The sequence below is a fragment of the Apodemus sylvaticus genome, chromosome 10, assembly GCF_947179515.1.
Source record: "Apodemus sylvaticus chromosome 10, mApoSyl1.1, whole genome shotgun sequence".
Taxonomy (NCBI): Eukaryota; Metazoa; Chordata; class Mammalia; order Rodentia; family Muridae; genus Apodemus; species Apodemus sylvaticus.
Window position 1 is genome coordinate 49,415,545 of NC_067481.1, and position 72,089 is coordinate 49,487,633.

Genomic DNA, 72,089 nt, shown 5'->3' on the forward strand with positions numbered 1-72,089 from the left:
GACTTTCTAAAAAATTGTAATTAAATTATAATTACATTGTTTCAACCCTTCCTTTTCCTCCTCCTAGTGCTCTTCCTGCCTCTTCCCTCTCAAATTCATAGCTTCTTATTCTTTGTTATTATTACATATACATAAATGCATAAATACATGAATACAACCTGCTGTGTCCATTAGGTATTGCTTGTATGTATATGAAAGATTTCAGGGCTTACCACTTTGTATTGGATAACCAGTTGGGGGTTCATTCTTGTGCAAGACTTATTCTCCCTCTGCCAGCATTTCTTAGTTTCTTTATCTAGAGTGTGGGGCCCCACGAGATTTCCTCTTCCATGATAGCATGTCTCTTGTTACTATCATTTTGTTTCTTTTATTTATTATTTATTTTTATTATATATTTTCTTTATTTACATTTCAAATGTTATCCCTTTTTCTGGCTTCCTCTCCAAAAACATACTATCCCATCCCCCCTCTCCCTACTCACCAACCCACCCTCTCCCTCTATCCTGTCCCGGCATTCCCCTATACTGGGGCATCCAGTCTTCTCAGGTCCTGGTATCATTGCTCAGGTCTTACCTAGGCAGTCATATCGCTGAAGTATCAGAGATGTAACTTTCCTATTATTTCTAGGAGACACAATCTCACAGTAGATTTCCTGATCCTCTGGCTCTTACAATCTTTTCACCCACCTATTTTGTGATGACCCCTGAGGCTCTGGAGTTGTGTTGTAGAAGTGTCCATCAGGGTTGGGAACCCAAAAATAAATGGTTCTGTATTTTGACGAATTGTATTTTTCTGTAACAGTCTCAGTCTGCCGCAAGAAGATTCTTCAATGAGGGGTGGTTCCTTTTGTTCAGAGTTCCATCATAATTGTGTAGCTGTGACTGGGGAAGTAGGTTCAGAGTAAGAGTGAGGCTGAGACATATCTACACCCCCAAAAGTTCATCCTCAGACCAGTGGGAGTAGGACTGCTTCCTCCCTTATCTATGCTTGCATGTCTCTGCTCACATAAGCATTACCCTCCCCCCACCTCTGTTGAGTCTGATGTGGTCACATAGCCTGGTAGCTAGGATTTAGGTTAAACTTCCTCTCTCCTTACTAGGGTGTATCTAGCAAGCACCTGGAATCCTTTTCCATGCAAATGAAGCATTCCCAGCACCCCAGGCACAGCCAATAATGCACAGCTACCCAGAAAATCCCTCTCTGCCAGGGCCCTCCCACCTGGAGCAGGTTGAAATGAGACAGTCAACTCAGGTAAGACTAATGGTCTCAGGATGTTCCAGCTCTCTAGTTATACTGAATATTGATGACAACTTTTAAAAAGTCCTATAGACTTTCTTGCTAATTCTGAGGGTCAAAAGCTGCCAGTTTAGATGATTAACACCTGTAGTCTAACAGCAGAGGATTACGTAGCCTTGTTCTGTCTCTGCAGGAATAGCAGGGCTCTCACTTTCAGCCTGCTAGTTGAAGTCACAGGAAGTCAAAGGGACACTTTGAAAAGTGATTTTAGATTTTATTTCTAAGTTGTAAAATGTTTACTATGAAAGCTCTCTAAGAAAAAGGGGAAAGATGTTCCTAAGAAAAAGGGGATAAGAGGGACAAGGAGTGCTAAGAAGGGTGTGTGTGAGGAGAATTGCTAAGAAAAGCGGGACAAATAAGTGGATATTAATTAGCCCAGAAGCTCTGAATACTCAAGACACAATTAAGGAGAGGGCCCTGGTCCTGGAAAGGCTTGATCTAGCATTGTAGGGGAGGACCAGGACAGAGAAATGGGAGGGGGGTGATTGGAGAATGGGTGGAGAGAAGAGGGCTTATGGGACATATGAGGATGGGGGAATCAGAAAAGGGGAAAGCACTTGGAATGTAAATAAAGAATATAGAAAATAATTAAAAAAAGAACACACATGGAATGCAGTCACTGAGAAGTGGATATTAGCCCAGAAGCTCTGAATACCCAAGACACAATTCACTTATCAAATGATTCACAAGAAGAAGGAGAGGGCCCTGGTCCTGGAAAGGCTTGATCCAGCATTATAGGGGAGGACCAGGACAGAGAAATGGGAGGGGGGTGATTGGGGAATGGGTGGAGAGAAGAGGGCTTAGGGGACATACGGGGAGGGGGGAACTGGGAAAGGGGAAAGCATTTGGAATGTAAACAAAGAATATAGAAAATTAAAAAGAAAAAAAAAAAGCGGGACAAGGAGAATGCTCTCCTTTCTTTCCCTCAGCACTTATACCTGTTTCAGAATACATTATCACATGGAAAAAGTTTGTCACAAGTTCACACATAAATTCAAATAAAAAACTCAAGTAAGAGATTTACAACAGAGAATGTTTACATGCATATCCATTAGGAGTAACTCTCTGGCTAAACATTCATCTCCTGTCACAGCTCCACAGGTTTATGGAGAGTTAAAAAACCATAACTAAGTTAATAGCGAAGTTTTGAATAGATAAACCTAGTCAATATTTTATCTTCTGTCCTAGCACCTATAATAAATTGTTAGTTCCCTTTTATGACCTTTGGTTAATGGTTTTACAACCTTTTGGAATGTGCTCTGAGTAGTAGAATGCCTGCTTACTACCTCTGAAGCAATTAACTCGGTACACCAAAGACTGGCAGAGTCCTCTTTTCAGAACTGATTATCAGATAGGACCTAATAGCAGTTCCACTATAAAAGAGCTTAATAAATACTGATATAATTTTAGGAATTTTTATAGGAGCATCATTAAGAATTAAGAAGGCATCCATTTGTCTAAATAACATCACTGCAAGATAGTACATCTTCATTGCTTTGCAGAGATCAGCTCAAAAAGTTAGACTAATTCCTAGTGATTGTTGTACATGTTTAATAATAACAGAAATAAGTATATTAATAGCAGGAATCTTTCCTAAAATGAATTTCTCCTGGGCCTTGCCTATCAGAGCAAATCTGTTGTAGATTTTTTTTTTAATCCACAGAAGATGGATCATCTCAGGAAGATCACCTGTAATTATTAGCTTGTTCTATGTCAGCTCCTAACACCTACCCCCTCCAAGGTTTATATAACCCTTGTACCCCCCAACCACCCAGTAAGGAGAGATGTTTCACTAAAAACAGTCTCTAGAGAAGGCTGTTTCTCCCACATCCACCCTACCAAAATCATGCCTAACCCACCCTCCCCAGCTAAGTTTCATTCCTTCAGGTACAATCTGGTACACAGTGATGCTTGAGTTTCCTGTGGACAGAAGCAGACCCAGGGCAGAAATAATAGAAAAGGCATGGAAACTGGGATAGCTCCATCTAAGGCTGTGGGATCTGATGCATGGTTGTGATATCACTTTTGACAGCTAGTAGAAAGCTTAGGCTGGAAGTAGGATCAGTCTGCAACTCTCCAAGGGCCCCATGCGTCCCACTCCAAAGATTCCAAGGCTCCCAAAATAGCTCCATCAGGTAGGGACCAAGTGCTCAAGCATATAATTCTGTAGGGAGTCTTTCACATTAAAGGATAATGAAATCCAATGACCAGTACAGGATGCACCACAGTTGAAAATCTAGCTTAGCACTGGCTTTTCATTGTATTATGACATTCCTATAACAATGTTGCAGTAGTCCCTACCCCATTTTACTCAAGGTTTATTTGGGAAAATGTATTTAGTTTCACAATTAATTTTATTGATGCTTTAGTTTCTACTGTCATTGACAATTTTCACAATAGTGTTTTTGGTTTTATATTTAGGAAAAAAATTGCTGAACAACAAAAAGCCTTTGTATTCATATAAGAAATCCTAAGGAAGAGTTTTGTAGACTGTTGTGGTTTGAATGAGAAATAGCTTTCATAGGCTCATATGTTTGAATGCTCAGTCCATAGTTGGTAGAACTGTTTGGGAAAGATTAGATGGTGTAACTTTGCTGAAGGTGTTATGTCATTAGGGGCAGGCTTTAAAGTTTCAAAAGCCCAACCTATTCCTGGTTAACTCCCTGCCTCCTGCTTGTGGATCAGATGTGAGGTCTCAGCTACTGCTTTAGCACCATGAAGGCCTACATGCTGCCATGCCCCCGGCCTTGATGGTCATGGACTCTAACCCTTTGTAACTGTAAGGCCTCAATTACATACTTTTAAAAATAACTTGCCTTGGTCTCATTATTTTTCCATGGTGATAGAAAAGTAACAAAGACAGGACTAAGAGTCAATATGGAGAAATCAACTTCTCTAGAAGAAACTTATACTTCTTTGTGGTGAGAGTCGGTGGCAGATATAATAGAATGGTGAGAGTGTTATTTCAAAAGTAGGAGCTGAAAGTATGATTTAGCATTAAGAATCAGGCTGTTAGCATGGATCACAGGTTGCTATTACTGGGATTAGGATGTCTTTGGTTCATCTCTAGAACATTCTTCATCCTACATAGGCATCAATAGACATCAAAAATAACTACAAATAGTTATCTAACTACTAATAGTATCCAAAGGTGCTGTTCAAGTTGTAAAGAGTGATAGGCTGTCAATAGTCCCACGGAGTATAAAGCCTATGAAACCCAAACCCAACAATGATCAGTATGGCAAGATATGCCCAAGCGTGCAATAGTGACACTTGTATCTTGGAGATGACCAACAACTGTATAATTGTACTTAAGACCCAAATAGTAAGAGGAGATTTATACCTAGTACTCTGAACCTAGCTAAATACTTATGACTGGTGAAATCATGTTTGCTAGAAGAGAGAGCCTACTATTGCCTGATTCCTAAACCAGTAGAATTCCTAACAGCATTCTAAATTCTTATCCTTATAACCACAAAGAAGTTTATCTTTCACCCCTCACCAAAGAAGCTTCTCTTAGCAATAGATAGAGACCATCACAGAAATGCATATATGGTCAAAATGCAGAGAACAACAGACTTTATGGTGTCAACCACCAACTGATACTTCTACAATACAACTTTTACATCTCAGGTTTGGGGAACATCAAGGAAGAGAATCTGAAAGACTGTGAGAACTGGACCAGGCTGTTTGCTATGAGGCAGTGTCTTCTACAGATAACAGGGAATTACATCAATGAAATATTAACAATGTGGTTGCCTAAATAAGACCTATGCAATGAAAACACTAGGACACATGCCAACATAGCTAAAGGAAATTTCACCAGGCCCTAAACCAGACAAAGAGCTACTGGAATTTAATAGCTACTAAGAGAGGGAGAAAAATCAGTTTTTCCCAGGGATGAGCCCCTAATTGGTTATCTAATCTCAAGTGGGTAGCTGTAAACATCCACATATATAAGTAAAACTGAATGGACTCAGTAGGTTGTATTTGTATATACATATAATAATAAAGAAGAGGTCAAGGATTTGAGAAGGAATGGGAAAGCACAAGGTGGGTTTAAGGAGGAAGAAGTTGCAATGGGAATGATGTAAATATAGTATTAATGAATTAAATTATCAAAAATGTTAAATAAGGTAAACAAAAAAGCCAGTACTGTACACAAAAATAGATCTAAAAGTATACACTGTGGGGTCAATGAGTCTTATAGGAGGATATGAAGAGAGAGAGCCTATAGCAGAGATGTTTTGACTATGTTCTTTAGAATGGTACAAATGCATATTTGAACTCCAGTCCTCAGATTCCTGTGTGGCTATAAGAAAATTGTTGAATCACATTGCAATTCAATTTATTAATCTGTAAAATGGGAGAAATATAGGTGCATTATAGAATCATTGGGAGGGCTGATTAAAGACTCAGTGAAACAGTATTTGGTAAAACCAGAACGGGGAACTGGGAAGGGGTGGGAGGGAGGACTGGGGAAGAGAAGGGGGCTTACGGGACTTTCGGGGAGTGGGGGGGCTAGAAAAGGGGAAATCATTTGAAATGTAAATAAATTATATCGAATAAAAAAATAACAATAAAAAAAAGAAAAAGAATTCAGTCATCCTGATGATTCTTGAATATAGCAAAATGTGATAAATGTTATTTATTGTTACTAAGTTACTAAAAGTATTGGCCATCCCCTACAAGGAACTCTGTGAGTCTGGTTGAATTTAATTCTTGTAAAAATATCTAAGAAAGGAAATCATGTGCATTTCACAAATAAGAAAGTGGAGGCCCAAAAAAGGATTTCTTAGCAAAGAAATGGAGGATGTGTCTCTCCACCCCACAGAGCAAACACTACCTCTGGAGTTTGGGCAGAAAATCAGTTGTCTGACAGAGTAAAGAGTAGGAAGTTTGTATTGCATGGCTGCTCCAGTTCCTTCTTTCATCTCCTCTATTGCTAAGGCTTCTGGCCTCAAAGGATCTGCAATGAAACCCACAATAGGGATCATCTTTGCCCCCTCAATTTCCTGTTTTTCCCAGCAAAGTGCCTCCATGGCTCTCCTAGGATCATTACAGGAATCTCAAGACACAGTCCCTCTGGCCCTCACTAACAATGCTCTAAGTGGGAACACATTTTATCCTTGAGGATTTGCTATGATTGCAATGAGCCTCTTCTGATTAGTCTCCTTTCTTGGGTTTCCTCTTTATCCTCAGACCCAAAAAAGCTTCTTTCCACATCCAAAAGCTTAGAAACCAGCCTGGCTCAGCCCCAAAATTCTATTTATAGCAGGCATGTAAAGGAGCTATATTCTCAGCTGCAAGACCCGTTCAGTTCTGGCTCCACCTATAATTCCCCAAGTATCTTGGGGACAGCAGGCAACCCTTCATGTTCCTGTCTGTTAAACTGAGCTTGTATTCTATCTTTGCTATGTGCCTGTAGATATTATGAGGGTGTGAACAAAGACATAGGAAAAATTCTGAATCCCCACTATGATGTGAAGCTCCTCTGCCTCATGAAGGTGGTGTTTATTAGGGCTTGTGTTTTGAACCTTGTCTGTTCCCGACCCTCTCATTTCTTGGGACTAATTTTGAGGTCCCAAGAGGCTGACATTATTATGGAAAATCCCCAGGACAGAGATATCTCAGAGTCTGTTTTGTTTCTCTCTCTCTTATACAATATATAATATATATAAAGGGAGAGCCCCTTTTTGCTTTCATTGAAGCTGAATGAATTTGTGTGTTTGTGTGTTTCACACCATTTCACACGAAACCACACTGGTCCCTGTGCTATCACACAGGTAAGTTTCCATGGTTTTTCCTCTGCCCTTAAGTGACCAGAAAAGAGACTTAGGCTGTTTCTCAGAGAGTTGACCTTGCTGACTTGACAGTTTTGTTGATCATTGTTTCAATAGCAAAAACAAAAACAAAAACAAAACAAAAAACCCAAAAAACAAACAGATAAAAAACTGACACCTGGGGATGGCAAGTGAGTGTAAGAGCAGGATCAGGGTCAGTAATGGTCTTCATCACTGATGGTCCTCTCAAGATCCCAATAACCACAGACATCCTACATTGGGCTGCTAGGTGACTATCCATGCTTAGTCTCTTGTTGATTAAGATAAAGGCAGCAGTTACCGTTTCTGTGCCATGATATGACTTGCTTGGTTTTATTTGATTTTGTCTGACTGTAAAAATGATTGGAAATATATTAGTGAGCATGTGACTTGCTAGAGGGTTAATAGTGGGTTCATGCACTACCTAGGGTCATTTCAACTACACAGAAACCTGTGCTTCTCACTCAGCTAGTACCATCCTTCATTCAAAGCCCTTCAAAAGTCTAGCTCTTCCTAATTCATAGTGGCCCTATAAAATTATCTTTTCATAATTCTTGTTAGTTAGCAATGCTTTTTTTGTTAACAAAAATGTAGTCCTTTATTTGTAAAGTGGTGCACAGACACAGACCTATCCATAAGTGTAGGTCCCAAAGAGAAATCAGATGTGGATTTTGCTCTTGAATTATACTGGAGTGATTATGTCAATAGCTAAATGATTTCTATAAGGTAAGTGCCATGTAAAATATAATCAAAATGCATAAGAAATATTGAAAACATTAGTGTCACTTTGGAATGGGCAGGAATCAGTCAGGGTAGTGCTCTGGAAGTAGCATAATTTGTACCAGGTTGTGAAGATGTGGCCAGGAGACACTACAAGGACAGTCTATGCAGATAAACTAATAGAAGCAAACATGAGGATACAGGAAATTAAGATGAAAGGATGCTGTGGCAGTAACTCACTAGGGAACTCATACTTGCCAGCAAGACAAGATATTGGAGTCCACAGAAGCACAGCCACAGGGTTATGGGTGGACATTGGGTCGTAGAGTAAGCAGTTCAGAGAGCTTCAGGGAGAAGTTAAGAAAGGCAAGGCCTGGAGCCCCTGAGATCCTGGGGTTAATTGTGGTGTTAGTGGTGAAGAGCAGGGGCTCTGGAGGGTGAAGCCTGCCTGTGCCTCTTGCTTCATTCATGTTCATGTTTTTCTTGATGTGAAGCAAGGATTAAAATAGTAATTCCATGCTGATTCTAAAGGAATTATTATGTACTGCATGTGACATCTTTAGAGTAGCGTAGTGCCTACATGTGAAGTCCTTAGAGTAGCAGCTAGCCAGGAGCAAGTTTCCCAGTTTGAGTGTTATCAGAGAATGCCCCAAGAAAGCTGTCCACATTGAAGACATTGACTGCTTTGGAGAAAGAGAACACTGTTTCTCCTTTGCAAAGTTAGTTCATTGTGCTGTGGAACTCAGTAGGTTTACATGTCCAGCATCAGATGCTGGCCCTAAATAGCATTTAAAAATTGTGTCAACTGTAGACAGTGTGGAAAACGGAAACAAGCAAGGGAGTAAATGCTACCTTTGTTAAAGCCACTGAAAAGATTGAAATCTCTGTCTCTCTGTCTCTATCTCTCTCTGTCTCTCTGTCTCTCTCTGTCTCTCTCTGTCTCTGTCTCTCTCTCTCATCATTCTCATAATATTATACCATGAGACTTTCACTTCTTTAGGAAAATACAACAGTGAAGGTATTTTTCATTGTTTCCTGTTTATGTACACAGGTGACATATAAGTAAACAAGGACTTCTTAAATCTTAACTCTTATTATCTCGACAGCACTTTTTCTTCCAGATACACCATTTTTCCAACATAGAACCATTTTTTTTATTTCTCAAGATTAATGCTGTTAATGCTACCAAAGTTTTTAGAAAATTAAATATAAGAGTGACATCTTATTCTGTTCTCATCCTCCAAGGATAATCAGATATTGTCCTCTAGAAAATCTTACTAAGACATAGTAGCCAAACACTGGGTGTTTTTTCTTTAGTGGGAAGAGTTTGGATTGGCCTGTGAATTGTGTGTGCATTAGCTAATTGATCTGATACACTTTACAAACATTGACACTCAAGCATCCATAGTTTCTTTAAGGGTATATTTCAACAACAACAACAACAACAACAACAACAACAACAACACATGTTATAATTTTTAAATTATTTCTCTTATTTTTTGAAATTATTGTATAACTACATCATTTGGAGGGAGAAAAGGGAATAAATGGAGTGATCTAAGTTTCCCTTTTAAGTATTCTAACTGTACACTTTATAGTAGCTATTGATTTAAATTTCCCCATCTCACTGAGAGTTCTGATTGTTTTCCTCCTTGTATGCTTCTTTAAAGAAATTCATGCAGCCAAAGCCTAGAGCCAATGGAACCTCTGTTACTGAATTCATTCTGCTGGGTTTGGTGGAGACATCAGAACTATGGCCAGTTGTCTTCATACTCTTCCTCTTGGCTTATATGACTACAGTTGGGGGTAACCTCAGCATCCTGGCAGCTGTCTTGGTGGAACCCAAACTGCACACCCCCATGTACTTCTTCCTGGGGAATCTGTCAGTGATGGATGTGGGCTGCATCAGTGTCACTATTCCCTCCATGTTGGTTCGTCTCTTAGTCCATAAACGTACAATGCCATATGGAGCCTGCCTCACACAGCTCTTCTTCTTCCATCTCTTGGTTGGGGTTGACTGCTTCCTGTTGACAGCCATGGCTTATGACCGCTTCCTGGCCATCTGCCGGCCCCTCACCTATAGCACCCGAATGAACCACACAGTCCAGAGGATCTTGGTGGCCTCATCCTGGGCTTGTGCCTTCAGCAATGCACTAACCCACACTGTGGCCATATCCACACTTCACTTCTGTGGCCCCAATGTGATCAATCACTTCTACTGTGACCTGCCTCAGCTCTTCCAGCTGTCCTGCTCCAGTACCCAGCTCAATGAGCTGCTGCTCTTTGGAGTGGGTTTCATAATGGCAGGAACCCCCATGGCACTCATTTTCACCTCTTACATCCATGTGGCGACTGCTGTTCTGCGAATCCGCTCTGCTGAAGGCAGGAAGAAAGCCTTCTCCACCTGCAGCTCTCACCTCACTGTGGTTGCCATGTTCTATGGCACAGGCATGGTTAACTACATGAGACTTGGTTCCACCAAACTTTCAGATAAGGACAAGGCTATTGGGATTTTCAACACTGTCATCAACCCTATGCTGAACCCACTCATCTACAGTCTCAGGAACCCTGATGTGCAGGCTGCCCTCTGGAGGGTCCTCACAGGCAGGCGACCAGCAGCCTGAAAGGTCTCAAGGCTCCTCTTCACCCATCTCCTTTAAAATTAAACTGAGCATAGGATGTCCTTTAGTATCAAGCAGTAGAGCAGTTTGTTCAGAACTCTTTCCATTTCAGGGCTTAATTTAAGGGATGATAATTATTGTTGCCCATAGAGGTTATACCTTGGTATAGATGGTGGTGTGTACATAGGCTATCCTGGGTTTGCTTTTTGACGACTTCTACCTTTAGTTACTGTATCTTCCTTTTAGTTGGAGCTCCCTGATTGTTTCAGAAAGCATACCTCTTGGGAGTCTTCTTTAGTCCTCAAGTTCAGCTAGAGTTGGTCTGTGTATGCGACTTAACCCTTAAGGGGAAATAGCTCATTCCTCTTATAAAACTCTTATGAGATTTGGAGGATATGGGAAGGAAGCTTGCTCTGAGGTTTTGAATTCTCTAGTAATTCTAGAGAACATGTGTCTGTGTGTAGCCCTGACTGTACATGTCAAAACTCCATTTACATGTAAGAAATGTTAGGATAGAAAACAGCTTCCCTCAATTATCCTTCTCACATTTCTAAATTTTAAAAGATATTTGTGATATAAACATCTAAACATTTCAACCACCCTCACTACTCAATATTGTTTCCTCTGTAAATTCTCTCTCTTCACCTCCAAACAAAGAAGATACAAATCTATGCATGAATGCCCATCCCTCTGTGAGAGCTCATCTCGTCGCGGAGACTGTGGCCCTCCTCCAGAATGTACTCAATTCTCTTTTCTGTTTCCCGGCCATCTGTCAAGTCATCACTTAGGTGCATTTCCTCCTCACACATTTTTAGAACTAATTATCCTTCTTTCATGTATTTGTAGATCTAATTGCTGCTTTTGACAGTGCTACTGTCTCATTGATATGTCTTCAATCCATCTAACACTTTCATCTGATCTGAATCTATGAATTAACTTCTCCATGATATATGATGAGTGTGGATATACTGGAGGTGTGGGCTAAGATAGAGATGGAAAGAGGATATAAAAGAAGGTAGCAGGTAGAGGATTTGTTGGAAATGCAGATAAACCATGTGGACATAAGGAGAGATTGGAATTGAGGAACAAGGGGATAAGAAGAAATAAAAGATGCAATAGAGAGGCTGACATGAGCTATAGGGATAGAATAGCAGATGAGAAAGAATGAAAAAAATAGGTAACATTCCAAGAGGCCATTAAAAGATTTCAGAGGGATAAAATTTATATGCCAGAGTTGGATGATTTGGGTTTTCTATTCTGTGTGTCCCAGCAATATCTGGTTTCTGGAAGCTCTGAAGCCATTATTGTAGTCCATCCTCTACCCTAAGAAAACAGTATCTCAAGTTTTTCTGATTGTACTAGGGTGCATGAAGATTCTTCTATCATTTCTCTAGCCAGAGAGGCACCTATAAAGTCAGGGAGGAGATCTGCCTGATGAGTAAATACAGCAGGGTTAGGGAATGTCCTGGGTATGTATCCAACAAAGCTTATCACTAACACCTGGGTCACATTCCTGCCTTTTGATTCCTGCCTACTAAGGCTGTCCAAAGACAGAGGAAAGATGGACTTTTCTTAATTCCTTTTTAACCCATGAGTCAAACTTCAGGATATAAATAATGAACTTCCTACAAGGGTCTGGAAAAGCTTCAAGCGTTCTCATGTCATATCCTCTGCTGTTCACAATGTTCTTGACTTGAAGAAAACCTTTTTTACCCTTTCTTGACTTCTGCTTGGCAGGAGCAATAAGGTAATTGTCAAGGCTTCTCACTACTAACGTCTAGGTCTGTCAGTTTAAATATCTAGAAAGATTCTCGTTCTATTAGTACAGAGAATGGCCACTTCTTCCACCATCTTTTCTCACCACCAGCATTTAACACTGCAACAAAGCACAGCTTGTTTAGCTCCGAAAGCTTTGAGCCACAGGCCTTTCCTCCGTCTGGCAATTCATGCCATGTTTCCTTGGGTGACTTGCCCAGTGACTTGTCATGACACTGTCACTAGGGTGAACCAGAGCAACTGGCATCACTATCACAAAGAATCTCTTTGGACATTGAGCCCACCTCTCTGTTTACCCCCAAAGATCATGGGGTTTCTTTAACAAATTGGAAGCCTCCTTTGTCTTTGAAATCTATGTCCTGTTTATTTTTATTCCAAACTAGAAATCTCTTCACAATTTAAAATTGTCATTAGCCATGAAATACATTGTGTTGTAAAAGCTCAAGTGGTGCAGAAGATCACCACTGCCTTTCTATACTAAATCCACAACAATGTGCTACACACACCCACTCACACACACATTCAAAACATCATGTAGGTTTGCAAGAATTGTCTTCTTTTACATTATACAGTTCTCAAACCAACATACAAGTCCATCTTATCTATTTTCAAATCTATCTATAAAATTCTCCACTTTATATATCAACTGTGATCTACTTTACCAACACGTTTGTATTTTTCCTTTGTAATTGTTAGCAATTCTGAGATTAATATTTATATGTGTATCTGTGCATATGTAATTACCCTCTCTAGTTAAATTCCTACAAGTAATGTATAAGTGGGTATATTTGCTCGTGTGCTAAAGGATATAGAAACACCAATATAAACTTTGGTAAGTATTCGTTGTTTTTGCCAAAAGAGAACAAAAAGCCAAAAAATCATGTGCATTCTATATCTTGATAAGCAGTATGAGAGGATTTTTGTTACTGCACATCTTTGATGTTACTGGGTATTATAAATGTATCTTTTATTTTTAACAATTAAACATATTACATTGTTTTCAAATTTGAAACCTTTATAAATGTGGTTCGTTATCTATAAATGGATGGATGGATGGATAGATAGACAGGTAGGTAGGTAGACAGATATATATATATATATATATATATATATATATATGTATACGTATACGTATATGCATATGTATATGAATATGCATATGCATATGTATATGTATATGTATATGTATATCTATGCAGTTATTTTCTTTTCTTTTTCCTTTCAGCAAATTGTCTATGCTGGTATAAGTTAGGACACAGTAAAGAAACCACCAAACGGAATGCTCCATGTTTAGGGGAAGGTTTTTATTGTAGGTGAGAGAGAGAGAGATAACATCCAGAGGCATCTGGAGGGAGTCTAGAGAAGAGAGAAAAGGAAGCAGATGGAACATGACCAGGCCTAGAGAAGTGATTCATGGAAAATAACAGGGGTTATAAGGAGAACAAGAAGCTGAAGGGAGGGAAGCCTGTGAACTGGAACAGCCTAGGAAGTCTGAGGACTGGTACAACTTTGGAGTATTAGGTAGAGGAGGAGGTGAGAAGGGACAGACTTTTAGAGAATAGCATATCTAGAGACTTACATGGGCTTTGATGTGTAAGAGAAGTGGCCCTGTCTGGCAGGCAGAAACCCATTTTACAGACACCTGTGGTATGCTTTTTTCTTTCTATTGTTTAATTGGAGCTGAACCAAGACTGTCATTTTGGGGTTATCCAGTGCTTTTTTTTGGGGGGGGGGAATGGGATTCTCTTTGGACCTGACATCAGATTTTCTTTGGATGTGGTGGTTGCCCCTTTGGTTAGTTTGTTCACCTTCTTAATTTTACTTCCTTCATTATTAATTAAATAAAATTTGTCGGGAAAGTAAATATTTTACATATTCATTGGCTAGCAGGCTTTACTATCTATATATACTGCACAAACGTTGCAATGATTGGGAGATCCTGCTCATGTTTCAAGACAGTGCATTTGCCCTGTACCTCCCCCATGACATAATCCTCAATTTCCCATTTGTATTTAGCTTTTATAGCCCTAGATTTCACTGCCCAAGTCAAGTTTTCCATTTCCATGACATTTATAGTCTATGTTTTGTGACAATCTCTTAATAAAAGGACTTTTCCATTTAAACATTGTATAAACATTATATCCATCAGTGGTATCTTTTAGTAGTTCCTGGTTTCCATTCAAGCCAAGTTTCTAATGTATTTAGTTCATATTGTTCTCGTGTATTCTAACTTTTATCTCAATTGACTACAACTGTCTCATCACAATAAAATATAAGCTTGGTCACCCATAAAAGACGGCAAACTGTGTAAGATGAAAGCTGTCATCGCAGAGAGACTTTGCCTCAGAGACATTTGCCTGCTGACCAACTTGGAAACCAACTAGGAAAACAAACAAATCCTCTAGGAAATCCACAACTCAGTGATGCCAGGTGGAAATTTTGTTCCTCTTACAATTCTAACAGGAAGCCAAAAGATGAGGTTCAGGTAGGCCAAAGAGGCCAACAGATATTTTACAAAGAAGGATATAAACTACAGGATAGATATGCAACACCATCAGAGGAAAGCGAACTAGTACTACAAGACCACTAATGCTGAACTTCTGGAAGATTCTGTTCCCTTCAGCTTTTAGCCCATTTCCTCATTACAGAAATGTCCTTTGGAGCTTCCCAGGAAACTTAAGCAATGATCCCTCTAATCCCATGTAATATGTCTGCCCCCTGAGCCTTCTAGCTTCTTCCTGAGTGCTCCTCCAGTGGGTTGACTAGCACCCAGCCTAAGCTTCCACACCAAACGCAGTGGTTAATTAAAACCAACTTCAAGAATCTTTGCAAGGAGATCCAGTTCTTAAGTTGGGAAAGTTTTTCTGCATCAAGTAAATCTCTCTATCATCATATCTAGCTTTAAGCCTTGGCTAGAGCTTGTTGTCCCATTCCTCCAGGAACTAGCAGAATCAAGTCCAGGCATGATGCCTAGATACTGAGTCAATTTTCTACTGCTACTGAAACACATCTCTATACACTGAATGCCTTAAAACCACAGAGATCTATTATTTCATCTTTCTAGATTCCAAAGGACTGAAATAAGCCCAATAAATTAGTGCAAGTGTGTGGGACCATAATGGCCCAGGGTTACTGAGGGAGCTTCATCACTAGATACCTCAAACATGGAAAAAGCAGGAGTTGGTTACCTACCCCCTTCCAACCTGGTATCATAAAGCTGCCTCTCCCTGGACCAACCCCAGAAAGAAGTTATTATCCTAACTTTCAGCCTTTAATCCTTGTTTGACATAGGTTTCCCTTCCTACCCTACAGCTCTTGAGTATGTAGATGAAGAATCTTCCAACACCCTTGCCCTGACCAGCAGTACACAGCTATACAAACCTTGCCCCAGATATCATGGCCTCCACCTCCCCAAGGGCATAAATACTTCCCCCACCCCAATAAAGCAAACCAGTTCTCTGAAGCTGTTACTGGATGCATTCATTGGCTGAGTACTCGTCAAACAAGATCCTGCAGTACACTTACCCACGCCAAGCTAAGCTTCCCTCCTCCAGTCTAGCTAGGTGCACAAGCGGCCTGGCTACCCCAGGAGGAGGCTGACTTGGGATGGCATAAAGGCCTTAGCAGGTATGTTCTTCCTGGAGGTTCTATGGGAGAAATTATTCCGGGTCTGGAGTTCTGTTGCCTCCTGGCATCCCTTGACTTGCTGCCACATCCTTCCAACCCTCACAATGACTTCCATCAGCACATCTCCTTGTCTTCTACAAGAATGGCTTTGAGGTTGTCATAACTGGTTTCTGCTGGACCACACATAATAGGAAACACAAATCTTCTATCTTTGCTGTATTGATTTTATCTTTCCCTAAATCATCAGCACACTGCCTTCCAGTGACCACAACCCACACCTTCCAGAACAATTTTTCAGATTCCAAGCCACATCCCAGTGGTCTGTTCTGATGATGCTCCTGAGAGTAACTACTACATTCCTATGGACTCATTAGGGAGCTGAGACTGAAGAAGCCTTCGCTTTCCTCCTCCTCCTTCCTCCCAGGGCTTCTTCTTGTTCTCAGGTTCAAGTTAAGTCTGAAAGTGGGCTCCTTTCTGCTCAAAGGGCCTGACATCTGGGAAAGAAAACATCTCCTTGGGAGCTCCATTCTAGTCCCCTACTGTATCTCTTGCTTCCAAGGAGAGCAATAAAGACATTGTCACATGCTCTGGGCCGCAGTGACCCTGTTGTTCAGGGGACTTGCATCATCTGCCCTCACTCCTTCTGCATTAGGCTGGGGCATGAGACAACCTCAACATCAGAGAATATGAGAGATTGCAACTGTGTTAAGGGCTGAGATGTTTCCTTTTACAGGTTTCTCCTAATCTTTCTGTGTTTTTACAGGAGGCTCAACTTGTGAGTCTCCATGGAATGACACTATTGTGACAAAGGAGACACCCTCCGGGTCTTCCTCACACCAGTCAGCAGCCCCTTTCTTGCTCTCTGGTTGGAGAGCAGCGTCAGTGCAGCTCCTCATCCTCTTTTGGGAAGCCCCACTGCTTTAATGTCCTCTCCACATGAGTATGCTTGTTGGTCCTTACTTTCTTATAAAACAGAGAAATGACTTTTGCTACCATCACCTCAAACACAGTATCATACATGGTGTAACAATGCTCCGGGAAAGGCGAATTCACCTAATAGAAGAGCCAGGACAGTGACTTAGGGGCCCTGGCTCTTTTTCTGGGCCTCTTTCCTCTGACATCTTCTTTCTTATGATGCCTGTTCTCTGTGGTGCTTAAGAGTATGAGTGGATTGGCTAAGCATAGTTCACTGCCCAGTCTGCCTCCTCTGCATCAGACACTCTAGAAGCTTCCCTCACTGAACTTTCCACCACTGAGAGTAGGAAGGGACTTTCACCCTTGGGAGTTCCAAGGGGGAGCTGACACTGCTTAGAGGAGCTTCTCAGGAGGGCTCCTGATTCATGTGACTCTGTGAGATGCTGAAGGCATCTCGGATGAGTCAAAAGTCATTTCAGAATCCCCCTGGCATCGTGCAACCTGAATGTTCAGCAGTGCCTCAGGAGCCATCTTGTTGCTTTTCTGCACTCATCCGTAATGAGCATTTTTCCAGATATAGAATTTGTCTTGGGGCAGTCTTCAGAGTATATTGTGATGTATATGTCAACAGATCAAATGGTCTTAGGAACATAAAGAAGCCTCTGCGACAACCCTGTATCTGGAACTCACCCTCTACTTCCCTTAAGTCTTGCCAATCCACAGGAGTCTAGCTCAAGTTTCAGTCTATTCAGAATGTCTTCTAAGTGCTGTCCTGCTCACACTATGTCCTCTCTTTCCTTTGGGGTCATCAAAAACTGTATGGACAAGACGGTGGGAAATCTGGGGTCTTGACACAATGCTAAACTGATTCTGAGAGGACAAAAGAAAGTGAAACAAGAAAAAAAAAACTAACTCAGTGGAAACATGAGCAGTTAGCTATTCTCCAGTGAAACATCTGTCAAGCGCTCTTGCTGGTCATCAGTTGTCCATGTGAAAATCGCTCAACTATCTTCACCAATGTTAAGGGGCCCCAAAGAGGTTTGATTCTGCCTCCTCCTAAATCCCGTGTCATTAGAGTTTTAAGGCTGATGAGGAAATCATTGCATCCAAATTCCTGCCCAGATGCTGTCTCTACTGCAAGCACACACAGTAGAGCCTTCATAGGAGGGCTGGTTGCTAAGATAGCCTTTCACAGGCTATGGAGTGCTGGTCGCTAAAGCAGCCTTTCACAGGAGATGGCCTTTTATATAAAGGGTCCAGTGAGATGCAAACTACTTTTTTGAAACTTCAGGACAGGTATTCCGTTGGCTTCACTGTGAGCCAAGGTAGAAAGACCTCTATAAAAGCTCTAGATGTCTTGGAAAGGGTGGTGGTCTTCATATTTTGCAAAGAGGAAAATGAGAAGAAGCCTGGCCACAATCACACACAGCTCCCAGATTACAAATATACCAGAGCTCCTCAATCCTGGCTGGACATTTGAACCACTTCACAAACACCTTTGCACCATCAAACCCTTCAGACTTCTTGGTGAATGCCAAGAATGGAAATGGTACTTGTTCTTCGGGTGGACTTTGTATTTTCTGTTCCCCTTTCAACCTTTCATTATTTTGTATAGAAGTTAGATTATTCTTATTTTTATTATTTTTCCTTCAATAAATGAAGATTAAATAGTGGAATTAATACAGGCTAGAATGAATGAATAAATTTAGGGAATAAGCATTGTTGTGTGATAAACCATTTCCTGGAGAGATGCAGCACACACATCCACTTACCCTATATCTACTGATCCAAGAGAGAAAGCCCATACCAGATCAAAGTACAGATACCCCTAAAGTTCAACTTGGTGAACCAATGAGTAGCTGGGGTTGCTTACAGGAATATGGGTAAGGGATTACTTACAGGAGCAGAAATGACTCACAGAGAGTTGTTAATCACCCCAGCATGGTGACCACTCAAAACTTGAGAACCTGGAGTACACTGTATAGTCTGGAAGTAGATCAACAGGTTGGAGACTGTTCTTTCCAGGTGACTCAGTTGGTCTAAACATCTTCCTGGCTTGGCTGGTTTCTGCTTTATCTAGGTAGCTGGTCTGGCCTCAGAGTCTTTGCAGCTTAGATTCCTTTGTTGGAGTGTCTTCTTTGCAGATTTTATTGCTTATTATGGCAGGGAAGGGCCTAGTGAATCTGGTTAGTTTCAGGAACTTCCTGAAGCTATTTTATGTTGTTTACCTTTCGTAAGGAGTTTCCTTGCAGGATGTAATGTTTCTATCTTGGAAGAAACTTACACAGCAAGCATCAAAACTAAATACCAAGGTGAGAGCCCATCAGATGAGTCTTGCTAAAGAAGCAGAATAAAACTGCTATGAACATAGTTGACCAAGGGTCCTTGTGGTATGGCAGAACATCTTTTGGGTATATGTTCAGGAATACTATAGCTGGGTCTTGAGATAGAACTAGTCACAATTTTCTGAGAAACTGCTAAATTAATTTCCAAAGTGTTGTACTCCCACCCGAAATGCTAAAGTGTTCCCCTTGCTTTACATCCTTGCCAGCATGTGCTGTTGCTTGAATTTCTGATCTTGGATATTTTGATGGGTGCACCAGAATCATTTTAATTTACATTTCTCTGATGACTAAGGATGTTGACCATTTATGAGCTTCTTGGTCATTATAGATTCCTCTGCTGAGAGTTCTGTTTAGATCTCTATCCCATTTTTTATATTGGGTTATTTGGTTTGTTGATGTCCAGTTTCTTGAGTTCTTTATATATTTTGGATATTAGCCTTCTATCAGATATAGGGTTTGTGTTGGCTGCTGTTTTGTCCTTTTGATGGTATTTTTTGCTTTTTAGTTTCATGAGGCCCCATTTATTAAGTGTTGATCTTAGTGCCTGAGCTGTTGGTGTTCTGTTCAGGAAGTTGTCTCCTGTGCCAATGTATTCAAGGTTATTCCACACTTTATTTTCTGTTAGATTTAGTGTATCCAGTTTTATAGTGAGGTCTTTGATCCACTTGGACTTGAGTTTCGTGCAGGGTGATAGATATAGATATATTTGCATTCTTCTATATGCAGACATCCAGTTAGTTCAGCATAATTTGTTGAAGATGCTTTCTTTTTTCCATTGTATAGTTTTGGCTTCTTTGTTAAAAACCCATAGGTTTGTGGGTTTACTTCTGGGTCTTCAATTTGATTCTATTGATCCACCTATCTGTTCTTATGCCAATAACATGTAGTTTTTATTACTACTGCTTTGTAGTATAGCTTGAAATCAGAGATGGTGATGCCTGTAGAAGTTCTTTCGTTGTACAGGCTTGTTTTAACTATTCTTTTTTTCGTTTTTCCCATATATTAAGTATTATTCTTTCAAGATCTGAAAAGAATTATGATGGAATTTTGATAGGACTTGTGTTGAAGCTGTAGATTACTCTTGGTAAGATGGCCAGTTTTACTATGCTAATCCTACCGAATCATGATCATGGGCAGTCTTTCCGTTTTCTGATACCTTCTTCAATTTCTTTCTTCAAAGACTTGAAGTTCTTGTCATAGAAGTCTTTCATTTGCATGGTTAGAGTTACACCAATATATTTTATAGTATTTGTGGCTATTGTGAAGGGTGTTATTTTCCCTTAATTTCTTTCCTAGCCCACTTATCATTTGTATATAGGAGGGTTCCTGAATTTTTTCCTGATTAATTTTGTATCCAGCCACTTTGTTGAAGGTGTTTCTCAGCTGTAGGAGTTCCTTGGTAGATTTTTGGGGACACTTATGTATTCTATTATATCATCTGCAAATAGCAATGCTTTGACTTCCTCCTTTCCAATTTGTATTCTCTTGGCCACTTTTAGTTGTCTTTTTGCTCTAGTTAAAACTTCAAGTAAGATATTTAATAGATATGTTTTTGACATATCCTGATTTTAGTAGAATTGCTTTAAGTTTCTCTCCATTTAATTTGATGTTGGTTATTGGTTTACTGTATATTCCATTTATTATGTTTAGGTATGTCCTTTTTATCTGTGATCTCTCAAAGACTTTAATATGAAGGGAAGTTAAATCTTGTCAAAGGCCTTTGTGGCATCTAATTAGAGGATCATATTTTTTCTATTTCAGTTTGTTTATATGGTAGAGTACATCAATACATTTTTGTATGTTGAACCATTCTTGCATCTTTGGTATGAAGCCTACTTGATCATGGTTGATGATCTTTTTGATGTGTTATGCTTGCAGACAGATATCTAGCATGGCCATCCTCTGAGAGGCTCCACAGAGCAGCTGACTCAGACTGGTACAGACACCCAAGCTCTTAGGGATTCTTATAGAAGAGTAGGAAGGATTGTGGGCCCTGAAAGGGATAGGAACTCCACAGGAAAGCTAAAAGAGTCAACTAATCTGAATTCTTAGAGACTGAACTACCAACCAAAGAGCTCCACACACATATGTAGCAGAAGTGCTGCTTGGTGGTCATGAGGGTTCTATGATGGAGATGCTCAGGGTTGGAGCTTGAGCTGGGATAAGGACTCCTTAGCAGCCAAAGGACTCTCTCTTGCTCTAGTGTCCTTCAGGAGTGGGTGGTCCATGGCTTCTTACTTCTTGGAGGCCATATAGGCCATGAAGTCCACCACTTTGTTGCTGTAGTCATATTCATTGTCATGCCAGGAAATGAGCTTTACAAACTGGTCATTGAGAGCAATGATAGCCCAGCATCAAAGGTGAGTGAGTGGAAGTCACTGTTAAAATCATAGGAGGCAACCTGGTCCTCAATGTAGTCCAGGTTGCCATTTAGTGGGTCCTCAGATGCTTGTTTCAGGTAGCATTTCAGATGCATGACTGATAAATTGTGGGAAGGAACACATAAGGTCATGCCAGTGAGCTTCCTGATCAGCTCTGTGATGGCCTTGCCCACAACCTTGACAAATACCAATGGCTTCAGGGATGATGTTCTGGGAATCCCCATGGCCATCACACCACAGGTTTTTAGAGTGGTCATTCACAGTCTTCTGAATGGCAATGATGGCATGGACTGTGGTCATGAGTCCTTCCACGATGCCATACTTGTCATGGGTGATCTTGGCCAAGGGTACTTAGCAGTTGATGGTGCAGGAAGCTTTGCTGACAAACTTCAGTGAGTTGTCATACTTCTCATGGTTTATAACCATCACAAACATGGGGCTATTGGCAGAAGGGACAGAAATGATGACCCTTTTGGCCCCACTCTTTAGGTGGGTCTTCTCCATGGTGGTGAAGACACCAGTAGACTCTACAACATACTCAGCACCAGCATCATTCATTTGATGTTGGCAGGCTCTCACTCCTGGAAGATGGTGATAGCCTTCCAGTTGATGACATTCCCATTCTCAGCCTTGATTGGGCCATTGAACTTGTCATAGATATCATACTGGAACATGTAGACTATGTAGTTGAGATTAATGAATGGTCATTGATGGCAACAATATCTCCTTTGCCAGATAAGTAGGCAGCTCTAGTAACCAGGTGCCCAATATGGCCAAATCTATTCATTCTGATCTTTATCATCATGTCTGAGGGATGAGCCTGGCACTGCACTAGAAGATGAACTGTTTCTGGAAGAGAAGGAGCAGAGAGCTGCTTTGAATAACTTAAAATGTTTACACTAGGCATTGCATTTTATACATTAAAATTCATCACATTCTACATAAAACGTTTACCAGACTATACTATTTTCATCAAAATGTTTCAAATGTGGTATAGAAACTCCTTTTAGTAAATCTATTAAAGTAGACATTTTTAGCCATTCAAATCCACAGACATTTACCTGAATACCTCTTAGTGTTTCCATGAATAAAAATAATTGTTAATTACTTCAGTCATTATAAAACAAAAACCTAAAAATTACCAAGCACTTGGCCCTTGAATGCATAAAGATCCAAGTCATTCTAGTGGCATGCTGCAGTGCGGGCCTCAGTGAGCAAATCTCGAGGGAGTAGTAGGGAATGGGAGTGATGATCTTGAGTTACACCCTTGGAACAACCTACAATAGTGGGCATATTTTCCTATTTAATTGTACTTGTATCTACAGTTCATAACTTGACAAAATCTTCAAGGGGACTCTGAATTACGGAATTTATTTTCATCTCTCTTTGGGAAGGAGAAAGACTGGATACATTTTAACACCAGAAACAAATTCAAGCCCCATGTTTTAGGGTAGAAGTTGGCTAAAAAAGGAGCTACAATTGGATCTGAGTGACAGAGGCAAGAATTGTATTGAACATCAACCTGTTGCACCGCCCTGGGCTCTCTTGACTACCATCTTTCTGAAGGTACTGCCTGGATCACGACACCACCACTGACCTCTTCACTCCTGTCAGGAGCCCAGAGTGCTGCTCAGCTCAAGGAAACAAAACTATGCAATCCATCAATATCTGTGCCAACCTCTGGTGATGATTGTAGTCCCTAGGGAAGACTCAGAGGTGTGTGTTCCCATAGCAAATATACACCATGACATGTTCAGTCAGCCAAGGTTTGACAAAATGAAGACCCAGCTAAGACCATTAGTGGTACCAGTATGTAAGTGTGCAGAGGGTCAATGTACAACCTTTAAGGGACCACATCCCTTGAGAAAATTTACTCTCTCTCCTTCAGTATTTATCAACTGCCTATAGCTCAACAGTAAATAAAAGTATATGGATAATATAAAAAAGAGAATATGGAATAAAGTTAGAAAATAGTATACTTCCCATAATAATTAGCTAAAATTATCTTCTCATTATAAAATATTCATAAATATTTTTACTTAAAAATGTATCAATAATTTCTGTACTGTTGAAAGTTTTAACATTTACAAATATGTTTATAGCTTTTATGCAATAAATAGCTATAATTTTCTCTTTTCAGAGGGAAAATAAATATACTTATCCATTCAAGTTGAAAAGCTTTTGCCATCTGATATTGACTTTACTTGTCAATATTTTCATCTTTAACCCATTTTCCATGACATCATTAATCAAGCTTTTAAACATTTTTTAAACTTTTATTATTTTTATTCTTAAGTTTTAAGGATTTTAAATTAATTAATTTGAACTAATGAATCTATACCATATAATTTATATATTTTATTATTACAATAAATATATTAGTAAATAATAATAAATTAAATTATATAAAAATTTAATTCTCCTCTGTTCTAAAGTGCTACACAGACTTTTAGAATTATGAATCCTGAAAGATACAGTTCTCCATGAGAAAAGATACCAAAAGGACAGTTACACATATCTCAAAATTGAGGACAGATTCTGAAAACTATCATCAGACAGTACCATCATTGCGAGAACTTCATAGAGTGTACAGACATAAACATAAATGGTTCAGGTCATCCACTTCATATCCTTTGGATGTAGTCAGGAGCTTTGTAAATACAAGATATGAATCTGCTTTTAGCAGACAGAACAAAGAACATTGTTTAACACAACTTTTTTTGCAAGTGGAAGGAGTTTCCTCTAAAATAATGACAAATGGTATAGTGAATACATAGATATTTACCACCTAGTCTTTTATCACCACTACCAGTGCTTTGTGTTGTGCATAACTACATGTGCTATACTTTCACACACAGGCTCTTCAGTGGGTTTGTTTATACCAGTATCACTACAAACAAGGGAAAATGTGTTTGTAATGACAATAAAACACAAGGTCACAGGTGGGTAAGAATCCATGTGGAAGAGAGGATAGAAAGAGTGTAAGGGCCAGAGAACCTGGAGGAATGCTGCAAAACAATGTCTTCCTAGACATCACAGGGGTCTTACATTCATGAACCTTCAACATCTATGGTTGCCTGCAAAAGATTGTATCAGGTCCCACCTCCAGTTTAGGAGCTACATGCAATCAGCTGCTGCTAATGAAGGAGAATCAATTTTCTTTATGGAAAGCAACTGTGGTAGGTTGTGGTAGGTTTCTTTATGGAAAGCAACTGTGGTAGGTTGCCAACATCCCAGTATTCAATCAAAACCCCTTGTGTATGTGGGGAATGTTAGAAGCAGTAGAAGATATATACATGTATAAATGTGTATACAATAGATGAAGAAGACATGACTTTGAGAGTGGAGAGAGTGGATTAGGGAGGGTGGACATGAGCAAAATGCATTGTGGATGATATTCTTAAAAATATTCATTTTCTTTTGGACAAAAAACAACAGCAAAAACCAACAACCAAAAAAATGAGTCTTCAGCTCCAGAATAATTGTCCCCATAGAAACAATTGTCTTGTATGCCATCTGTCATTGACTAAACCATCGGTCTGGGGCACATGATTATAAAATAAATGCACAAAGAAGCCATTCATAACAAATCAAAGCCTAAAGAGACATTTTCATTTCTCTCAAATCTAAGAAATTTGAGGTAAGGAGTCAGGGAATGGGCTGTGACAAAGCACATGTGGGATTCAGAAGGAGATACTCGAGGTAGACATTTCGGAAAGATCCTCAGCAGAACAGACTGAGGACGTCTTCACTTTCTCTGCAGAAGTCCCTGGGCCCAGGAAAAGGAGACTTTGCCCTTGAGAATTCTGACCAGTGCTCCCTTCATGTCTTTGTTCCGCAAGCTATAAATGAAGGGGTTCAGCAGGGGAGTCACCACTGTGTACATGACAGCAGCTGCTGTGTCCTCTACCACTGAGTTAGAGGAAGGAGATGAGGGACATAGGTAAGCCCTTATCACTGTCCCAAAGAATAGGGTCACCACAGAAAGGTGGGACCCACAGGTAGAAAAGGCCTTGCGCCTCCCCTGGGCAGAAGGGACCCTGAGGATAGCTGACACGATGCGGATGTAAGATACAAGGATGAGCAAAAAGGGGATTAAGATGACTGCACCGCCCAGGAAGAGAAGCACAAGCTCATTGATACGGGTTTCAGAGCATGCGATCTTCATCAGGGGTCCCAGGTCACAGAAGAAGTCTGGAATGAGCTTCTTAGAGCAGAAGGAGAGCCGGAATATGAGGAAGGTGTGTGTCATGGCGACAAGGTTTGTAAGGGTCCAACAGGCTGTCACCAATAGTGAGCAGCGTTGGAAGCTCATGATCATCCTATAGTGGAGAGGGTGGCAAATAGCCACAAAGCGGTCATAGGCCATTGTGGCCAGGAGGAAGATGTCCATGTCTCCAAAAGTCAAGAAAAAATAGAGCTGGACCAGGCATCCTGCATAGGAGATGGTCCTGCTTTGGGTGTGGATGTTTACCAGGGCCTTGGGTACTGTGGTGGAGGTGAAGAGGATGTCAACACAGGACAGGCTGGCAAGGAAGAAGTACATGGGGGTGTGGAGTCGTACATCAGTGCTAATGGCCAGGACAATGAGCAGATTCCCAGCTACAGTGACCAGGTACATCCACAGGAAGATCAGGAAGAGGATGTGTTGCTGCTGTGGCTTCTCTGACAGTCCCCAGAGGAGGAACTCAAAGGTGTTGGTCTGGTTCCCTCTTGCCATGAGCACAGAAGTCAATCAGAAAAGTCTTGAGTTAGCTTTCTGAGACGTTTCACTCTAGAAGAGGACTCAGCAAACCTTTGTCTGATCTCTAGAGACAATGACAGTGTCTGTATAGTAACTGTTTAGTATATGCATAAGACACTTAATACACCTGCTGAAGATACTCTTTCAGAAAGGTCTGCAAGATGTAAATGATGACCATTGAAATAGCTGTCTTGCACACTTTTCTACACTTTATCTGGCCAGTGTGTCTCTAGTTGTGCTATAGTTTTACTTAGCTATGCTCTGAAGATCAAGGAAGATTAGTTCAGTCACTTTCATGTGTCTTATACCTACTGAATGCCAACTCTTTCCTTGGTTCAGTGCCAAATAACTAACACAGTAATAATGCTTAACCCCAGACAACTTTTCAGTCTCAAGAGATGGACATAACACCTACATTGAAATCTTTGATCATTTGGATTCAGTCTGCCATAAGAATGCAAACCATTCTTGGATCCATGGGCAGCACCTGTTCTGATCCATCAGTGTCACAAACATAATAATATGGAGACAACAGTTCATATTTTCCAGTCTTCAGGAAACCATGTTTCTAGTAGGTAAGAAAACCACTTAGTGAAGAACTGTGATATCTAGACTACTCTTCAAAGCTTCAGTGAAATGGGAAAAAAGAAGATCAAAACCTCTGTTGTCTAGAACTGCAAAGCTGGTGTTGATTCTAGCTCACAGAGTTAGAGTAGAAAGATGAGCAGTTAATGGCTACCCTCCACTACATAGTGAATTTGAGTCCATCCTGGGCTCCATGAGAGCTCATTTGAAAAATGAAAAGAAAGAAAACACTAAACAGAATAATAAAACATGTAGATAAATATATACATTATCATCATATTTCAAATATACCAATGAACACACTTCACTTCCAATTTCCTACTTAACTTACCAAATGTATACTGCATAAGACTAGAGATAGGTCCACTCTATACTCCATTTCCCTGCCCACAGCTCCATTGGAGGCCTGCTGTGGCCAGGCCCAACCAAGTGACTTCCCCAAGTCCCAAACTCCTGTCTGCTGGGTCCCCAGCAAACCCAGCATCTGCCTTGACACCTTTGTGCTCCATCTTCTGTTTTCACACCTCTAACCATAATCCCTGACACCTGCAGCCATCACTGACCACCAGGTGAGACCCCCTACTTCAATCCCTTGCTTGCCATTGCCTCTGGACAAACCCAACAGTGGAGAGTTCCTCCTTACCCCCTTTGCACTACGTTTCTAGGGCTGCAACTCCACCAACATCTCTGGAGTCCTGCTGTGGCCTAAGAAAAACAGAGTCCTGCAACTATCAGGGACCACCAGCTCTACAGGTGTCCCCGGAGGCCTGTCCTAACCCAGGACAACTACCAGCCTGAAGTCATCAGGGCATACCAGATCTGCCTGTATCCATGGAAGCCTGGTACCACCAAGGATAAATACCTCATATTCTAGTTAAAAAAAATCATAAAAATTCTAACCTCCCTCAAATCAAAATATGATTAAAATACAATTTCAATTAAATCAGTAGTCTTAATTCTTAAGTCTAACTTCAAATAGTAAGCCAATTTCTCACTTGATCATTCATGATACTCTCTATAGGCTAAGATTATTTTGTTTTCTTTCTTCTAATGCCTTTCTAAAAATTATTTTATCTTTTGAGATTATAATATAATTGCATCATTTTCCCTTTCCTCCAAACTCTCCTACATACCTCTCATTTTTCTTTTTCAGTTCTATTGCATCTTTTTTCATTAATTCTCTCTCTCTCTCTCTCTCTCTCTCTCTCTCTCTCTCTCTCACACACACACACACACACACACTTTTACATGTCTATTGTCCTTGTTCAGTTTATGGTCTTGTTGCCTTCTATTTTCTTGATAAAGTCCTATTTCTTGTTCACAACTGTGTCTTTGTCCAGCCTGAAAACACAATATATTCTTGTAACATGCTGTGTTTGAGAGACACACAGCAGGCCCCTGGAACATAGGATGCTAATGCTGCTTGAATATTACAACTCATCTGTGTACAAGGGAATGTGCAGTTACTGTCCGCAGTAACAGACCAGGGCAGAAACAGCCAAGAGGGACAACCAAGGGTCTGGACAGCTAAGGAGAGACAGACACCAGGGTGCTGGGGATCTGGGAGAACAGCTTCTCCTTTGGATTATACTACACTGAAAGCCTGGCTCTGCCAGATCTGAGATTTCAGGATTAAAAGAAAAAACACCCTATCCAGAGGAAGGAGACACTTTTTGTAAAACTGAGCTGTTGACATGACTTTCCTTCATATTATATGAAGGTGTGTCTCTGTATTGCTGGGTGTCAGGGAGCTAAGTGCTGGCAAGACTCTTCATCTGCCCAAAAGATGATTCTATGAGATTATCATTTTAAAAAGCGAGGTGCCCTGGTGAAGATCAAAGTTCTCAATACCAAACGCCAACTCTTAAGAGATGGATCAGCTGTTGTCCTGCTGCTGATTGGTTCATACTAGAACATGGCTTTTTAATCTAATAAAGAACTGACAGCTGGAGCTGGGGCAGGAAGTGTGGGGGTGGGACTTCCGGGCAGGCAGAGACTCAGGCAAAGAAACAGAGACACAGGAGAAGCAGGCAGACAGACAAAGAGGCTTGGGGGCGGTGGAATGGATTGAGCTGGAAGTAGGCAATGGTACATAAGTCAGGGTAAGTTAGCTGAGAGAGTGCGCTAGCAAAATGCTAACAGCTTTAAACTATATAGATGCTCCCATGTCTTAATTAAACTTCAAGCAGGATCTGCAACAGCATGGCAATATTGAGTTATGTGTTCCTGCCCGCACCTCCAGTTGAAGTTTGAGTAGAATAGGAAGAATAACAGACCTGAATCCAGTGGTTCCTTTATGGACCCTGTTGCCCAAACTCCTAAATCTTAAATCTCCTCAGAGTGACTAGTTGACCTTTCTGTAATCCTGTGCTGAGCGAGGAAGGTAAGGTCTGTGAATTGTCTCAAAGTCACACACCAGAAAACAGCGCAACCTGGGTACGATCTTTACTCTTTTTGATTTTAAATGGCATACTGTAATGTGGTATACTTTAGACAGAAAAATAGCCTCTCAGAGGCCATATTTGGACCCAGATCATTTCCTCCTGATACCTATTGTGCAGTGACAGGATCCTTTTCTTACTGGTGGTCTAACAGACCCTGCACTGTACCTCTTCAGTTTGTCTTTCAAAGATAGCTCAGTCCAGGTGATCTAGGGACCTGCCCTTTATCTTTTCCACAGTAGTCCCATCTTTTCTGTATCTGCTCTGTTAGTCAAATGTGATAGTTTCAATTCCTTAGCTAGGAAGACTTTCTGCTAACCCTTACCTAGACTTCATGTCTGGATATTGATACTCTTTGTTGTATATGGGATGCCTTTTCAGCATCTATCCCATTTTTTCATTAAATTCCTATTAGTTCCCAAAGACTCTAGGGCTTTTCCAGTACTGGATAGCTAGCCTGAAATTAAATTTCACTGTCTGTATTTTAACACAATGATAATTTGCCACAATGATTTAGATTTCACAATGATTGATAAACCCAACTTCCTCACCACATGAAAGGCCAAGCCTTTCTCCAGGACCAGTGTACTTCTGCAGTGTCTGAGCTAACGTCAGGAATGAAGTGAGGTACAGCATGCGATTCCTGAGCCAGGAAGGCATGAAGACTGGACACACATAGCTCAGCTCCTCCATTCTGCCCTCAGAGACTGGGCCACATGAAAATGAAAGAAACAAAATCCAGTCACCCTGACTATGTGGAAAGTACTGACCAAAGAACCAATAAATTAAAACTTTTCTGTCTGCATCTATCCCACAGGAAGAAACTTATCAGGCAAAGCATATACCCTTTCCCCTCCAGAATACTGTCCTTTCTGACTATGTGCTTTAGGATGAGAGTATGGCACTAATGGTCACCTTAAAGGATGCACACAGGATTTCCTCCATATGAAAGATAAGGTTTCTTTCACTTGCCTGTCCTCCTGCCCAAAGGGATGGCTCTGTCTTACTCCATGCTCCTGTTCTCAAAGCCTTCACTGGACACATCAGCCCTCAAGGCTTCTTCTCCATCAGCTCTCCCTGCAGCCTGCTTTCTGCACCCCCTCACCAAAAATGTTTGTAGACTGCACTGACTTCCTTGGAACACTGCCTTTTTTTCTGGAAAGACTTTGAGATGTCCATTGTCTTTCCTTCCAAGCACTACAGTTGCCAGGACTTGGTTGCCCGTTCACTGTCTAGTGATCATATCTGCTCTCCTCTCCTTGCTCTTTGGAGCTGGAAAGCAAACCTTATTTCCTTTAAGGATGGTGTTCCATCCCAGTTTTAAGCTCACCACATTGCCTGTGTCTGTCCCAGCCTCCATCACAATGACCTGGTGCCTCTTCTTTAGTCCTCTATGTTGATTGATATAGCCTGAAAATTTCTCTGAGACTCTGAGGCAATTTCTCTTTCAAGTGGAGTCTAATAAGTTCACAGTCAGATGCCTCTTTTGGTAGCTATGGATGTCCTATACATCTCATGTAGCAGGACTGAAGAGTGAACTGTTTCTCAGCATCAGAACCCCAGTAATACTCTAGTGTTCCAGGATTGGGCTACCAGAGGACTTACCCATCTATTTCCCAGAAGAACCAATGTAAGATCTTGTCTCTTATGGGACATTGGAACTTAGCAATTGTCCTAGGTCCCACATATTCCCTCAGGAGCAATTTATTGAAAAGGAGATGGATGTGGTCCACTAGCATTGGACTTCTTCCAAGAAAATTCATTAGCTGTCTGTTTCTTGGACTGAATTAGAGAAAGCTACTCTATCCAACCAAATAAAATCTCCTTTGGCCTATGACATTATACATAACTCCGTTTAATGTAAATAATAAACTTCTGTTAAAAGTGTTTCATTGTAGGTTTCTTAAGATTATATAATATATATACATATATAATATGTTTAATTGTTTATATAAGCATAAATACATTTTATATTATATATGAATATATATAAATAATCATTAACATTTTATTTTTTTGTGTGGATTTTTCCTCAGTCTTTGAAGAAGTTCATTCCAATAATAGTTTAGTGATGTTAGAGGTAAGAGGGTAAGGCTCCAAGATAGGTGGGAACAGACCAAGAGACAAGCCACATTGTAGAGTTCTTACTGGCTGAATCTTGAATGATAGAACAATAAAAGAGTGATACTAATGGATCATAACTAAGTGAATAAAATAAAAATAAGTGTATCACACTGGTGTATGTGGATGAGTGAGTAGATAGGTAGATGAATGAATGAATGAGGAGAGGGTAAGGTAAGGGAAGAAAAAGATAAAACAAGAAAGAATGCTCATTCTTTTTTTTCTATTTCTTTTATTAGATATATTCTTTTTTTTAATTTTTTTTATTCGATATAATTTATTTACACTTCAAATGATTTCCCCTTTTCTAGCCCCCCCACTCCCCGAAAGTCCCGTAAGCCCCCTTCTCTTCCCCTGTCCTCCCACCCACCCCTTCCCACTTCCCCGTTCTGGTTTTGCTGAATACTGTTTCACTGAGACTTTCCAGAACCAGGGGCCACTCCTCCTTTCTTCTTGTACCTCATTTGATGTGTGGATTATGTTTTGGGTATTCCAGTTTTCTAGGTTAATATCCACTTATTAGTGAGTGCATACCATGATTCACCTTTTGAGTCTGGGTTACCTCACTTAGTATGATATTCTCTAGCTCCATCCATTTGCCTAAGAATTTCATGAATTCGTTGTTTCTAATGGCTGAATAGTACTCCATTGGGTAGATATACCACATTTTTTGCATCCACTCTTCTGTTGAGGGATACCTGGGTTCTTTCCAACATCTGGCAATTATAAATAGGGCTGCTATGAACATAGTAGAACATGTATCCTTATTACATGGTGGGGAGTCTTCTGGGTATATGCCCAGGAGTGGTACAGCAGGATCTTCTGGAAGTGAGGTGCTCAGTTTTCGGAGGAACCGCCAGACTGCTTTCCAGAGTGGTTGTACCAATTTGCAACCCCACCAGCAGTGGAGGAGTGTTCCTCTTTCTCCACACCCTCTCCAACACCTGCTGTCTCCTGAATTTTTAATCTTAGCCATTCTGACTGGTGTAAGATGAAATCTTAGGGTTGTTTTGATTTGCATTTCCCTAATGACTAATGAAGTTGAGCATTTTTTAAGATGCTTCTCCGCCATCCGAAGTTCTTCAGGTGAGAATTCTTTGTTTAACTCTGTACCCCATTTTTTAATAGGGTTGTTTGGTTTTCTGGAGTCTAACTTCTTGAGTTCTTTATATATATTGGATATTAGCCCTCTATCTGATGTAGGATTGGTGAAGATCTTTTCCCAATTTCTTGGTTGCCGATTTGTCCTCTTGATGGTGTCCTTTGCCTTACAGAAACTTTGTAATTTTATGAGGTCCCATTTGTCAATTCTTGCTCTTAGAGCATACGCTATTGGTGTTTTGTTCAGAAACTTTCTCCCTGTACCGATGTCCTCAAGGGTCTTCCCCAGTTTCTTTTCTATTAGCTTCAGAGTGTCTGGCTTTATGTGGAGGTCCTTGATCCATTTGGATTTGAGCTTAGTACAAGGAGACAAGGATGGATCAATTCGCATTCTTCTGCATGCTGACCTCCAGTTGAACCAGCACCATTTGTTGAAAAGGCTATCTTTTTTCCATTGGATGTTTTCAGCCTCTTTGTCAAGGATCAAGTGGCCATAGGTGTGTGGGTTCATTTCTGGATCTTCAATCCTGTTCCATTGATCCTCCTGTCTGTCACTGTACCAATACCATGCAGTTTTTAACACTATTGCTCTGTAGTATTGCTTGAGGTCAGGGATACTGATTCCCCCAGATTTTCTTTTGTTGCTGAGAATAGTTTTAGCTATCCTGGGTTTTTTGTTGTTCCAGATGAATTTGATAATTGCTCTTTCTAACTCTGTGAAGAATTGAGTTGGGATTTTGATGGGTATTGCATTGAATCTGTATAGTGCTTTAGGCAAAATGGCCATTTTAACTATATTGATTCTACCGATCCATGAGCATGGGAGGTTTTCCCATTTTTTGAGGTCTTCTTCCATTTCCTTCTTCAGAGTCTTGAAGTTCTTCTCATACAGATCTTTCACATGTTTGGTAAGAGTCACCCCAAGATACTTTATACTGTTTGAGGCTATTGTGAAGGGGGTCATTTCCCTAATTTCTTTCTCAGCCTGCTTATCCTTTGAGTATAGGAAGGCCACTGATTTGCTTGAGTTGATTTTATAACCTGCCACTTTGCTGAAGTTGTTTATCAGCTGTAGGAACTCTCTAGTGGAGTTCTTTGGGTCACTTAGGTAGACGATCATGTCGTCTGCAAATAATGATAGTTTGACTTCTTCCTTTCCAATTTGTATCCCTTTGACCTCCTTATGTTGTCGAATTGCCCGAGCTAGTACCTCAAGTACAATATTGAAAAGATAAGGAGAAAGGGGGCAGCCTTGTCTGGTCCCTGATTTCAGTGGGATTGCTTCAAGTTTCTCTCCATTTAGTTTGATGCTGGCTACCGGTTTGCTGTATATTGCTTTTACTATGTTTAGGTATGGGCCTTGAATTCCTGTTCTCTCCAAGACTTTAAGCATGAAGGGATGCTGAATTTTGTCAAATGCTTTTTCAGCATCCAATGAAATGACCATGTGGTTTTGTTCTTTGAGTTTGTTTATGTAGTGGATTGTATTGATGGATTTCCGTATATTGAACCAACCCTGCATTCCCGGGATAAAGCCTACTTGATCATGGTGGATGATCGTTTTGATGTGTTCTTGGATTCGGTTGGCAAGAATTTTATTGAGTATTTTTGCATCGATGTTCATAAGGGAAATTGGTCTGAAGTTCTCTTTCTTTGTTGGATCTTTGTGTGGCTTTGGTATCAGCGTAATTGTGGCTTCATAGAAGGAATTGGGTAGTGTTCCTTCTGTTTCTATTTTGTGGAATAGTTTGAAGAGTATTGGTGTTAACTCTTCTTTGAAGGTCTGGTAGAATTCTGCACTGAAGCCATCTGGTCCTGTGCTTTTTTTGGTTGGAAGACTTTCTATGACTCCTTCTATTTCTTTAGGCATTATGGGACTGTTTAGATGGTCTAGTTGGTCCTGATTTAATTTTGGTATCTGGTATCTGTCAAGGAAATTGTCCATTTCCTCCAGATTCTCCAGTTGTGTTGAGTACAGGCTCTTGTAGTAGGATCTGATGATTTTTTGGATTTCCTCAGTTTCCGTTGTTATATCTCCCTTTTCATTTCTAAGTTTGTTAATTTGGATACTTTCTCTGTGCCCTTTGGTCAGTCTGGCTAAGGGTTTATCTATCTTGTTGATTTTCTCAAAGAACCAGCTCCTGGTTTTGTTGATTTTTTTGTATGGTTCTCTTTGTTTCTACTTGATTGATTTCGGCCCTGAGTTTGATGATTTCCTGCCTTCTACTCATCCTGGGCGAAGTAGCTTCTTTTTGTTCTAGGGCTTTCAGGTGTGTCATTAAGCTGGTAATGTATGCTCTCTCCATTTTCTTTTTGGAGGCACTCAGGGCTATGAGTTTTCCTCTTAGCACTGCTTTCATTGTGTCCCATAGATTTGGGTATGTTGTGTTTTCATTTTCATTGTGTTCTAAAAAGTCTTTAATTTCTTTCTTTATTTCTTCCTTGACCAAGGTATCATTGAGTAGAGTATTGTTAAGTTTCCACGTGTATGTGGGTTTTCTGTTGTTTCTGTTGCTATTGAAGACCACTTTTACTCCATAGTGATCAGATAGGAGGCATGGGATTAGTTCTATCTTCTTATATTTGTTGAGGTCTGTCTTGTGACCAATTATATGGTCGATTTTGGAGAAGGTACCATGAGGTGCTGAGAAAAAGGTATATTCTTTTGTTTTAGGATAGAATGTTCTATATATATCTGTTAAATCTAATTGGTCCAAAGCTTCAATTAGTTTCATTGTGTCCCTGTTTAGTTTCTGTTTTCCTGATCGGTCCATTGAGGAAAGTGCAGTGTTGAAGTCACCCACAATTATTGTGTTAGGTGCAATGTGTGCTTTTAGTTTTAATAAAGTTTCTTTTACGAAAGAGGGTGCCCTTGCATTTGGGGCATAGATGTTCAGGATTGACAGTTCTTCTTTTTGTATTTTTCCTTTGACCAGCAAGAAGTGTCCCTCAGGGTCTCTTTTGATGACTTTGGGTTGAAAGTCAATTTTATCTGATATTAAAATGGCTACTCCAGCTTGTTTCCTGAGACCATTTGCTTGTAAAATTGTCTTCCAGCCTTTTACTCTAAGGTAGTGTTTGTCTTTGACCCTGAGGTGTGTTTCCTGTAAGCAGCAAAATGTAGGGTCCTGTTTACGTATCCATTCAGTTAGTCTGTGTCTTTTTATTGGGGCATTAAGTCCATTGATGTTAAGAGATATTAAGGAATAGTGATTGTTACTTCCTGTCATTTTTGACGTTATTTTTTAAATTTGAATGCTTAACTTCTTTTGGGTTTGATGAAAGGTTACTATCTTGCTTTTTCCAGGGTGAAGTTTCCCTCCTGGTATTGGTGTTGTCCTCCTATTATCCTTTTTAGGGCCGGGTTTGTGGATAGATATTGGGTAAACTTGGTTTTGTCATGAAATATCTTAGTTTCTTCATCTATGGTGATTGAGAGTTTTTCTGGATATAGTAGTTTTGGTTGGCATTTGTGTTCTTTTAGAGTCTGCATGAGATCTGCCCAGGACCTTCTAGCCTTCATAGTCTCAGGTGAAAAGTCTGCTGTGATTCTGATAGGTCTTCCTTTATATGTTACTTGGCCTTTTTCTCTTACTGCCTTTAGTATTCTTTCTTTGTTTAGAACATTTGGTGTTTTGATTATTATGTGACGGGAAGTATTTCTGTTCTGGTCCAGTCTGTTTGGAGTTCTGTAGGCTTCTTGTATATTCATGGGCATCTCTCTCTTTAGGTTAGGGAAGTTTTCTTCCATAATTTTATTGAAGATATTTGCTGGCCCTTTAAGTTGTAAATCTTCACTCTCATCTATGCCTATAATCCTTAGGTTTGGTCTTCTCATTGTGTCCTGGATTTCCTGGATATTTTGGGTTACAAGCTTTTTGCATTTTGCATTTTCTTTAACTGTTGAGTCCATGGTTTCTATGGAATCTTCAGCATCTGAGATTCTTTCTTCTATCTCTTGTATTCTGTTGTTGATATTTGTATCTCTGTCCCCTGATTTCTTCCCAAGGCTTTCTATCTCCAAAGTTGTCTCCCTTTGAGTTTTCTTAGTTGTTTCTACTTCTGATTTTAGATCCTGGATGGTTTTGCTTAGCTCCTTCACTTGCATGTTTGTGTTTTCCTGTAATTCTTTAAGAGATTTTTGTGTTTCCTCTTTCATGAGCTCAGCCTGTTGACCAAAGTTCTCCTGTATTTCTTTAAGAGATTTTTGTGTTTCGTCTTTCAGGACCTCAGCCTGTTGATCAAAGCTCTCCTGTATTTCTTTAAGTGTTTTTTGCATTTCCTCCTTGTTGGCTTTTGTATTCTCCTGGATTTCTTTCATTGATTTTTGTGTTTCCCTTGCAAGGGCTTCTAACTTTTGATCCATTTTCTCCTGAATTTCTTTAAGTGTGTCCTTCATGTGTTCCTGTACCAGCATCATGACCAGTGATTTTAAATCCAAATCTTGTTTTACTGGTGTGATGGGGTATCCAGGACATGTTGGTAGAGGAGAATTGGGTTCAGATGTTGCCATATTGCCTTGATTTCTGTTAGTGACGTTCCTGCGTTTGCCTTTTGCCATCTAGTTCTCACTGGTGTTAGTTTGTCTTGTCAGTGCTGGACTCACCAGTGCAAGCTGCCCCTTCCCAGTTGGCCTCTGGTGCACAGCTTACCTCCTGCGCTGCTTGTAGACAGGGTGCTGCTGCCCAGGCTGTTCAGATCCCAAAGCAGGCACCGGAAGGCTCCCGCTGGGGCCCGCTGGATTCACTGGAGCACACTGACTTCTCCCAGCTGGCCGCCCGGAAACCCAGCTAGCCACTTGCAGAACTTGGATATGTGGTGCTGCCGCCCAGGCTGATCTGGGCAGCAGAACTCCCAACCGGGTTGGTGCACACAAGGCTAGCCTAGCTGCTCAGGCCCTGAGTCTAGGCAAAAGCCTGGCAGGCCAATGTTGGTGCAAAGCTCCCCTCAGCTGTGGGTGTTAATTGGGTGTGTCAGGTGGCTAGGATGGTGGGATGCGCGCGTTCCCTGAGAGTGCTGGGAGAGTCTGCTGGGCTAACAACCTCCTGGCTGGGTCGGCACACAGATGGCCCAACGAGCAGCCCAGACCCCTGCTATGTCCGCCTCGGGCTATGCCTGTTAGCCGGTTTGGTTTTGCCTGCTAGGTCTCTCTGGCTTCCCGTAGGCAAAATGGCGGTGGTACGCAAACGGCCCCGATAAACAACCTCCTGGCTGGGTTGGCACACAGATGGCCCACCGAGCAGTCCTGGGCCTGGGGGCAGTCCAGGGCCTGACCGTCTGAGACCCCTGCTATGTCCGCCTTGGGCTATGCCTGTTAGCTGGTTTGGTTTTGCCTGTTAGGTCTCTCTGGCTTCCCGTAGGCAAAATGGCGGCGGTGCGCGCCGGCCCAGGCAAACAAGCTCCTGGCTGGGTTGGCACACAGATGGCCCTCCGAGCAGCCCAGGACCTGGGGGCAGTCCGGGGCCTGACCGTCTGAGAGCCCTGCTATGTCCGCCTCGAGCTATGCCTGTTAGCCGGTTTGGTTTTGCCTGCTAGGTCTCCCTGGCTTCCCTTAGGCAAAATGGTGGTGGTGCGCGTGCCGGCCCGGGAGGAAAAAAACCTCCTGGCCGGGTTTGCACCCCGGTGGACCTCCGATCAGCCCAGGGCCTGGGTGCAGGCCAACGCCTGTCGGGCTTAGACCCCCGCGATGTTGGTCTCGGGTTATATTTGCGTACCTCAGTCTGATTTCTCTGGCGACCGAGAACCAATATGGAGCCCTGGTAACTGACTGGCGGGAGGCAGAGTTCTGATGTGGCTTCTGTGTGGTGAAAGGCACCGTAAATCCGCCGCTGCTTGCAGCCTGGCTGGCCAGCGATGGCCAGTGGTCGTGGGCGCCGGGTCTGCCTGGACCCTGTCCGCTTGGTTCTACTGCTGATGGCCCTTCCTCTGGACCAGCCGCTGCTGCTGCTGCTGCTGCTGCTGCTGCTGCTGCTGCTGCTGCTGCTGCTGCTGCTGCTGCTGCAAGAATGCTCATTCTTAAGATATAATTCAACTAGTAAAATTTAAAATTGAAAAAGCAATGGTGGTAAAATACCATAGCAAATTTCAAGCTACTAAGAGTGAGAAGAAAAAAGTAGAATTTATTGGTATACATTTCTGTATATGTCACCCTTTCCAAATGATCAAAAACTACATGCCTACACTTGGAGAAATCATGTGTTTTCCAATATGATATATTACAAAAGAAAAAAGTAGCTCATGTGTATTCTTGGCCAAATCACTAAAGCTAGTGATAACACAGTGACCAAAAATTCATAAAACACATTGGAGAATGATGTGTACTAGATGCTGGTCTAGGAGGTTTGGGGAGCCCTTCCTCCCCAGTAACAACAATGAGCTAATAACCCTCTGGGAGAAATTACACTTACATTCCTTCTGTTGTCCAGTGAAGACAGACAGCCTGTGACACTTTTTTGTGTTTGGAGAATGGGTTTCCTCTCAAGCAGCCCTCTTGGGGCATGGCTTTGTGCCTTTTATATTCAGATGCTGATTCCTGTGTCCAGAGATCTGGTTGCAGTCTGGACACTGGCATTGCTAAGCATCTCCTGTCTCAATGTTGTGTAAAAATTGTTTTATATCATCTCTGATTGGTTAATAAAGAGCTGATCAGCCAATACCTGGGTAGGAGAGAGTAAGGCAGGACTTCCAATCCCAGAAAGAGCATCTCTAGAAGGGATTGGAGAAAGGGGCAATTTGCCATGAGGATTTGCCATAAACAGGGGCCTGGAGAGAGTCACCAAGGGAGGACACCAATGAAGCAGGGCAAGGCAAGATGTCAGGTAAAGTAGGCCAGGCCAGCACTGTCAGGTCAAAATAGCTTAGTACCTGGACAGTTATAGTGGAAGAAGATTTTTAATAAAAGTACCAGGTTTCTGTGTCATTATTTAAGAGTAAGGGTAGACATAGAAAATCCCCATACATTTTTTGTAGCCAGTGTCTCCCATTTCAGTGGGCCAGAGGACATGAAGGGTAATGGAATGGGTGTTAAGGTGAATCACCATAGTGTGTGAGTACTTGACTTAAGACATTTCTTCAAAGCAAACTGCTTCTCTCCATCAGTGAGTATGACGAGGCTCAAGACAGGAAAGAAGCTGCAGAGTGACTGAGGAAAGTCAAAGACTAGGACTGTCTCAGTGCTGTACTCTAGAGCCTAGGAATCACCACCGTACCTCATGTATCACTACTACTCTTTTTCTGAAGGTATGTTGCACAATCATTCCTGTTTCTAAAAAGTATTCAATGACAAGGAAAAGAGCCAAGATGGATTTTCCTAGAGACAATTACAGGTCATCTCCCTTACCTGGAGGAAAACTCCCAAGATCATATTTCTATTTTGGGAGGAGAGAATGCCAAGATTCTTTTACATGAGCCAATTAAGCCCATTTTCAGTGCCCATAGAAAACACTGATAAATACCACATCATTTTCTTCTATGCCACTAAATAATCCCTTTCCTTTCATGGGCACCTAGGAGATAAAACACAGAAGAGACTTCAAGAAGGATGCCAACACCCCAAAATGTATTTATCAAGAAAAAAGACACCAATCATAGGATACTATGATATCTGTGTCTGCTGGTCTATGGATCAGACTTGGGACCAAAATCTATATACAGAATAGCTAGCAGAGAGCCACAAACATGGTGTAATCTCTGATATATCTGCCAAAAATATGACTCAAAATGTTTCAATATTGATTATATATATAGTTTAGGATATAGAGCTTGTCACATGACTACTAGTAAAATAGTGAATACATAGTAGATTCTATACAGGTTTATATAGAAATAATAGGACAATAAGAGAGTTGGGACTTTGGCTCAGTGTTAGAACACTTCTCTAGCAAGTACACGGCCTCCAGCTCAGTCCTTACCTCTGAAAAGAATAAAAGCAATAAAATGAGTTAATTACTTTGTTAGTTATGTGCACTATGCACTATGTCAAGAACACATAAAATTTAAAAATAATACTATCTTAATTATATATAGTTCATTCAATCATTTTTAACTTCATGAGGATGTGTTTATTTTATTACAGTTTTCATTTCAGTGGTATACAAAATAAGTAAGCAAATGCTGGCCCAAGGTAGGTACAACGAATATGCATCAATGACAGCAACTGATAAGGCAGCCTGGGCTCACAGCATTTACCACCACTTTCTATAGAAGGCGATGAGCTCTCTGCCACAGGAGGTACTAAATCACAGGACAACATCCATCATTAGAGTTGCTATAAAGGTGACACATGCATATAGTGCTCTAGATGTCTGTAGATTCTTTCCATCTCCCAGAATCTAGAAAATCTGGAGACCTGCTCTCAGCATGCTACATTAAAAACAGCATAGTTTGCAATCTAATGCTTCTATGACAAAATCCTAGTGAAAATATGCATTGCTATTCTCTTTCTTTGAGCCACTAAACAGAAGAAGGACTTAAGTATAGGCTTGCAGAAGATCTCAGTCATATTAGGGTCTTTGCAACTTCCAAGTGGTTGTTCCTGATAGAGTCTGAACTGCAGAGGTACAGAGATCCCAACAGAGAGGATGGCATAGGTCAGCCCAAAGCTTGAACCCTGGAGACGCTCTCTAGGAAACTGCAAATTGCTGTTGGGAGCCACTGTGTCCCCTAAGGCCATAGACAGAGGGATTTCCATCAATCTCAACAATTAATAGGATTTGAACCTGAATGACTAGCTGGGAGAATGATGTTTCAGGAGACTTTATAAGCTGTTGGCAAGTTCCCAATCTTTATGCAAAGACCTATTGGACTGCCGTTTGGGAGTAACCTCCTCCTCAGGATCAATACAGATCAGCACTTCTTTTTGCTTCTGCTCATGGTCTGGAAATGGGGAGCTCATTGTTTCAAACCATACCGTTCTCATGTTCATCTAAACAGCACCAGGTGCTGCTCTGAGCATGCCTGGACCCAGGTCCAAGTCTAGCTGCTTGCAAAGTTTCATTTATGGAACAGGACTTAAACCTATGGGACTAGGATGTCTTATGACAATGTCTGCTGACTTCCAGGTAAGTCTGAGGACACCAGAGGGAGAGCACTTATGATAGCATGATCTAGGCACACGGCAGAAGCAGCCATATCACCAGCATGCTGTTCCTAGACCCTCATAAAGTCCCCACAAGGCAAGTAGAATCATCATACTCTTTTTTTTCAAATTATTTACTAGGTGAAATGAGTCACTAACACTCACACAGAGGGGTTAGATGGACACAAATCACAGTCTGACCTAAGTTCTGAAGATCCAATAGAAAAAAAGGTGGATGGACAGAATTCCTGCTCTGACCACACTTCCTCGAACTTTGTCCGTGAACACAGAGCTGGGAAGGGGCAGTTGTGATTCCGTTATTCCAGTCTAGGCAATTTCTAACCCCTGAAATGTGTTGCATGTTTGCTGTGTGTCACAGGCATGTGGAGTACAGTCATGCAATTGCAGAAATGTGGGGTCTTAAAAGAAGAACTGCAAAGATGTGTCTGCTCCAACTATTTGGGGCATGGCAGTGAACCCTTTGCAGAGTCAAAGTCTTAAGGAGTGGAATTACTACAGAAATCTGAAAGACATTTAAAGCGTATTCTTTTTTTGCCTTGTCTCTTAAACCCAGATGACAAGCAACAAGGACAAACAATTGGTCTTACCTGTCTTTGCCAAAATTTTCCTCAGTACCATTGCTCATGTCAAAGCCAGAACACTCTCCAGGGGTATAAATATTAGTGGTGAGCTGTGTGCAAGACTGACACCTTTTAGGGAACTCAGGCATGTTCTTGTTGATGCATTTTCAGCTCTTTTCCCCAACTCTATAAGGTTCATTTTGCTTCTTGCCTGGGTTTGTACAGAAATCATCTCTCCCTCCTGATGTCACTCTAACACCTGGCACCGTGGACCTCCACGCCTTAGCCCTTACACTCAACAAACTACTTTCCTCTTATTTCTTGTATTTTCTGTTTCTTTGTTGATTATAACAACCATTTTTCCTTTTGGGTTGCACATTTTCATTATATTCTTGAACTCCACACTTATTTTTATAATCATGTAATTTTGCAGTGGACTCTCCATAAGCCTGTTGCCACATTCACTCATCACTAAGTGTGTTAAATAAAGGGCTGAGCATCTCTTTTCAGAAAGGGTTAGTGGGAACTACATTCAGTGTGATAATATCTATAAATAGCAGGTTATTTAATAAAGCTCTTGCATTGGCTAGCAGCCCTCCACAAGACAAATTTACACTTCTTTTTCCATACTGATTCCTTCTTAGTCCTCAGCCTTGTCTGTACCCCTCTGCCTCAATGGGCTGATGTTACTGTCAACTGTGTGAATTTCTGTCCTTGAGGCTTTCTCCACAATAAGAAACTTGGACTTCATCTATGAGTTAATGGTTAGAGTGAGTGAGTTTACTTCTGTAAACAAGCCTGGTTTAAAAAGGAGAACACAGTTTAAAAAGGAATTGTTGCTGAAATGGGTTGTAAATCTGAGTAGGGTTCACTGAAGGACTGAAGAGGCTACAGTGTGCTTGTTAGGCAGTAGGTAGGACACATATCTATAACACTGTGGAGCCAGCAAAGAAGTTGATGGAGTGAGATAGCTCAGAAAACAGAAGAAAATGAGATCATGCTTGACACATGGATACATTTTCCATATATCCGCAGAGCAAGGGGACAATATAAAGGCATCAAAAACAAATTAAGATATGGTACTTTATGGAGCAAGATACTCAATGATGAGTCCAGGGTTTGGGCCCATTGCTCACGTGGGTATCATGATGAGCTGTGGGAGTAGCAGAATTCTGGATGGATCTCAGTAGGTAATAGCAATGCTCTATGCAGAGAGTGATAGATCTACTTGGGATCTGGACTAGAGAGGTCTAATTCCAAGTCTGTGATTTCTCCACTACCTTTTAGCAGCTCTGGGAGAAGACAGTGGAAGAATGGAATGCTGACTGAGGGCGGCATATTTAGGGGAGAGGACATAATTAACCCAGTGTCTAGAAGGTAGATGTGAAGGTGGAGTAACTCGATGGTAATCTGTGATGCAACAAAGCTAGAAACCACCATGAGTTGTATGAGGTTTATAGGAAATTATTAACTTGGGTGAAGAACACTAGATAATTAAATAATGTTAGTCAAAGATCATTCTAGCTCTTCTGATTCCTTTCACTTGAGTCTTTCTTGCACGGATCCTGTCTCATTTGAGATGACGCAGGTCCCCGGATCCTTCTCCAGCTGAGTACACAAACCAGTCATTTTATACTTCTCAACAAAGAATCCTATCTCTACTTCTTAGCTTCCTTGAAATATTGTCTTGAGCCACCAGCTCCATGGTCACACTCTGAACTAAATCATCACCAACAGGTAATATCTTTATTTGAAATCCAATTTATTATTACAAAGCTGGTGTTAAAATGCAAGAACATCCAGAAAATACCATGACAAAGCCCATGTAGGTTTGGTATATAGAATATTTCATATTTGTTCCAGTTTTTCTGTTTTATTTGTTTTCTGACAGTGTATCACTGTGTAGCCTAAGCAAGTTTGTGTGTGTGTGTGTGTGTATGTGTGTGTGTTGGCGGTATCTTTTGTATGGGGAAACTAGTGACACAGGATAATCTCATTATGTGACAGTATCATCTTATTCAACTTCTTTAATATTTTCAAACGATTAGTACTCAGTATGGTGAAAGCTCCCAACTAGAACACATAGTTGGATTGTCTAGAACGCAGTCACATGACTACACCTCACTGCAAAGGAGATTGGGAAATGTAGTTGACATTGTTAATCAAGAGGATAGCATAGATATCATCAAATAGCTAGTATTCTCTATTATAATTAATGTCTGAGATCAAAAGATAAGGGAAATTGGAAGAGACTGGTGAATAAGTTAAGGAAATTTTCAACATTTTCAGTAGAAAAGCATGATGGGTTAGTCTACTGAAGTTTATGTTATAAGAAAACTAAGACAACAGAAATAGAGTGGAGAGATTATGAAGCAGTGGTGGTAGCAAAATAAATAAGAATAGGAAGAGAAGACGAGAGAAAGCACAATGTTGTGTGTATTGAAAGGCTACCAAAGGGAAACATGAAGGAGACAGAAAATGTGTGCTTTGTGAATGGGACACCTGGGAAGAACATTCACCAGGCTTTTGTTAGTAGGACTTGAATTCAGTGATCATTATGACTAAAAATCTTCCCATTTCACTCTATATACTCTATATACTATGAGATCACTGTATTTGGTTAAAGAAACAATGAAAAATTCTAGGTTAGTTTTTTCCAGAGGACATTTGAATTGGAGTGAATGATAGAGTATTCCAAAAGGTTGCCTTCCGTATGAGGGTTAGTGAGACAAGTGTGATTCTGGCCTCTCCCTGAAACTGTTAGGCTCTTAGAAGTAGAGACTATGTCCTATAAGTTGAACAAATAAGTAATAATCATAATTGTCCCCTGTTTGTGATTTTTCTTTGAGGTCAAAATATGAATCTAGATCATGCAATGTGAACTTTAATTGTGAAGCAATGAAATATTAAATGGTGGTGTTGGTAGGGAAAATGAACATTGCTGTTTCAGAGCCCTTATTTCTTAGACTTGATTAGTGTTCACAGATAAACGACCATCTCTACTATTGATCAACAGGGATTTCTTCAAATTATGTGACTGAATTTTGATGGAATCATGTGTAGAGGGAGTCAACTGTCTGATGGGGGGACTGGTAATCTATAGATGATAATTGCACTAATGGTGTCGGGTTCATGTCTGATTTCATGTTGAAGGAACCATGAGAGAAGAAAACGAGTCTTCTACCACAGATTTCACTCTCCTGGGAGTTACAAGGCAGCGGGAGCAGGAAAATTTCTTCTTCATCCTCTTCCTGTTCATTTACCCCATCACAGTGATCGGGAACATGCTCATCATCCTAGCCATCTACTCTGACATTCGCCTTCATAACCCCATGTACTTTTTCCTGGCCAACCTCTCCCTTGTTGACATCTTCTTCTCCTCTGTAACTATCCCCAAGATGTTGTCCAACCATCTACTGGGTAGCAAGACCATCTCCTTTGGGGGATGTATGGCACAGATGTACTTCATGATAGGCTTGGCAAATACAGACAGTTATATCCTAGCTGCAATGGCCTATGACCGAGCTGTGGCCATCAGCCGCCCACTTCATTATGCAACAATTATGAGTCCACGACCTTGTGTCCTGTTGGTTGCTGGGTCCTGGGTGATTGGGCATACCAATGCACTGCCCCATACCCTACTCACAGCCAAATTGTCCTTCTGTGGCAATAAGGATGTGGCCAATTTCTACTGTGACATTACGCCTTTGCTGCAGCTGTCCTGTTCTGACATTCGCTTCAATGTGAAGATGATGTACCTTGGGGTGGGCGTCTTCTCTGTTCCACTGCTGTGCATCATCATCTCCTATGTCCGGGTCTTTTCCACGGTCTTGCGGGTTCCATCCACCAAGGGCTTCCTCAAGGCCTTGTCCACCTGTGGCTCTCACCTGACAGTGGTGTCTTTGTATTATGGGACAGTCATGGGCATGTATTTCCGGCCCCTGACCAGTTACAGTCTGAAGCATGCATTGATAACTGTGATGTACACGGCCGTGACCCCAATGCTGAACCCTTTCATCTACAGCCTGAGGAACCGGGACATGAAGGCTGCTCTGAGGAAACTCTTTCACTGTACCTCCTCCTCATCCCCCATGTGAGGTCATGCACAGCAGACACTGTGGTCCTTAGTCAGAAGCACTAGGAAATTCAATTTCAATGTCATCCTGCAAGGAACTGCTTGCCATTTTCTAGCTTGAAATCTCTTTCCTTGGGAGCCTTCTGATGGTTTGTGGAGGAAACTTATGGAATTCACTGATTTCAACACACATTTTTGCTCCCTTGGGCAGAACACAGCATATGGCTCTAGGTTCAGTTCTTACCAGCTGACTGACCAGCCGAGTGGAGTTGGGAGTCTAACTATTGACTTCATCACGTAGAAAGTTGGACTGTTATCTGTTTTACCCACATTGTAGGATGTGCTCACAGTACCTCATGCTTTAAAGATTATAGATTACTGTTTGCATGAGCATTTTATTTGTTATGGTTGATCACTCTGTTTAGCTTATAAGCATGTATGGGTAAGACTCATGTGATTACATGTTGCATTTTTCTTTTTTACAAATTTGGACATAAAAGTGCATCAGTAACACTTAATAAATGTGAAATAAGTGGATGAAAATACTAGTTTGTAATTATGGTTCGAGATAACTAGACTAGGTATTACTTACCTATCTGAATAAATCTTTGAAGAACCTAACCTGGGTAAGTGTTTTTCTGCCTACTTTACCTTTAATATATCTCTAAGGCTCTTCAAACTCCATAAAAAATGACTAAAATGACATTAATCAGATATATTATTTTAAATAATATTATGTGTTTTAATTACTTTTATGCAAATTTTGGTTAGTTTTAACATTAAAGGAAGGTAGTATGACTAAAGACTTGGGTGTCTTGTAAGACATGAGAAAGCTTGAAGTGGTGGCACATACTTTTGTCCTGAGCACTTCTAAAGTCAGACAGACAAGGAGAACAGTGTAGTCTAAACTGATAACTTGGGTGGGGGTAGTCCAAGATACTTAAAACATATCTTAAAAACGCAGATATACAACCAATGCCAATTAATCAATAAAGCTGTACAACTTAGAATGTAAGGAAATATAAGGATACCATACAGACACAGCTCTGAGGCTAGCAGCCTAGGCTTAGGACCTACTGGGTTGGGCGTGAGGACAGTTAAAGCACACAGCCAGGGAGAGAGACATAGATGGACAGTGATAGACTGCTGTCCCGTGCCTGTTGTCTGGCAAGAGATAAGAATTTAGTTAAATGTGAAGCAACCTGTAATTAATTAGAGAATGAATTTACTTTACTTTCTTCCCCCTGCTTAAGCTTTTTTTTGGAACTTTGCATTGACTATACCCAAACAGAAGCCAGTGAATCAGCCTATTGTTGAGTCTATGTGGATAGCTTTCTAGAACTTAGGGGTGGTAGAGATAGAAGACTAGACCTACTAAGTCTGTTAATTACTTTCCTCACTGCCATGGCAAAACCCCTGATAGAATAAATTATGGAGGAAAAACTTTAGCTCATGGCTTCATAATGTGTAATGGCAGGGTGTCCTCCATCAGTGGCTGGGAATATGTGGGGTAGCTCACTGATGTGGAAGAGGAAGCAGAGAAACAGGCTGAAACAAGAGATGGGCCAAATATTCAGAGAAGTACCCATACTTTTGCAGTGGGGCTCCATCTCCTAAAGGTTCCATTGCATTCAAAATAGCACTATTTATATTTAAAAGAAAAATTACAATTTGATGCTGGAAAATTTCTTCAAAATTAAAACTACATAGGTCTTTATTTTTTTCTATACCATCATATACATCAGTTTATTTGGTATGGTATAGTAACACTTTAAAAAACTCAGCTAGTGGCTATCTAGTTCACTAGTAGAATGGTCATGCTCAAATAATTTTTCTTTGTGGCCCAAATGATGATTCAGTGGGTAGAGGTGTTAGCTGCTGAGTCTGATGAGTTTGATCCCTTCCCAGAATCCATGTGATAGAAGGACAGAACTGATCTTCACATGCAAATTTCCTAATAAATAAACGTGAGAAACCAAACCAAAGCAACGAAAAAAATCACCACCACCACCAACCACCACCACCACCACCACCACCACCACCACCACCACCACCACCACCACTACCACCACCACCCTTTTCTTTTTAAGGAGAGAAACTACCAGGGATGGAAAGGGAAGAGTGAGGGAGAGAGATAAGTGAGAAAGAGTAGCTAAAAGGGTTAATATGATCAAAGTACATTATATTCATGGATAGAAAAGTCCTAACTAGACCCTAACATTTTACAATTAATACACAGTAATAAAAATGAATAATAAGAACAAACAAATATTTTCTATAGTATTAAGAACCTAATTATGACTGGAATTCTCTTTGTGTGGTATTAAGATTAGAAAGTGTTTCACAGTCTTCAAATTCATGCTCTTCATCAAATTATTCTCAGATGTAAAATATAGATTATTAACACTGTTTAGATTTGTGTCAAGAAAATACCCAGGTAAGTATCAAATGCTGTGCTCAGGAATTTGCTCTTAATACTCTGATAATGTGGGTGGAGAGAAGTCTCAGTCAATAAAATGTCTGCTGGTCAAGCATGAGGGCCTGAGATTGGATCCCCAACAGCCACATAAAGAGCCAAGAGTAGTGGTATGTATCTACAACCTGAGACCTGGGGTGGGGACAAATTTCTCCAGGACTCACTGGCCAATGTAGCCAAGTTAGTGAGTTCCAAGGTCAGCGAGAGACTCTGTCTCAAAAAGTAAGTTGGAGAGTGACTGATGAAGACATCATAGCGTTGATCTCTTCTCTACATGTTTGAGTACACATGGGTATGTACTACCCATGAATACTTTTGTACACATGTGCATGCGCACGCACGCGCGCGCGCGCGCACACACACACACACACACACATACACACACACACACTCTTCTGGTATTTATTTCCAATTTTCTGGCATTAGTGTTTCTGGGATAAATATGAGTCAATTTGAATGTGTCTTTAGATAATCCTTATTTTCTGACATTGACATCTTATCCTGAAATATATATTTTCAAAAGTAACATGTTGTCCCTTCCCCCACAGCATTGAGCTGGACTTCTCAGCCCAACCCATCAAGCTGCAACATTCTTGGCTGCCAGCCCCCAGCCTTCCACTGGTGTTATCTCTGGCCTTTGTTCTGCTGAGAACAATACAGCTGTTTTCACCTTGACAACCAAGGCTGCCTCAGGGCAGTCTCACCTGGAGACCAGCAGAGACCTGTGAGACATGAAGCCTTTTATCCCAGCAGGCGACCGGCTGAGAAGAGGAGCCAACGAGTTCTTGGCCTTCTCCTTGATGTCAGGGTGGGTTGGGGGGGTGGGGGGCAGGGTTGTTCTCTTTTTTTTTAATTGCTATATTTATTTTCATTTCAAATGATTTCCCCTTTTCTGGACCCCCACTCCCCGAAAGTCCCATCAGTCCCCTTCCCTCACCCTGTTTTCCCACCCGACCCTTCCCACTTCCCTGTTCTGATTTTGCTCTATACTGCTTCACTGAGTCTTTTCAGAACAAGGGGCCACTCCTCCGTTCTTCTTGTACCTCATTTGATGTGTGGATTATGTTTTTGGTATTCCAGTTTTCTAGGTTAATATCCACTTATTAGTGAGTGCATACCATGATTCATCTTTTGAGTCTGGGTTACCTCACTTAGTATGATATTCTCCAGCTCCATCCATTTGCCTAAGAATTTCATGAATTCATTGTTTCTAATGGCTGAATAGTACTCCATTGTGTATATATGCCACATTTTTTGCATCCACTCTTCTGTTGAGGGATACCTGGGTTCTTTCCAACTTCTGGCAATTATAAATAGGGCTGCTATGAACATAGTGGAACATGTATCCTTATTACATGCTGGGGAATCTTTTGGGTATATGCCCAGGAGTGGTATAGCAGGATCTTCTGGAAGTGAGGTGCCCAGTTTTTGGAGGAACCGCCAGACTGATTTCCAGAGTGGTTGTACCAATTTGCAACCCCACCAGCAGTGGAGGAGTGTTCCTCTTTCTCCACATCCTCACCAACACCTGCTGTCTCCTGAGTTTTTAATCTTAGCCATTCTGACTGGTGTAAGGTGAAATCTCAGGGTTGTTTTGATTTGCATTTCCCTAATGACTAATGAAGTTGAGCATTTTTTAAGGTGTTTCTCTGCCATCCGAAGTTCTTCAGGTGAGAATTCTTTGTTTAACTCTGTACCCCATTTTTAATAGGGTTGTTTGGTTTTCTGGAGTCTAACTTCTTGAGTTCTTTATATATATTGGATATTAGCCCTCTATCTGATGTAGGATTGGTGAAGATCTTTTCCCAATTTGTTGGTTGCCGATTTGTCCTTTTGATGGTGTCCTTTGCCTTACAGAAACTTTGTAATTTTATGAGGTCCCATTTGTCAATTCTTGATCTTAGAGCATATGCTATTGGTGTTCTGTTCAGAAACTTTCTCCCTATACCGATGTCCTCAAGGGTCTTCTCCAGTTTCTTTTCTATTAGCTTCAGAGTGTCTAGCTTTATGTGGAGGTCCTTGATCCATTTGGATTTGAGCTTAGTACAAGGAGACAAGGATGGATACAAAAATTAAATCAGGACCAAATAGATCATCTAAACAGTCCCATAACCCCTAAAGAAATAGAAGGGGTCATAGAAAGTCTTCCAACCAAAAAAAGCACAGGACCAGATGGTTTCAGTGCAGAATTCTATCAGACCTTCAAAGAAGACCTAACACCAATACTCTTCAAACTATTCCACAAAATAGAAACAGAAGGAACCCTACCCAATTCCTTCTACGAAGCCACAATTACGCTGATACCAAAACCGCACAAAGATCCAACAAAGAAAGAAAGCTTCAGACCAATCTCCCTTATGAACATCGATGCAAAAATACTCAATAAAATTCTTGCCAACCGAATCCAAGAACACATCAAAACGATCATCCACCATGATCAAGTAGGCTTTATCCCAGGGATGCAGAGTTGGTTCAATATACAGAAATCCATCAATGCAATCCACTACATAAACAAGCTCAAAGAAAAAAACCACATGGTCATTTCATTGGATGCTGAAAAAGCATTTGACAAAATTCAGCATCCTTTCATGCTTAAAGTCTTGGAAAGAACAGGAATTCAAGGCCCATACCTAAACATAGTAAAAGCAATATACAGCAAACCGGTAGCCAGCATCAAACTAAATGGAGAGAAACTTGAAGCAATCCCACTAAAATCAGGGACCAGACAGGGCTGCCCCCTTTCTCCTTATCTTTTCAATATTGTACTTGAGGTACTAGCTCGGGCAATTCGACAACATAAGGAGGTCAAAGGGATACAAATTGGAAAGGAAGAAGTCAAACTATCATTATTTGCAGATGACATGATAGTCTACCTAAGTGACCCCAAAAACTCCACTAGAGAGCTCCTACAGCTGATAAACAACTTCAGCAAAGTGGCAGGTTATAAAATCAACTCAAGCAAATAAGTGGCCTTCCTATACTCAAAGGATAAGCAGGCTGAGAAAGAAATTAGGGAAATGACCCCCTTCACAATAGCCACAAACAGTATAAAGTACCTTGGGGTGACTCTTACCAAACATGTGAAAGATCTGTATGAGAAGAACTTCAAGACTCTGAAGAAGGAAATGGAAGAAGACCTCAAAAAATGGGAAAACCTCCCATGCTCATGGATCGGCAGGATCAATATAGTTAAAATGGCCATTTTGCCAAAAGCAATATACAGATTCAATGTAATACCCATCAAAATCCCAACTCAATTCTTCACAGAGTTAGAAAGAGCAATTATCAAATTCATCTGGAATAACAAGAAACCCAGGATAGCTAAAACTATTCTCAGCAACAAAAGAAATTCTGGGGGAATCAGTATCCCTGACCTCAAGCAATACTACAGAGCAATAGTGTTAAAAACTGCATGGTATTGGTACAGTGACAGGCAGGCAGATCAATGGAACAGGATTGAAGATCCAGAAATGAACCCACACACCTATGGCCACTTGATCCTCGACAAAGGGGCTGAAAACATCCAATGGAAAAAAGATAGCCTTTTCAACAAATGGTGCTGATTCAACTGGAGGGCAGCATGCAGGGTTGTTCTCTAAAGGCTATATATATTGACTAAATAATAGTAAAAATCAGTCTCGATCGGCAAATGTCGTCCTGACTCATTTCTCTTTCATTGCCTTCCCGTTTATCCCCAGAATCCTCTTCCAGGTCTCCAGTTCACATGTGGCCGCGGGCGGCTACAACATGTAATCATTTGCTACATCTGTGTATTGAATAAATTTTAAATCAGATTAAACATACCTCCTAAAGTGTTTATGTTTTACGTAAATTTTATTTTTAAAGTTAATTTAGATTCTCATATAAACTAATGTGTTTCATTATGCCATTTTCATACATATGTGCTATTGTACTTTGCTCTCACTCATTCTAATCTCCATAATTTATCATTATAAATTTGAACTTCTTCCCTTTTTCACGTGAAATGTACAGTGACTGTAAATCCTTCTGAGTACCAGCTCTCATATTATGGGATGGTGTTATATAAGCTAGCTGCAAGGGAGGAAAGCAATCAGTAATCCTACCCAGCTGTAAAGCCTACCACCACCAACTGACTCTGAAAGATTACCAATGGTAACTCATAGCCATCTAATTGGACTTAAGGTCCATGTAGTAGGAGAGCTCAGAGGAGAGGTACTTAAAAAGAGGGAGAGATATACAAGGAAATAAAGCTGTGGGTGCTTAGTTAGATGTAGATGATGGCTACAGGCAGAACTACAGGATTGAGTGGTATGAAATTTAGGTGTGAAATGCCCCCTCAGGTGCATGTGTTTGAACTTTTTGTCTCCAACTGGTGGCACTATTTTGGATGGTTATGGAATATATCTACTTACCCTAGAGAGGGGACTTGTGACAGACCAAAATATGGAGATCACCAAAGTCCAAGTTGGTGAACCAATGAATTTTTTGGGGTTACTTACAGGAATATGGGTGAGGAGTCACTTAGATGATCAGAAATGACTGAAAGACAGCTACATCACCAAAGCCCACCCAAGATCACAAAATATGGTAATCATGAGCATGCTGCCCAGCCTGTAGGCAGTTCAACAGGTTGGAGAGTATGATTTTCAACTGACTCTGGTTTAAATTTCTAGGCAGCTTGTCTGGTTTCTGATTTTTTCCAGGCAGTTGGTCTGATCTCAGAAACTTCTTTGTATTCTTGACATAGTGAATGGCACATAGTTAACAGGATATATTAATTCATTTTACCACTTGTATTTTTTTTCAGAAGTCAGGACTGAACTGGAGGCCTTGTGCCTGTTGGAGAAGTACTCTAACACTGAGCCAAATTCCCAACTCCCTTTTTATTCTATTAATTTTTTATATAAATATATATAGCATTTACTATGTATTCACCTCCTATTTTACTGATTGTTATGTGACAGATCTCTATATCCTTTATCAAACTGTGTATATAATCAATGCTGAAACATTTTGAATGGTATTTTTTTTAGATATATTGTCAGGAGCCATAATGGGACAAGCTAATGTACTTGCAGGTGATCATCCTGAAATGGCCTGCTTTGGATTATTATATAATCTGCAACAGGTGAGCCTTCATTAAGCAAGGCTGTGAGGGACTAATTTTAGGAAAGACTACTGCTATTAATATACTTTTCCGGTTAATGTTAAACATATATAATAATCAATAAGATCTTCCCCTTTAGAGCCGATCTCCACAGATCCACAAAGATGCACTGTCTTATAGTGATGCTATGAAGACAAATAGATGACTTAAGTTTTAATGATGATTCTACAAGAATTCCTAAAATTGTATCTGTGATTATTAAGTTCTTTTATAGTGGACTGCTATTAGGTCCTTTTCTAATAGTCAAAACTGCAATGAGAACTCTGCAAGTCTCCTAAGTGTCACAAATTAATTGCTCTTAGATGGCAACCAGACTTTCTCCTACTCAGAGCAAATTCCAAGAGGTTGTAAAACAATTAACCAAAGGTCATAAAAGGGAACTAATGATTTATTATAGGTGCTAGCAAAGAAGATAAAATATTGACAGGGTTTATCTATACAAAACTTCACTTATAACTTAGTTATCGTTTTAAACTCTCTATGAGCCTGTGGAACCATAACAGGTAATGAACTTTTAGCTAGATAATTATTCCTGATGGATATGCATGTAAACATTCTCTGTTGTAAGCTTCTATTTCAATTTGTGACTTGATATTGTGTGTGATCATGTATTCTGAAAGATGTTTAAGGGCTGAGGACAAAGGGAAGAGTCAGAACTGAGGAACTGAGGTGAGAGGAACTGAGCTGAGAGAGGAACTGAACTGAGGAGTTTTTACTCAGAAAAGAACAAGATTAGAAGGAGAATGCAGAGTGGAATAACTTAGAAACTATAGGTAACATAAAATAACTAAGAGAACAATGTGCAGGATGCAGAGGGAAAGAGGAAAAAAGAAGACATTGCAGAGCAGAAGGAGAAGGCTGGGAGAGAACAGGTCCCATGGTAAGGACAAGACAGGCTTAGTCTTAATAAAAGAAACAAAGCTTTGAATCAGTGGTGGGAATGACAAGGTTTTTCCGTGAATAAGGGCATTTTGACCTGTGGCAGCATGCACCTGCTATTGAGTAAGAGGCATTATTGTTACAGACCAAGGAGAACTGGAGGGAGGAAGCACAAATCTGTTCACAGATCCATTCTGTATGCTTTTTTTTTTCTTTTTTTTATTAGATATATTTTTTATTTACATTTCAAATGATTTCCCCTTTTCAAGCCCCCCACTCCCCGAAAGTCCCGTAAGCCCCCTTCTCTCCCCCTGTCCTCCCACCCACCCCTTCCCACTTCCTCATTCTGGTTTTGCCAAATACTGCTTCACTGAGTCTTTCCAGAACAAGGGGCCACTCTTCCTTTCTTCTTTTACCTCATTTGATGTGTGGATTATGTTTTGGGTATTCCAGTTTTCTAGGTTAATATCCACTTATTAGTGAGTGCATACCATGATTCACCTTTTGAGTCTGGGTTACCTCACTTAGTATGATGTTCTCTAGCTCCATCCATTTGCCTAAGAATTTCATGAATTCATTGTTTCTAATGGCTGAATAGTACTCCATTGTGTATATATACCACATTTTTTGCATCCACTCTTCTGTTGAGGGATACCTGGGTTCTTTCCAGCATCTGGCAATTATAAATAGGGCTGCTATGAACATAGTAGAGCATGTATCCTTATTACATGGTGGGGAATCTTCTGGGTATATGCCCAGGAGTGGTATAGTAGGATCTTCTGGAAGTGAGGTGCCCAGTTTTTGGAGGAACCGCCAGACTGCTTTCCAGAGTGGTTGTACCAATTTGCAACCCCACCAGCAGTGGAGGAGTGCTCCTCTTTCTCCACACCCTCTCCAACACCTGCTGTCTCCTGAATTTTTAATCTTAGCCATTCTGACTGGTGTAAGGTGAAATCTCAGGGTTGTTTTGATTTGCATTTCCCTAATGACTAATGAAGTTGAACATTTTTTAAGATGCTTCTCCGCCATCCGAAGTTCTTCAGGTGAGAATTCTTTGTTTAACTCTGTACCCCATTTTTTAATAGGGTTGTTTGGTTTTCTGGAGTCTAACTTCTTGAGTTCTTTATATATATTGGATATTAGCCCTCTATCTGATGTAGGATTGGTGAAGATCTTTTCCCAATTTCTTGGTTGCCGATTTGTCCTCTTGATGGTGTCCTTTGCCTTACAGAAACTCTGTAACCTTATGAGGTCCCATTTGTCAATTCTTGATCTTACAGCATACGCTATCGGTGTTCTGTTCAGAAACTTTCTCCCTGTACCGATGTCCTCAAGGGTCTTCCCCAGTTTCTTTTCTATTAGCTTCAGAGTGTCTGGCTTTATGTGGAGGTTCTTAATCCATTTGGATTTGAGCTTAGTACAAGGAGACAAAGATGGATCAATTCACATTCTTCTGCATGCTGACCTCAAGTTGAACCAGCACCATTTGTTGAAAAGGCTATCTTTATTCCACTGGATGTTTTCAGCCTCTTTGTCGAGGATCAAGTGGCCATAGGTGTGTGGGTTCATTTCTGGATCTTCAATCCTGTTCCATTGATCCTCCTGCCTGTCACTGTACCAATACCATGCAGTTTTTAACACTATTGCTCTGTAGTATTGCTTGAGGTCAGGGATACTGATTCCCCCAGAATTTCTTTTGTTGCTGAGAATAGTTTTAGCTATCCTGGGTTTTTTGTTATTCCAGATGAATTTGATAATTGCTCTTTCTAACTCTGTGAAGAATTGAGTTGGGATTTTGATGGGTATTGCATTGAATCTGTATATTGCTTTTGGCAAAATGGCCATTTTAACTATATTGATTCTACCGATCCATGAGCATGGGAGGTTTTCCCATTTTTTGAGGTCTTCTTCCATTTCCTTCTTCAGAGTCTTGAAGTTCTTGTCATACAGATCTTTCACATGTTTGGTAAGAGCCACCCCAAGATACTTTATACTGTTTGTGGCTATTGTGAAGGGGGTCATTTCCCTAATTTCTTTCTCAGCCTGCTTATCCTTTGAGTATAGGAAGGCCACTGATTTGCTTGAGTTGAGTTGTTTATCAGCTGTAGGAGTTCTCTAGTGGAGTTTTTTGGGTCACTTAGGTAGACTATCATGTCATCTGCAAATAATGATAGTTTGACTTCTTCCTTTCCAATATGTATCCCTTTGACCTCCTTATGTTGTCGAATTGCCTGAGCTAGTACCTCAAGTACAATATTGAAAAGATAAGGAGAAAGGGGGCAGCCCTGTCTAGTCCCTGATTTTAGTGGGATTGCTCAAGTTTCTCTCCATTTAGTTTGATGCTGGCTACCGGTTTGTTGTATATTGCTTTTACTATGTTTAGGTATGGGCCTTGAATTCCTGTTCTTTCCAAGACTTTAAGCATGAAAGGATGCTGAATTTTGTCAAATGCATTTTCAGCATCCAATGAAATGACCATGTTGTTTTTTTCTTTGAGTTTGTTTATGTAGTGGATTGCATTGATGGATTTCCATATATTGAACCAACCCTGCATTCCTGAGATAAAGCCTACTTGATCACGGTGGATGATCGTTTTGATGTGTTCTTGGATTCGGTTGGCAAGAATTTTATTGAGTATTTTTCATCGATGTTCATAAGGGAAATTGGTCTGAAGTTCTGTTTCTTTGTTGGATCTTTGTGTGGTTTTGGTATCAGCGTAATTGTGGCTTTGTAGAAGGAATTGGGTAGTGTTCCTTCTGTTTCTATTTTGTGGAATAGTTTGAAGAGTATTGGTGTTAACTCTTCTTTGAAGGTCTGATAGAATTCTGCACTGAAACCATCTGGTTCTGTGCTTTTTTTGGTTGGAAGACTTTCTATGACTCCTTCTATTTCTTTAGGTATTATGGGACTGTTTAGATGGTCTAGTTGGTCCTGATTTAATTTTGGTATTTGGTATCTGTCAAGGAAATTGTCCATTTCCTCCAGATTCTCCAGTTGTGTTGAGTAGAGTCTCTTGTAGTAGGATCTGATGATTTTTTGGATTTCCTCAGTTTCCGTTGTTATATCTCCCTTTTCATTTCTAAGTTTGTTAATTTGGATACTTTCTCTGTGCCCTTTGGTCAGTCTGGCTAAGGGTTTATCTATCTTGTTGATTTTCTCAAGAACCAGCTCCTGGTTTTGTTGATTTTTTGTATGGTTCTCTTTGTTTCTACTTGATTGATTTTGGCCCTGAGTTTGATGATTTCCTGCCTTTTACTCCTCCTAGGTGAAATAGCTTCTTTTTGTTCCAGGGCTTTCAGGTGTGTCATTAAGCTGGTAATGTATGCTCTCTCCATTTTCTTTTTGGGGGCACTCAGGGCTATGAGTTTTCCTCTTAGCACTGCTTTCATTGTGTCCCAGAGATTTGGGTATGTTGTGTCTTCATTTTCATTGTGTTCTAAAAAGTCTTTAATTTTTTTCTTTATTTCTTCCTTGACCAAGGTATCATTGAGTAGAATATTGTTCAGTTTCCACATGTATGTGGGTTTTCTGTTGTTTTTGTTGCTATTGAAGACCACTTTTACTCCATAGTGATCTGATAGGAGGCATGGGATTAATTCGATCTTCTTATATTTGTTGAGGTCTGTCTTGTGACCAATTATATGGTCGATTTTGGAGAAGGTACCATGAGGTGCTGAGAAAAAGGTATATTCTTTTGCTTTAGGATAGAATGTCCTATATATATCTGTTAAATCTAATTGGTCCAAAGCTTCAATTAGTTTCATTGTGTCCCTGTTTAGTTTCTGTTTTCCTGATTGGTCCATTGAGGAAAGTGCAGTGTTGAAGTCACCCACAATTATTGTGTTAGGTACAATGTGTGCTTTGAGCTTTAGTAAAGTTTCTTTTAGGAAAGAGGGTGCCCTTGCATTTGGAGCGTAGATGTTCAGGATTGAAAGTTCTTCTTGTTGTATTTTTCCTTTGACCAGCAAAAAGTGTCCCTCAGAGTCTCTTTTGATGACTTTGGGTTGAAAGTCAATTTTATCTGATATTAAAATGGCTACTCCAGCTTCTTTCCTGAGACCATTTGCTTGTAAAATTGTCTTCCAGCCTTTTACTCTAAGGTAGTGTTTGTCTTTGACCCTTAGGTGTGTTTCTTGTAAGCAGCAAAATGTAGGGTCCTGTTTATGTATCCAGTCAGTTAGTCTATGTCTTTTTATTGGGGCATTGAGTCCATTGATGTTAAGAGATATTAAGGAATAGTAATTGTTACTTCCTGTCATTTTTGACGTTATTTTTTAAATTTGATTGCTTAACTTCTTTTGGGTTTGATGAAAGGTTACTATCTTGCTTTTTCCAGGGTGAAGTTTCCCTCCTTGTATTGGTGTTTTCCTCCTATTATCCTTTGTAGGGCTGGGTTTGTGGATAGATATTGGGTAAACTTGGTTTTGTCATGGAATATCTTAGTTTCTCCATCTATGATGATTGAGAGTTTTGCTGGATATAGTAGTTTTGGCTGGCATTTGTGTTCTCTTAGAGTCTGCATGAGATCTGCCCAGGATCTTCTAGCCTTCATAGTCTCAGGTGAAAAGTCTGCTGTGATTCTGATAGGTCTTCCTTTATATGTTACTTGGCCTTTTTTTCTCTTACTGCCTTTAATATTCTTTCTTTGTTTAGTACATTTGGTGTTTTGATTATTATGTGATGGGAAGTATTTCTGTTCTGGTCCAGTCTGTTTGGAGTTCTGTAGGCTTCTTGTATATTCATGGGCATCTCTCTCTTTGGGTTAGAGAAGTTTTCTTCCATTATTTATTGAAGATATTTGCTGGCCCTTTAAGTTGTAAATCTTCACTCTCATCTATGCCTATTATCCTTAGGTTTGGTCTTCTCATTGTGTCCTGGATTTCCTGGATATTTTGGGTTACAAGCTTTTTGCATTTTTCATTTTCTTTAACTGTTGAATCCATGGTTTCTATGGTATCTTCAGCATCTGAGATTCTTTCTTCTATCTCTTGTATTCTGTTGTTGATATTTGCATCTATGTCCCCTGATTTCTTCCCAAGGCTTTCTATCTCCAAAGTTGTCTCCCTTTGAGTTTTCTTAGTTGTTTCTACTTCTGATTTTAGATCTTGGATGGTTCTGCTTAGCTCCTTCACTTGCTTGTTTGTGCTTTCTTGTAATTCTTTAAGAGATTTTTGTGTTTCCTCTTTCATGACCTTAGCCTGTTGACCAAAGTTCTCCTGTATTTCTTTAAGTGTTTTTTGCGTTTCCTCATTATTGGCTTTTGTATTCTCCTGGATTTCTTTCAATGATTTTTGTGTTTCCCTTGCAAGGGCTTCTAACTTTTGATCCATTTTCTCCTGAATTTCTTTAAGTATGTCCTTCATGTGTTCCTGTACCAGCATCATGACCAGTGATTTTAAATCCAAATCTTGTTTTATTGGTGTGATGGGGTATCCAGGACATGGTGGTAAAGGAGAATTGGGTTCAGATGTTGCCATATTGCCTTGATTTCTGTTAGTGACGTTCCTGTGTTTGCCTTTTGCCATCTCGTTCTCATTGGTGTTAGTTGGTCTTGTCAATGCTGGACTCACCAGTGCAAGCTGCCCCTTCCCAGGTGGCCTCTGGGGCACAGCTTACCTCCTGCACTGCCTGGAGACAGGGTGCTGTTGCCCAGGCTGTTCAGATCCTGAAGCAGACACCTGAAGGCTCCCGCTGGGGCCTGCTGGATTCACCGAAGCACACCGACTTCTCCCGGCTGGTCACCCGGAAGCCCCTCTTGCCTCTTGCAGGACCTGGAGATGTGGTTTTGCTGCCCAGGCTGATCTGGATCCGGAAGCGGAGAGATCTGAGGGCTCCTGCCAGGGGTCTCAGGACTGGAACCTTAGCTCTGTGCCACAGGACCAAGCTGTGCTGTGAGCTCCCAGACTGCCTCTGGGTGCACACTAGGTCTCCCGCACTTCCTGGAGACCGAGTGCTGTGGCCCAGGCTGTTCAGATCCCAAAGCAGGCACCTGAAGGCTCCTGCTGGGGCCCGCTGGATTCACCGCTGACTTCTTCCTGCTGGCCGCCCGGAAGCCCCTCTTGCCTCTTGCAGGACCTGGAGATGTGGTGTTGCAGCCCAGGCTGATCTGGATCCGGAAGCGGAGATTTCTGAGGGCTACCGCCAGAGGCCTCAGGACTGGAACCCATTTTGTATGGTAATCTGAGTGTTATCACCTTGCTTATTGTTTAGAAAAGAGAAGAGAAGAGAAGAGAAGAGAAGAGAAGAGAAGAGAAGAGAAGAGAAGAGAAGAGAAGAGAAGAGAAGAGAAGAGAAGAGAAGGATATTATGGACTGACAGATACTAATGTGCCTTTTTGGTTGGGACCTAAAGGAGGTAGCAGATCAGAAAGCTTTTTAATATTTCTAAAAGAAGATGATGTACATCAGCATGTTTTCAGAAAACTCTAACAAAGAAGGCTTTAAGAAGCCCAGGACTAAAGCACCCAAGAATCACTGTCCCATAACTCCATGCATCCTGCAACACAAATGTTAACCTGGTACTCTGAAGACAAAAACATACTGAGAAAGACAAGAGGAAGCTACCGAATATGCTAAACTTTGGGCCAAGAGAATGAAGGAAGCCAGAAAAAGTACTGCCAGAAACAGGTTGTAAAAGATGGTGGCTCTCCTCCCTGAGAGTTTCTACTTCGAACCCTTTGAGTCCAGTCAAAAATAAGTTTCCAAGAGCAACAAAGAAATGATCTGACCTTGAAAAGAAAAGTGACCTGATGAAGAAATATAAATGAAAATGAAATCAATCTGCAAACAGCAGACAGCCTTTAATAAACATAGTAATGGCTTAAACCACTAATGTGGTTAGAATTTATACTCCAAAAAATAAATGAACACACAAGATAGACTTCAGATGTATTTCTGAAAGGAATAATAAGAAACAGAGACTCACATCAAGAAATGCTGAGAGGGAAAATGCAGCTTTAAAAGAACAGTAGATCCACAGAGAAGAACCCAGTAACAAGCTGAGAGTAGAATAACATTATAGAGACTAAAAGCCCGTGTTGATAGTTTAAAGCCTCAGTGTTCTTTGCGTGTCACCGGACTTGGTGCAAAGGCCTTGTTTTGAGGCAGTCTCATGGGCCAGGCGTGGCCATCTGCTCTTTGTTCCTCAGGAGCCATCCAACTCGGGTCTCTTTAAAATGTTTATTCTCATACAGTAACCACACAGTATTGAGTTTTAGTTTATTTTTATTGTTTATTATTATTTTTTGATAAAGGTCTCACTCTGGCCCTGTGTCAAAAATGACATTCCACACATGCATGTATACAGCATGCATTTATCATGCTCACCCTCCATTACCTTCTTGCCCCCTGTCCCACTCCTGCTCATCTCCCTCCTCTTCCTGACTAGTCCTCCTCCTTCTCATCTCCTCTTGGAGACTCAATGAGTTTCATTAAAGTTGCTGACAGAACATGGTCTGGGGTCACTTCCAGGAGCATGGACATCTTATCACTATACCACTGAAAAATGTTTCTTTCCATCCCTTAGTGATGATAGCTGAAGATAGATCCTCAGGGAGGGATGGGGCTTCAAGAGTCTCTCTCCCCTCTGTAGCAGGGTGATGATCTTAATGTTGTACAGATACTTCTAGCTGTGGAGAGTGCTCCTTCTTATAGCACTCATATTCTTTCCATCTCTCTTCTGTGATGCCTTTAAGGGGCTGATGAAGATATCCCACTTATGGCTGAGCATTATAATATATATATATGTTTATATATATCACTTTGAGCATTATCATATATATGTATACACACACACACACACACACACACACACACACACACACACACCACTTTGATCAGTAATGAATGTCTGCAGTTTTGCTGCCCATGCCAGGGAAAGCTTCTATGGCCAAGATAGCAACACTACTAATGTGTGAGCACAAACATGATCATTTTGAAAGCAAATGGACCTAGAGATTTTGTCCATTTAGCAGAACAGCAGTAGTAGCTTGCCTGCTATGGCCCGCAGTCTCCCCAGCCATGGGCATTGACCTACCTACAGTACCAAGTGTGACTACTCTTCAGTAGAATGGGCTTTATAACCAGTAAAACAGTTGTTGCTTACCCTCACAACAGATTTTCCACCATTTCCCCAGTGAATGCATCTTGCCTTGCTAGTCATTAATGTCACATGCTCACCTCCATTACCTTCTTGTCCCCTGTCCCTACTCCTGCTCATCTTCCTCCTCTTCCTCTCTAGGTTTCACACCAGAGTGAGGCTGTTGATGACAGTCCTCCAGCAGAGAGCAGGTTTTGTTCTGTGTAAGGGATAGTTAGCAGGAAAGAACTCCACACCTCATCTGTGGCTTGACTTCTCTGCATCTTCGGACCAGAGGTGTCCGCCCTGTCTTTAGAGACAAGGCCTCTCACTGACCTGGACCTTATCACATAGGCTAAGCTTGCTGGCTTGCAAACTTCAGAATGTGTGACTATCCTTGGTTTTTGAAAAAATGTCTGTTTTGTGGAATGAACTCAGGACTTCATGATTGCCTGGTCAGTACTTTATTGACTGGGCTATCTCTCCATCCATGAAACACACATCCCATTTCTCATGGTCCATGAAGAAGACTTAAGATATTGTTTTATTCTTGATGTTATTAATAGTGGCATGAAGATAAAAGATAATCTTACAAGAACAAAACTGCTCCTCTTGGGTAAGGGCAGCAGACACACCCTTTATTGCATCACCATGGAAAACCAGGGCCGAGCAAGAGTAAAACCACCCCTTCTCCAGGATTGCTAAATTACACAACCTCTTCTTCCTCTTCTTTTTCTACCTCAGTTCTTCATCTTTTTAAACTAAAGCTCACATCAGTATCCCTGAAATGAACTTGGGGCCACTGGGTCAGATTATTTGTCCTTCACCCTATACACAGATACATTTTTTCCATAATTCACATCTTTCTTGTTTGTTTGTTTTGAGATATGGTTTCTTTATGTCAGCCTGGCTCTGCTGAAACTGTTAAGGCTGAGGCCATCCTCTGCATCTCTTTCTCTTCTCTTCCAGAAGCCAACTTCTCTACTTTTGATTACTTTACAACCCTGTCATCTCTCAACCTTATTACTCAGCAACTTTTTTCCAACATACCCATTCCATGTCCTTATAGTGCTTTCAGCTTAAATCTAATCTTAAAAAAATAAACCAAGCCAAATTAAAAAACAAAAAACAAACAAACCAACACAAAACAAAAAAAAAAAACGGTGTTTCTGTGTGATATGTTCTAAGTATCTCTTCTGGGTGCTGTGAGGGGAGCTTGTCAAGCTCAGAACTACAGACATAGATGTAGTGACCTATGATGACATACATGTGAACTTCACTCAGGAAGAGTGGGCTTCGCTGGATCCTTCTCAGAAGAGTCTCCACAAAGTTGTGATGCTAGAGACCTCTAGGGATCTCAGAGCTATAGGCTATATTTGGGAAGAACATACATTTGAAGCCCATTATCAAAGTTCTAGAAGTCATGGAAGGTAATTTTCCTGTGCAAGCTGATGAGAAAATGCCTATGAAGGAAGTTTAATATGTGCTACAAGTTGTAAAGAAAACCAATAGGGTAAAATACGCAGTCCTTTCAGTTATGGGTGATTATTAAATCTCACAAAACCATGTATGTCTATGGCAGGTATCAAGTTTTTGTTTGCAAGGCATTCCTTTAAGTTCAAAGACACAGAAACAATGGCTTAACAGATATGTCACTGTTTGGATCAAGCCCAGTAGAGCCATGCTGTAGAAGTGCCAGTCTGTTCAGTCTCAGACCACTTAGGTCGTGGAAAAGGGAAACACTTTGTTTAGGTGATAAGTATATGTCCAAAAATTTGCAATAAGCAAATAATCCATAGCAAATCTGTGCTTAATGATGTGCTTGTAATAATGATGCTAAATTTAATGAGATGGACAGATTATGAGATTCAAGAATGGTTTTGTGGAGAAACCTTAATCCGTGTACCACATCTCTATGAGGAAAAAGTAAAACTGTGTGAATGTAATGTGGAATCCTTTCAGGTGTTAGTGTTCTTTTAATATGGATGTCATAGGTTATGATGGATACAAGCCCTGCGAGCATAGGGATACTGAAAGAAGTAACACACCTTTATCTTTTCCAGAACAATTAGAAGATATGCAGTACACCCCACTCTGAGTAGACATTTTAAATGTGCTATAAGTTTATAAATAATTAGTATCTCAACATTATTGGAGAAATTTACCAACTAAACTGCTGAACATCTTTATGAGAATTAGAGAAGTAAAAATTTTCTGTTTGCATTGGTCCATGTTCCAAATGTAGTATTACTCTCATGATAACAAAATTTATGAATGCAACCAGTATGGAAAAGCTCTGAGCTCTTCCTGTTTTTGTATAGAAAAAGTATGCTATAAACGTGAGCCAGGTGATCAATACTCTCTCCATTCCATGAATCTTCAAAGATGTAAAACAATCCATAATGAAGGGGAACACCTTTGCATGTAAACAAAATAATATTATGCTAAGAACAGATTGTTCTTTACAATTAAACCAAATTGTTAATGAATTCATACAGATAAAAAAAACAAAAACCAAAAGCAAACCTGTTATATTTTGTATATTCTGTAATGGCAAAAGTTCACTACATTCATGATTTACAGAAATAAGCTTATTTTGCTTCTCTGTATATTTCCAAGGTTGGACAGGTGTTAATCAAGTATGCTTAATAAATATTTGGTCCTCAAACTCTTCAGAGATTTGCTGCATATAACATTTAAAGTGTTCAATAAGAAACTTCCCTTTAACAAAATCTCAATCACTTAATTTTCCCACAAAGACTTGGGAACTAGATGCTGGGGTGAGGCTGCCCCACAGAAGCCCTAAGCATACCAACATGGAGCACCACATCCAAATTTAGACAGAAACCCAAGGTTATGGCCCAAGTTCCAGACATGGGAGCTGGACAAGAGCACTTAGGCATGGAGTGATGGGTAGCAGAGACCTCAAGGAAGCCAAGAACCTGATGGCCATAGGCAATGCCCATGGGAGAGTGATCCCTGTGAACAGCCAGCACAGCGGGCAGGTGCCAGAGCCTCAGTGCACTCATGCTGCAGTATTGCTCTCTGGCAGGCCCTATGGCTGGCTGTTGGGGCTTAATGTGAGCTGCAGGTACACAGGAGGCAAAAGCCAATACATCTTGAGCAAAGACACCAGCAGAAGACTTTTGAACTAGTAATGTATGCCGGAGCAAGTAATTCTCTGAGGACAGAGTGTAGAGAAAGTTAGGTACAGAAATAAGTGTTCAAGTTTGGATATTAAATATCCATAGGAAGGAGAGAAAGAGAAATAGGTAAAAATGTTTTATATATATGTACATAGACACTGAAGAAAGGAAAGAAACCACATGTGGACAGCTATAGAAAGAAATATTAAATTTAAATAACAAAGTGAAATCTCAAAACAAAGACAAGAGAAAGGTTAAAAAAGAAAATACATTTTTTTTAATAAAAAGATTTATTTGTCTATTCTATATATGTGAGTACACTGTAGCTGTCTTCAGACACACCAGAGAGGACATCAGATTCTATTTTAGATGATTGCAAGCCACCATGTAGTTGCTGGGAATTGAACTCAGGACCCCTGGAAGAGTAGTCAATGCTCTAAACTACTGAGCCATCTCTCTAGACCACCAACCAAGAGTGTACAGGGAGGGAGCCATGGCTCCAGATACATATGTAACAAAGAATGGCCTTGCCTAACAGCAGTGGGAAGGGAGGCCCTTGGTTCCGTGGAGGTTTGATGTCCCAGTGTAGTGGGTGGGTGGGGGAGCACCCTCATAGGGGCAAAGGGGAGAGGACTGATGTGGGATGGGGGAGTTGTGGAGTGGTAACCAGAAAGGAGTATATCATATCATTTGAGATGTAAACAAATGGAATGATTAGTAAAACAAACCAAAAAAGCAACAAAAAACCCCCCAAACAACAACAACAACAACAACAAAACTTTCCATGTTAAAAAATGGAAAACATGTGTCCTGCCTGGAGACCAGCAGAGGGAGAGAATCCCTGCAGCCATATTTGCTGCCTGCCAGAGCAGAAGAGCATCACTAGGTACTGTATCACCGAGCTTTAGATCTCTGGGAGTGCAAACTGCCAGAGGTCTGCCTGCGCCCAGGACCTGAGCACACAGGTGGTTCATCTCCCAGCTGGTAGGTCGTGGGGCCTGTATCCTTCTCGGAGAACAGCAGAGGGAGCAACTCCTGTGGCCATCTTTGTGGCCTGCCAGGGCAGAAAAACATCACTAGGTACTGTATTATCCTGAGCTTAAGATCTCTGGGGGTGCAAATCTCCAGGGGTCTACCTGTGCTCAGGACCTGAGAACATAGGCGGTTTATCTGCAAGCCGGTCAGTCGTGGGGCCTGTATCCTAAGTGACAATCAACAGAGGGAGTGATCCCCCTCTCACCATCTTTGCTCCATAACAGAGCAGTCTGAGAACACCTGGTTCACCTTGACAACCCAAGTATAACATTTCTTGAGGCAAGACTGAGCAGGTCTCCAAAGGCACAAAAGAGGAAGGCAGCATATCAGTAATCAGTGCCAGAGGAAACCCAGTCATCCAGTGTTTCGGAAATAGCCCTAAAGATCCACAATAGGTTGTGGCACCAGCCAGTGACAATAAGACCATCTAACACCAGTGAGAACTAGATGGCTAAAGGCAAGCATAGGAACATTACTAACAGAAACCAAGGCATTATGGCAGCATCTGAACCCAATTCTCCAACAATAGCAAGTTCTGGATACCCCAACACACCAGAAAAACAAGAGTTGGATTTAAAAGCACTGGTAAGGATGCTGTTAGAGGAACACATGAAGGACATAAATAAATCTCTTAAAGAAATTCAGGAGAAAAATGATCAAAAGCTAGAAGTCCTTACAAAGGAAACACAAAAATCACTTAAAGAAATTCAGGACAATATGGGTTAGAAGTTGGTAGCCAATAAGGAGGAAATGCAAAAGTCACTTAAAAAAATAAAGGAGAACTTTGATCAACAGGCATAAGTCATGAAAGAGGAAACACAAACATCTCTCAAAGAATTAGAGGAAAACACAAACAAGAAAATGACAGAACTGAGCAAAAACTTCCAGGATCTGAAAACAGAAGTAGAAACAACTAAGAAAGCACAAAGGAAGACAACTTTGGAGATAGAAAACCTTGGGAAGAAATCAGGGACCATAGATGCAAATAACAACAGATTACAAGAGATGGAAGAAAGAATCTCAGATGCCGAAGATACCATAGAAACCATGGACTCAACAGTCAAAGAAAATGCAAAATGCAAAAAGCTTGTAACCCAAAACATCCAGGAAATCCAGGAAACAATGGGAAAGCCAAATCTAAGGATTATAGGCATTGATGAGAGTAAAGATTTACAACTTAAAGGGCCAGCAAATATCTTCAACAAAATTATGGAAGAAAACTTCCATAACCTAAAGAGAGAGAGAGATGCCCATGAATATACAAGAAGCAAACAGATTGGACCAGAACAGAAATACCTCCCATCACATAATAATCAAAACCCCAAATGTACTAAACAAAGAGAGAATACTTAGGGCAGTAAGAGAAAAAGGGCAAGTAACATATAAAAGAAGACCTATCAGAATTACACCAGACTTCTCACCAGAGAACATGAAAGCTAGAAGATCCTGGGTGGAGCTCATGCAGACTCTAAGAGAACACAAATGCCAGCCAAGACTACTATACCCAGCGAAACTCTCAACCACTATAGATGGAGAAACCAAGCTATTCCATGACAAAGCCAAATTTACACAATATCTTTCCACAAACCCAGCCCTACAAAGGATAATAGGGGGAAAACACCAATACAGTGAGGGAAACTATACCCTGGAAAAAGCAGGATATTAAGCTTCTTTCATCAAACCCAAAAGAAGATAACCACACAAGTATAAAATTAACATAAAAAATGATGGGAAGCAATAACCACTACTCCTTAATATCTCTTAATATCAATGGACTCAATTCCCCAATAAAAAGACAGACTAAAAGAATGGTTACATAAGCAGGACCCTACATTTTGCTGCATACAGGAAACAAACCTCAGTGTCAAAGACAAAAACTACCTTAGAGTAAAAGGCTGGAAGACAATTCTACAAGCAAATGGTCTCAGGAAACAAGCCAGAGTTGCAGTTCTAATATCAGATAAAATCGACTTTCAACCTAATGTCATCAAAAGAGACATGGAAGGTCACTTCTTGCTGGTCAAAGGAAAAATCCAACAAAGAGACTCTCAATCCTGAACATCTATGCTCCAAATACAAGGGTGGCCTCATTCATAAAAGAAACTTTACTAAAGCTCAAAGCACACATTGCACCTAACACAATAATTGTGGGTGACTTCAACACTCCACTCTCATCAATGGACCGATCAGGATAACAGAAACTAAACAGGGAGACAGTGAAACTAATTGAAGCTTTGGACCAATCGGATTTAACAGACATATATATAGAACTTTTCATCCCAAAGCAAAAGAATATACCTTTTTTTCAGCACCTCATGGTACCTTCTCCAAAACAGATCATATAGTTGGTCACAAGACAGACCTCAACAAATATAAGAAGATTGAAATAATCTCATGCCTCCTATCATATCAATATGGAGTAAAAGTGGTATTTAATAACAATAAAAACAACAGAAAGCCCACATATACATGGAAACTGAACAATACTCAATGATACCTTGGTAACAGGAAGAAATAAATAAAGAAATCAAATGTCTTTTAGAATTTAACGAAATTGAAGGCACAACATACACAATTCTATGGGATACAATGAAAGCAGTGCTAAGAGGAAAATTCATAGCTTTGAGTGTCTCCAAAAAGAAATTCGAGAGAGCATACACTAGAAGATTAATGGAACAACTGAAAGCCCTGGAACAAAAAGAAGCTAATTCACCCAGGAGGAGTATAAGACAGGAAATCATCAAACTCAGAACTGAAATCAAGTAGAAACCAAGAGAACCATACAAAGAATCAACAAAACCAGGAGCTGGTTCTTTGAAAAAAATCAACAAGATAGATAAACCCTTAGCCAGACTAACCAAAGGGCACAGAGAAAGTATCCAAATCAACAAAATTAGAAATGAAAAGGGAGATACTACAACAGAAACTGAGGAAATTCAAAAGATCATCAGATCCTACTACAAGAGCCTGTACTCAACACAACTGGAGAATCTGGAGGAAATGGACAATTTCTTAGACAGATACCAAATTCCAAAATTAAACCAGGATCAAATAGATCATCTAAACAGACCCATAACCCCTAAAGAAATAGAAGGTGTCATAGATAGCCTTCCGACCAAAAAAAAGCACAGGACCAGATGGTTTCAGTGGAGAATTCTATCAGACCTTCAAAGAAGACTTAACACCAATATTCTTCAAACTATTCCACCAAATAGAAACAGAAGGAATACTACCCAACTGCTTCTACGACGCCACAATTACCCTGATACCAAAACCCCACAAAGATCCAACTAAGAAAGAGAATTTCAGGCCAATTTGCCTTATGAATATCGATGCAAAAATACTCAATAAAATTCTTGCCACTGAATTTAAGAACACATCAAAACAATCATCCACCAGGATCAAGTAGGCTTCATCCCATGGATGCAGGGATGGTTCAATATAAGGAAATCCATAAATGCAATCCACTACATAAACAAACTCAAAGAAAAAAAGCACATGATCATTTTATTAGGTGCTGAAAATGCATTTGACAAAATTCAGCATCCTTTCATGCTAAAAGTCTTGGAAAGGACAGGAATTCAAGGCCCATATCTAAACATAGTAAAAGCAATATACAGCAAACTGGTAGCCAACATCAAACTAAATGGAAAGAAACTTGAAGCAATCCCACTAAAATCAGGGAATAGACGGGGCTGCACGCTCTCTCCATATCTTTTCAATATAATTCTTAAAGTCCTAGCTAGAGCAATTAGACAACATAAGGAAGTCAAAGGGATACAAATTGGAAAGGAAGAAGTCAAACTATCACTATTTGCAGATGATATGATAGTATACTTAAGTGACCCCAAAAACTCTACTAGAGAACTCCTACAGCTGATAAACAACTTCAGAAAAGTGGCTGGCTACAAAATCAACTCAAGCAAGTCAGTAGCCTTTATATACTCAAAGGATAAGCAGACTGAGAAAGAAATTAGGGGAATGACACCCTTCACAATAGCCACAAACAGCATAAAGTATCTTGGGGTGACTCTAACCAAACAAGCGAAAGACCTATATGACAAGAACTTCAGATCTCTGAAGAAGGAAATCGAAGAAGATCTCAGAAAATGGAAAAATCTTCCATGCTCATGGATTGGCAGGATTAATATAGTTAAAATGGCCATATTGCCAAAGGCAATCTACAGATTCAATGCAATCCCCATCAAAATCCCAACCCAGTTCTTCATAGAGCTAGAAAGAGCAATGCTCAAATTCATCTGTAATAACAAAAAACCCAGGATAGCTAAAACTATTCTCAACAGTAAAAGACCTTCAGGGGGATTCAGTATCCCAGACCTTAAACTTTACTACAGAGCAATAGTGATAAAAACTGCATGGTATTGGTACAATGTCAGGCAAGCGGATAAATGGAATAGGATTGAAGACCCAGAAATGAACCAGCACACCTATGGTCACTTGATCTTCAACAAAGGAGCTGAAAGCATCCAGTGGAAAAAAAGATAGTCTTTTCAACAAATGGTGCTGGCTCAATTGGAGGTCAGCATGCAGAAGAATGCGAATCGTTCTATTCTTATCTCCTTGTACTAAGCTCAACTCCAAATGGATCAAGGACCTCCACATAAAACCTGACACACTCAAACTAATAGAAAAGAAACTGGGGAAGACCTTTGAGGACATGGACACAGGGGAAAAGTTCCTGAATAGAACACCAATAGCTTATGCTCTAAGATCAAGAATTGACAAATGGGACCTCATAAAACTACAAAGTTTCTGTAAGGCAAAGGACACTGTCAAAAGGACAAAACGTCAACCAAGAGATTGGGAAAGGATCTTCACCAACCCTAAATCTGACAGAGGGCTAATATCTAATATATACAGAGAACTCAAGTAGGTAGAACCTAGAGAACCAAATAACCCTATTAAAAAGTGGGGTACCGAGCTAAACAATGATTTTTTACATGAAGAACTTCGGAGGGCTGAGAAACACCTTAAGAAATGTTCAACACCATTAATCATTAGGGAAATGCAACTCAAAAGAACCCTGAGATTTCACCTCACACCAGTCAGAATGGCTAAGGTCAAAAACTCAGGAGACAGC

The 72,089-nt window shown here is 40.6% G+C and overlaps 3 protein-coding genes and 2 pseudogenes across 3 annotated transcripts; 3 read left to right on the forward strand and 2 right to left on the reverse strand.

Annotated features, from left to right (window-relative positions):
• The first annotated feature begins 9,514 nt into the window (after window positions 1–9,514).
• Window positions 9,515–10,462, forward strand: LOC127695073 (olfactory receptor 3A1-like). The gene has a single exon (XM_052196953.1). It carries the CDS (start codon window positions 9,515–9,517, stop codon window positions 10,460–10,462), a length of 948 nt encoding a protein of 315 aa, XP_052052913.1.
• Window positions 10,463–21,356: 10,894 nt separating this feature from the next.
• Window positions 21,357–22,308, reverse strand: LOC127694377 (glyceraldehyde-3-phosphate dehydrogenase-like; annotated as a pseudogene).
• Window positions 22,309–25,251: 2,943 nt separating this feature from the next.
• On the reverse strand, window positions 25,252–26,223 carry LOC127695127 (olfactory receptor 1P1-like). The gene has a single exon (XM_052197040.1). It carries the CDS (start codon window positions 26,221–26,223, stop codon window positions 25,252–25,254), a length of 972 nt encoding a protein of 323 aa, XP_052053000.1.
• Window positions 26,224–45,310: 19,087 nt separating this feature from the next.
• LOC127695482 (olfactory receptor 1A1-like) lies at window positions 45,311–46,249 on the forward strand. The gene has a single exon (XM_052197676.1). The coding sequence runs from the start codon at window positions 45,311–45,313 to the stop codon at window positions 46,247–46,249; it is 939 nt and encodes a 312-aa protein (XP_052053636.1).
• Window positions 46,250–62,571: 16,322 nt separating this feature from the next.
• LOC127694378 (zinc finger protein 120-like) lies at window positions 62,572–64,241 on the forward strand (annotated as a pseudogene).
• The last annotated feature ends 7,848 nt before the right edge of the window (window positions 64,242–72,089 follow it).

Excerpts from the sequence above, each read along its gene's own strand:
- LOC127695073 (XM_052196953.1), top strand. The coding sequence starts at position 9,515 with ATGCAGCCAAAGCCTAGAGCCAATGGAACCTCTGTTACTGAATTCATT.
- LOC127695482 (XM_052197676.1), top strand. The coding sequence starts at position 45,311 with ATGAGAGAAGAAAACGAGTCTTCTACCACAGATTTCACTCTCCTGGGA.
- LOC127695127 (XM_052197040.1), bottom strand. The coding sequence starts at position 26,223 with ATGGCAAGAGGGAACCAGACCAACACCTTTGAGTTCCTCCTCTGGGGA.